At 46.4% G+C, this 72,089-nt stretch overlaps 1 protein-coding gene across 3 annotated transcripts; it reads right to left on the reverse strand.

Annotated features, from left to right (window-relative positions):
* Positions 1 to 10,608: 10,608 nt before the first annotated feature.
* On the reverse strand, positions 10,609 to 46,578 carry LOC144145470 (uncharacterized). Of its 3 annotated transcripts, none has more exons than XM_077677098.1 (5): positions 46,269 to 46,578; positions 31,075 to 31,211; positions 30,155 to 30,243; positions 28,538 to 28,621; positions 10,609 to 11,409 (listed from the first exon to the last, which is right to left on the reverse strand). In XM_077677098.1, the coding sequence occupies exons 1-5, from the start codon at positions 46,371 to 46,373 to the stop codon at positions 11,270 to 11,272; spliced, it is 555 nt and encodes a 184-aa protein (XP_077533224.1). In that variant the 5' UTR covers positions 46,374 to 46,578; the 3' UTR covers positions 10,609 to 11,269. The 3 variants fall into 3 exon arrangements, with proteins under 3 accessions (XP_077533224.1, XP_077533225.1, XP_077533226.1); XM_077677099.1 differs by having other exon boundaries at positions 30,176 to 30,243; positions 46,269 to 46,571; XM_077677100.1 differs by lacking the exon at positions 28,538 to 28,621 and having other exon boundaries at positions 30,176 to 30,243.
* Between the last annotated feature and the right edge of the window lie 25,511 nt (positions 46,579 to 72,089).

The following is a 72,089-nucleotide window of genomic DNA, read 5'->3' on the forward strand; positions in this document are numbered from 1 at the left end:
ATCATCATTATCATCATCACCAGCCTATTTACGCCCCCTGCAGGGCAAAGGCTTCTACCATTAATCTCCATTTACCCCAGTCCTGTACTAACTGCAACCAATTTATCCCAGAAAATTCTTGATCTCATGTGCCCATCTAACGTTTGCCACCCAGTGCAGCTCTTGCCTTCTCTAGGGATCGGCTCTTTTACCCTTAATGACCAAGGGTTATCTTGCCTGCGCATTACATGCCCTGCCCACGTTCATTTCTTCTTCCTAATTTTTTCTAATATGTCCTTAACACGCGTTTGCTCCCCGACCCACTCTGCTCTCTTGTCCTTTAATGTTACACCTATCATCTTCCGCACCATTGTCCGCTGAGTCGCTCTCAATTTAGGTTGAACCCCCTTAGTGCGCCTCCAGGCTTCTGCCCCGTAGGTGAGTACCGGTAAGATTCGGCTGTTATACACTTTCTTCTTCAGCGACAATGGTAGGCTGCTATTCATTATCTGAGAATGTCTGCCGTATGCACTCCACCAAATTGTGATCTTTCTCATTATCTCTGCCTCATGGGTGGGATCCGGGGTCACAACTTGACCTCAGTAGATATAGTCGCTTACCGCTTCCACTGCCTCGCCACCTATCTCAACCCGCTGTGCTGTCCCGAGGTTATCGATCATTACTTTGGTTTTCTGCATATTACTTTTCACGCCGACGGTTCTACTCTGTTCGTCCGGTGCGAAAAGCATGGTTTCCAATTCGCGCCACGAGTTACTTAGCAAGGAAACGTCATCAGGAAATGTGAGGTTACTGAGATATTCTCCATTAACCCATAGTCCCACCTGTTCTCAATCTAACCTTCTGAATTTTTCTTGTAAACAGGCTGTGAATAACATTGCGGAGATTGTGTCTCCTTGTCTGACGCCCTTCCTTATATGTATTTTACTGCTCTCCTTATGGAGAATGATGGTAGCTGTGGACCTATTGGAAATATCCTCTAGTATTCTTACATATTACTAATCTACCGCCTGGTACCGTCATGCCTGAATGACTGCTGACGTTTCGACCGAGTCAAATGCTTTCTCAGAATATATGAAGGTTATATATAGGGGTTCAGAATACACAGTGCTCTTCTCTATCACCTGATTGATCGTGTTAATATGGTGCATTATTGCATAGCCTTTACGGAACCCTGCTTTACGGAACAACGCACATATATTTACACTATTTACAGAGAACCAGGTTCTCTTAGGCAACCTTGTCACCTTGCCCAGTCGTCATCGTTCTCCTGCGTGTGCATCTTCTGGGCTATGTGCCTGCCTCAACCTCGTCGTTCTTGGAGTTACAACATCCTACCGTCCGACAAGAGTTGATGGAAGCGATGATGGTGTCGGATCAGTTTGCCGCTCGTGTCCTGCCGATGGCTGAATTATTCTTTTTTTCTGATCTTCAGGATTCTCTTTTGTCTAGAGTTTGCTTTTCTTCTTACTTTTGACCTGTGATTCCGAATCACGACTACGTTAGGTGATGAGTGACAGGCACGTTTTCGGGCAAAGTTTCTTGTGCTCGCTGAATTGGGTGATAGTCGCTTCTTCGAGGTGTTGAGTTTGCTCTTCAGAACTCGGTGTGAATCTTTTTTTTCAGAATAAATCAAATCAAATCAGTTTATTCCAACACAAAGTGCTGAGGACCGTGAACAAAAAGCTTAGCAGTGTCCACGGCCCCTATAGAAAGCAGATGATACCAGAACAGAGATAAAATTCACAATCATGTCACACCTGGTTGATTAGCCGTCATGGTACATCATAAAAGTCACACATACAACACATCACAACATTCACACACATGGTCCATCATTAAATTCCCATACATAAAACGAATGATACATGACCAGTCTTATATACTCTCTACATTTTCCAAATGAAATGGCAACTGATAACGTAGCATTGGTTCACCGTAATTTGTTCGGTTCATTATTTGCAGCGGTCAACTCGGCGAATATTTCGCGGGTACATTTTAAGCTGAAACTTGGAAATACAGCATAGTACGTTATATTTTTTACATTCGTTTGGTAGCGTTTGAGCAGCAGGGATATAAAGAAATGGGTCACTGGTAATAACTTCCATATTGCGAGTTCTTTGAACTGTCTTGGCAACAGTTATTTCTTCCGGTTTCTCGCATTTCCGAACACGTTTAAAGGCATTGCTTATACTTGATCTTCTCATGCGGGCAGCGGTGTTACTTGAAGAAGTCTTTCCAGAAGACGATTTGTAGCGTTTCTGCTGGGCAACAGGTTGATGTGACGCTTCCGGGTCACCGTTCAGTGGTCAGTGCTTTCATGAGCAGTGGATTTTGGTGGTCTCTTTCTTGGGGCTCTTTCCTCGTGTTCGGGCTCTGACTCCACTTTCGTTGCCTCTGCCGTAACTAAAAGCACTCCTTTGGGTACAACAGCAGCTTCCTTTACTACCACTAACAATTTGTTGCTTGTATTAGTGAGTACCCTGCGCTGACTTATCTCGCGCACAGTATGTCATGGCGACGCATACCACAAACACTGGCAGCCTTGTCAAGGACGACGCTGTAATCTTCAATGTAGTATTTCTTCACTTTCCGCGGGGTTCTCCCTCATCAGTACTTACATTTCCTCTCTTGTGAAAACAGTCTTGCCTACAGTCATCGCGAGATGTGGCTGCACACGCCGAAGGGGATTCAAGCCCTTCAGTCGTATATACCTCGAAATTGACACCATCTGAAGTTACCCTCTCGTACAGGTTGGTTTCTTCTTTTGCTGATTATGCCGATGTAGATTGCGGGAACACGTTCGTCATGCGTACCGATCCCGATGTTGTGTTCCGGAATCAGTGCGTATTCAGGTCTGAGTGAGGAATACACAGTTGTCTGGTGTATTTTAAGCGCCTGAAGAGGACTCTCATTTGAGGGCTTTTATACCGATCCGGACGAATGAACGTCCGTTGGCTGGAGGTGTCAAGAAGCACTCGCAGTATGACGAGTTGCTGTGCACCCTCTGCCTACGCACGGGCCACCCGCAGTAACACTGACGTTTTCCCGGAGTGTCCGCTCGAAGCCGTCACAAGACTGCGTGCACCTTCTCCAGCTTGTACCTTCGGTGTGGATCTGGGCTTGATGTGGTCAGCCGGGCGGAGCACGTCACGCTACACGGTGATGTGACACCCCTTGGATGATGGTGCTCATTGCAACGTGGTAGTTCGCTTCCGCGAGCCCGATTCCTTCGATGATTTTATCAGGTACCTGAAAATGTCTTGGCGTTGTTTTACCAAAAAGTATTCATTGAATGCCATTGTTGATCAGGTCTTTTGTAAAGCCGCAAGGGCTTTTAATTTTATTCTGAGGAACCAAGGACGGGCAACCCAGAAAAATAAATAGAGCCTAGCTCACATGTAATAGACCTGGTTTCGAGTACGATTACCCTGTGCGGGAGGCGACGCAGGCCAGGTTAATAGATAAGCTGGAAGATTCACAGCAGATTTGCGCAGTTTGTTTTATGTCGAAACGAAGACAGGCATCAGTAAAGCTATGTAAGAAAATTAGGTTGGGAATCGCTTTTTTTTCTCAGGAAGAAAGCGCCTTTGAAGTTCTTCTTTCATGTATTTTAGGGTAGCACTGGAAGTGTTCGTAACAACTATTTCCACCAACCCAATTACACAACTAGTCGAAATGACCGCCGACACAAACGAAAAAAAGCCGTCTAAGTTTCACGATAGTGCTTTGATTTTCTTATGAGGGATTGGAACCGGCTACAAGAGGTGCAGTTATGGTACGTGAATGAAGAATTTTAAGTGCGAATGCACTTCTTAAGCGAGCCTGAATCGTCCGCAGCCGTCGTCCGCATAGCAACAGCTGCGGGTGCGCGCGCTCCTCGTCTTCCTCCTCGTCTTCCCTAGCAACGGGGGGAGATGGGCGCGCGCTACTCTCCTCCTCCTCTCTCCGCTCAGTGACTGCGGGTGTTGGGCGCCTCCTCTCCACTTCGGGCGGGAGAGCTCTCGCTCGCGTAGCGGGCGCTCCGCATTCCGACGCGTCAGGCCGCTCGTGTAGCCCTCGCCGTAACGGCGGGCGCTACTCTCCTCCTCCTCTCTCCGCTCAGTGACTGCGGGTGTGGGCGCCTCCTCTCCACTCCAAGATCACGATATCCACCGTAATCGCGCAATCAACAACCGTGCATTCGCACTTACACACTCTCCCCCTCGGGGAAGTGCGAGGGAATTTTTTTTTCTTGCATCCGTATACTCAGTACCCCAGTGCTCTAACGCATTTTTGACAAAGGGGTGCACTCACCAAATAAAAAAAGATATACTCAATCCTTGGATTAAAAATACTGACCGCTGAAGAACAATTATTACAAGTGATTATGAGGGAGTGAGCTTACATAAGCGCTTTAAACTGTACGATTTTAGATTGATATTTTGCCTACAAAGGGCCATCAACAACGCAGTTTTATGCTCATCCTTTTAGCTGCCAAATCTGGCGCCATATGTGTATGGCATTATGACCATGCCAGACGTTGTTCATAAGTAGTTGGCCTGCCCTTTACTTCTGGCAGATCGCGATTGGCACGCACCATTCTTCCTGTTGATGTTCATCCTGTGGTCAATGACCGGGAGTAGTAAATAAATTTATAAATGATGAATATGTGCTGTACGGTGCTGTTTCTGTGCTGCTTTTCAAACATGTAAGACGGATAGTAGTCGTTTTAGAGGTAGTTGCACTTGATTTAACGTTACGTTGAGAGTAGAAGGGTAGCCGGGGCCCAAAGTGCCATCGCGACGTCCAGACCTCTGGCCGTGACGGTTTCTTGACTTGCCAAGTCAGAGTTCCTCAGAGCATGGTCCTTGCGAGGGGGTAGAGAAAGGGTAAAGGGGTCTTCCACTCACATAAAGAGCGGAAGAGTGTCCAGCACATTGCCATGAGGGGCAGTGACGGAGACGAATAAGTGGGGGTCGGCGTGCAAAACGAGAGTGCTGTGCGGGTAAGTGTATGTTTGTAACAACCGCCACATGTCAGCTGCTGGCGGAATAAGTGAGCGTTAGGGGGGAGATAGGTTCCTGCCGAGGTGGCGGTAATCTTGAGTTATGTCCGTGTATGTGACACGGATTGAATAGGACATTTCGGGGATGTTGTATTTACGCGTAAAAGAAACCGGAGCCCGAGATATCAAAGCTCGGGAGTGTTGGTGTGCTGTATTGCAAAAACCTACTCTAGTGTTGTCCGGAGTACCCAGAAGCATCACGTGGTGTACGGGAGGATTCGAAAGAAGTTTGAGGGCAGCAATGGAAATGATGCCTTTTATGGGACTTCACAATAGAGGCTGAATACCCCACGACTCGGACATCATGCACGGTAGGGGGATACCGTCGGGGATTTAACTTGGGCATACCCGGACATGGCGTGTGAATGGCGCTGTGGTGTAGACACTGTGAGTTCTGACCACTACCCTACATGGGTTCAAGTAAACACACGAAGCTTCGGAAAGCGCAAACACCCCGAACAGGCGGTATACTTGGATGCTTTTCAAACTGCGATCGCAGCCTAAGTAGAGTGTCTTCCCACCACTGATAGTTTAAACGAGCAGTTCGATAACCCCCCCCCCCCTTCCGTGAAATGGCTTTGAGTGGAGACCTTCCCGCCCGTGACAAGGACCTCTTAAGCTCTCGAAGATGAGACAGGAGCTGTGTGTCCGCTATAAAAATGACGGGAGACTTTTCAAAGACCTCCTTAGGGCGCGACAGAAGGCGGCTAAGGCTTGGAGCTACGCTAAACTACTCTCAAGATAACGGTGGCTGGATCACTTCCCCTCTTACAGCGAAAAGACGGGATCTCGCAATTTATGTTACACATTCCGTGCCCTGACGGGGAAGGGGACAGCCCCAGTACATCACGCTCCGTGTTTTTGGCGACCGGCTTTTCTGTGGCGAAGTTGAAAGACGCAGCTCGCAGCTGCTTTCCGCAAGAAAGTACGGCCCCACCATGGGCCACGTACCATTAAATGGCTCCAGAGAATGATGTCACACAGAACAGAATGATGTCACACACAACACAGAAAATTGGCGATACTGCTAGAGGCGATTAACATAACAAGCGTTTCTCGCACAGAAGGTGTCACACTCTGCTTGCTCCGGAGCCTCGATGAAAACGCCTGGATGCAGCTGTTGTTTGAACTGAATGCTGCGGGAATGTCTAGTCAATTACCGGTAGAGGGGAAGCACTCCTTGCTTCACCCTATTTCGTATGCCGGAAAGAATATCAACAACATGAATAACACGCACCCATCTGGCTAACGTTCATACTTTTCAAGCTTCTTAAGCGCGTGGTTCTGACAAGGGTCGCGTACCTTGTGGAACACACAAGGTCCCAGCCGCACTATGACGCTGCGGAAGCTGGATTTTGGTGGATTTCGGCCAGGCTTTGTACCCATGACAGTTTCATGCTCATCCGTAGATTTACCGGCAGCAGGAGATGGCGCAGAACAAAGATCCCCACCGTGCTTGTGGCAGTGGACATTGAAAAGGCTTTCCATGCCGCTCCACATGGCGCCCTTATAGCGGGTTTGGAAGGCTACGGTGCTGGTACTCGCATGATTACCCATCCTCGAACGACAGCGTAAAAATACAGGCACCAAAAAGGAAGAAAATGACAGGACGAAAATGTATTAAAAACTAATTTTATTGAAACAGCATCACCACATAAGTGCCACAACACTAACTCACGTGCCTACACATCACGACGCAGAGCAGACTATAGATATCTCAAACTGACCGATCCAAAAACAAAAATTATTTCTCACACAGTGCTAACGGCGGTTCACTAATGAACAAATCACTTTTTTTTTTCGAATGTCGCCGCCTCCAAGGACAGAGTGCGTTGGACTTCTTTCTGAAAGGCCGAGTGCTTATGGTCCGTTAAAAGATGGGAGTGAATAGTGACACAACGAAGGCGGCATTCAATGCGGTCACTTAAAGCTTCCTCAAGAAAGTTTCAAGTCTGCATGCTTGGGGCAGTCGTATCTTCACCACGTAAGCTAATATTGCCTTTTACTCTTCCTGCGTTCTGCGGCGAAATTTCGCACGTTCAGAAAGTACAGCCGGCTTGGGAGAAAGTTGAATCCGAAGTAGTTCAAAAAGGGCCTGGAAAGCTTTTTTTTTGGTGGCTTATCATGAGAAAACAAAGATTTCAGAAGTGCATGTTTCGTAGCGATTAAGGTTACCCAAGAGTAAACTCGAAAATATGCGGCCACCTTGTGAACACTACAGTACGCTACCAAACGCTTTTAAAATTAAAGTCAGTCGTTTGTGGACCCAGCAGAATGCTATAATTGCCCGAGATTTCTGGCAGCTGTTAGAGGCGTCGTCATTGTTGTAGCGGCCGTGGCAATGTCCCTTTCCCTATTCGCGTTATTTCCCCGCAGGCTAGTTGTTCCCGTCCCCATTATGTTGTGTTGGGGCGTGAAGAATCAGATGGCAGCCACACATTTTGTTCAAAAATGGAAGGACACTCTACCAATATTGATAAGGGTAAAGAAACAAGGAGCTGGTTGGCCGGCCGAGCTTTATTTACAGACACTGAGAGAGATGTTTGCGAGGACGGCGGGAACGAGTGTCCAGATGTCACGTGGACCAAGGTGCGACAAATATAGTTGTACTTTTAATTTCAGAGAAATATTACAAGTGCGCGTTGTTGCAATAGCACACAAGTTTCTTCTTTAAAAGGTAGGAAAGTTGCTCTCTCCCTACATAACTTTGGTGCACGTACCCGCCGCAGAGGCTCAGTGGCTAAGGCGTTGTGCTGCTGAGCACAACGTTGCGGGTTCGATTTCCGCCCGGGGCGGCCGCTTTTCTGATGGAGGCGAATAGCAAAAACGCGCGGGTACACGAGATTTTGGCGCACGATAAATATCCCCAGGTGGTCAAAATTAATCCGGAGCCTTCAAGTACGGCGCGCCTCATCGCCTGGGTTTCGTCAGCGCGTTATACCCTACAATCAATCAATCAATCAATCAATCAATCAATCAATCAATCAATCAATCAATCAATCAATTTTTGGTGCACATACGATACGATGGCTAATCAGCCTAATGAAAATTATAGTTCCGTAATTTACTGACGCCTTTAAATGTTTTAATATTATCAGCATTCGGGAAAACATGAATAATTCTGAATGGGACAGGCTAAACCACGTTCAAAACAAAACAAAAAACCAAGTGGCGCCTAAACAGAACCTTGGGTGACATCTATAGTGACTTTGTATTCAAGCTGTCATGCTTTTACCGCTTACATAGCAATATGTGGAGATAGCAACGTATACGCGCCACAACAAAAGCGCGGACATCTTACAGGACGAGCTTGGAAAGCAACGAGTGCTTGACTACGTACAAAGCATTGCTCATTCCACAACATTATGCTGGATTCTACCAACGAATGCAGGGACAGCGAGCTCCAGGCTACGTGAGGGATTCGTCTAGCAGAACGACCGCAAATACGAACAATATGTCATAAAAACATAGTAATGTTTTTACATCCTCGTGAGACCCAGTGTACAATGTATTGCACACTCGTTCTCAGCGCCGTAGCGGTTTTCCAACAGCCGTAGAAGCTAAGACCGCCTGTATAAAGAATTGCACAGACATGTGCTGCCATCTAGCGCAGAGTGGGAGAAGTCGACTGCGCGGTTCTTTTTGCGCGCCATTTTGACGATGGCCTCCGTCCCCGTGGAGAGAGAGAGAGAGATAATACTTTATTTCCTTTCAAAAGGGAAGGGGAAACGGGGGTGGCGGGGAGGCTAAGAGCCGCCTCGTTCCAGGCAGCTTCTGGTGGCCTTCAAGATGAAGTCCGCCAGGCTCCTCTGCTCCTCCAACCGTGGAGTCGCTGTACTCTGCCCGGCCAAGTAAGATGCTCTGATTTTCTTACCGCTTTACGAAATGGTTTGGAATTTGTGTTGAATGGATTCTTGAATGGGTAGGGATCATCTAGAATTCAATTGTATTTCTCGCAAACGTGTATTTTGTTCTTTGTCGAGCTGAATTCGTCTGTGTACAATTTATTGCACACTGGGATCGAGGTACATTGTATTAGGTATTTTCGAGTGCGTGCGCTCTATGTACTGTTGCAATGACCGGCAGTAAATTTATATTTATCTCTACCAATTAACCTTTTTTTGGTTTATAATACCACGTTATCAATTGCGGATTTTCTGGACTGTGTTATGTGCGGCTTAAGGGCACAGGGTAAGCCCTATACTTCCCATGCATTTTTGGCCATTTTGAGGTACATTTTTCTCGGAATTTAATAAAGGTATCTACATAACGTATATATCATTTTCTTTCAAATTTTGTGCTCTTTTAACTGTTCTAGAAATATGAACATCCTTAAAAATTTCAGCTTTTTATAATTTTTTGTCTGTTAGTACCTAAAATTTGGCAATATTTTAGCATTAAAAATTGTGCAACAAAAAAACTGTTGCGTGCATACTTTCAATTCTAGTACAGCAGGTGTGAAACATTATGTGAATGCACAGGGGAAAAAATCAGCTCGTTATCGTGAACGATATAGGAAATAATGGTACCTATGTAAGAAAAAACAATGTTTCGAGATAATAAAGTTTAAAGTAAAAAAAGAGGTTAAAAACAATACTTTTGTGCCACAAATACCACTGGAGCCATTTATTTAAAAAGCACCAGCTTCATAATCACTGCCAAAGTAATTTTTTTGCTTTTCACCCCGTGGTCTGTCCTTCCTTGACTATTTTGTGCACCATCGTACAGATCTGCTCACAAAGTATTTTGCTTGTGGTCAACCTCTTTAAGCCACTTAATGGTGGTGTTGCTTCCAGGTTTTGGTCTGAATTATTTCAAAATGCTGGCTCATGCGTTGCTTCATCATTTAATAAAAGAACAGCATCCAATGTTACAATCATTAGAGTGTGAAGCCCAAAAAAGATGTTTTTTTGTTCGCAGCTTCGAAGGGCCAATGTGGAAAAAAACGTGCAACAGGGTCTTGGGATTGCCCTCACTGAAAAATCAGCTCTGCAATGGTTGCTATGCAATTTCTTAATACAGCTGGTTCCAGAAAAGCATTTTGATCTGAAACTGGAAGTTTTTTGATGAAAAAGAAGACAATAAACCCTGAGAACATTCTCAAGAGGATATGGGGACTTACTACTTGCTTACGGGAAAACTGCGTTTTAGCGAGAAATAAGACTTTTTAAGGCAAGTGTGAATATGGAAAATGTCCACAAGGAATTGAACTTCCCTAATTGCGAAGAAAAACAAAAAGTCGTTGTTTCAAAATTTTGCCTTACCCTGTGCCTTTAAAACTGCCGTGGCGATTTTGGAGGCCAGTGCTTCTCATGACACATCGGATCTCGACTTGTCAGAAGACGAAGAGGAGAGGACTGTTCTACTGAATATTTATTATTCTCCTCCCTCCTCCTGCTCCTGCTCGTCATCGTCCTCCACCGCCTCCTTATTCTTCTTTCTTTCTTTCTTTCTTTCTTTTTTTATATCATTCTTGTTTTGTTCTTTCTTTTAATATTGACTAATTTCCAAAGTCGCTTCCTCAAACACAAGAAAAAGCTTCCAAATTATTGTAATCTTCCTCGAATCATCCACCTAGGCAGTTATCTCTTTCGGCTTCGCGACTGTTGTTTGGCCGATCCCCTGATTGGGTATGCGCCAATAATGTTAAGGAACAACAACAACAAACACCCCTCCCAGATGCTTCCTCATCGACCACGATAGCACCATTGCCTCCTGTCTCTTTCAGGACAGCGGGCGCCATACACATGCCTGAGCTTTCTGAACCAAAGTCACCATCAAGGTGCCATACCCCGGATGCTCCCAATGGTCCAAGTTTCGGTGCACTCGCTGCGACGCATTTTTTGTTTAACTTACCCAAGAAACTGTTTCAAGCAGTTTCATAGCTAGAATTTCCAGCTGGAGAACTGTCTTTTCTTTTATTACGCGGAATATGTGATTTTTTTTCGTACACGGATTCCCGGTAGTCAATATATTGCACATGCCATGGTAGGCCAACGCCACAATTTACACCAATAAAACTTCTTTTATTGTAATTTCTTCGGTCCAATGGGCTTAAGTACACGTTTTCTTCTGCTACAGGCGGCAGGTTGTTAGTCGGTCTCACGAGGTAAATACAAATTATGCCGGTATTATCAGTAAGCGGTAGATCGGCCTTGTGCTGTATATCCTTAAGCCGAAATGCCCTTTATGATGAAGGAAAAAAAAGCAAAATTTTTGAAAGCATTAGGAACGCTCCAGAAATCTATCGCACGCGTCTTCGTCCCAGGTATCATGGATGGTTCCTGAGCAGGCCTTGGCGTGGGCCTTAGTGCATGCGGTGATCTGTTCCCTGGTTGCGTTATCGAATATCCAGAGACGGCATCCTGCGTTGCAAAAGAATGCATTGTAACACGCTTTTTCACCACGTTTATGTGCGCGTGGAACGCAATACAAAAAGGGTTATGGAAGGGAGATACAAGCTGTGGCGAATATTTTGCATAGACCGATGCGCATACCTATTTCTAAGCATATATGTGTGTGTGTGTGTGTGCGTGTGTCAATGTGGGTGCGTGTATGGGTTCTAGCGTGCTTGTGAGTATGTGTTTGTGAGTGATATACACACATATATAGTCCTATAAAACGGAAGACCACCACCTCCGTTTATTCATGAGTCTTCCCACCTCGAGTGCGAAGGCGGACGATCTCATCTTCAGCTGCGTGGCTGACCGGCGGTCCAAGCACTCGGCCGGATAAAAAACTCTTTCGCTTTATGGTTGTTTGTGTGATCTGCCGACCGGTGCAGCGGCGGCTGCTGCCGAGCTTCTTTTAATGCTATAACCTGATTACCACGGCATTTCGGGGGGCTAGCAGTCACGTCATGTAAAATGTGGGGGTACGTAGTGCGCATTTCAGCTAATCTGGGCTATCTTTAAAATAAATACGTTCAATTGGTCTACGAGGCTTTCATCTTAGATACGCCAGAAGCGGTTAAGCCTAGTATGACGGGTAAGGTGGATACACGTAGAAACAACAACTAAGCTTAGTTACAATTACTTTAACACAGTGATACAGAAGGCTTGCTACGTCTATAGGCAGAACACACCCGCAAGAATTCGGACGGTCAACAGATTGTTTGGTGAAGCAAGTGTTCCCAATATATAACTGAGCTTGTATAGAAGCACATATAAAAACGGCTAGAATGGAGGAAGGTTCTTGCAAGAGATCAGTCGCCAGAGAACACTCATCAACGCACAATAATGGCACAACTTAGTGTAACAATCCGCTACTCGGAGAATGTATTTGTATCTGTGTTTCACTCGCACCTTTGTTTCCTCCACCAAAAAAAAGATGTCCCAGTTTACTGTATAGTTATCATGGAAAAAAAGCCGGGTGAATGTATAGGCATGCTAGGCCCCGTATTCCCATCTAGTGTTAGCCGTGGCAATGTCTTGGCATGTCTCGTGTCAATATGAAGCTGACAGGTTCACCATGACTGTGAGAATACGCCCTCTCGTCTTATTCTTTCTTCTTCAGGCGCGGGAACCCTTCGAGACGGGCACGTTTAGGTCTCCAACCAGTGTAACTGGCTCGACATCGGGGAGGGAATGAAGGTTCGCTGCGCATGCCCGCCACCTGTCTCCACACTCTAGCCATGCACATACAAACCTGCAATCAGTGATCTGGGCTTGCTTAGATGTGAAAGACGCCGAAGAAAGTATCGTTCCGAATGTCAGGATATATTAGCGTCAGGTCAGTGTTTGCAACGAAGAAGTTGCTCTTCTTCGGGGTTTCGACGAGGTGAAACGAGTGGAGGAAACGGCGGCGCCATTGCAGTTTCCGTGCACTTAACGCTCCAACAATTGCCGCTCTTCCACGGAGCGAACGACGCGCGTCCGCCCCATAGAGAATGAAAAGTTCCACTTCTAATAACGGCGCTAGCGCCGCAATCAGCCTGTGGTGCAGCTTGTGCAGTTGGCATGGGTAGTGGCGAGTCGTTCAAAAAAACATGTGAAATAGGTGGCCCTGAACAGAAGTGCATAGGGGATGTCGAGAGAACCGCCTTCACCAGAATAAGAATTGGAATGATCAGACATACGCGAATTTGCTGTAATTCTGTGTCGAAGAGAGGCGAAATAAAGTAACATTATGAATTACAAGATCTCCTGAGGACGTTTAGAGAAAGTGAAGGTTGTGCACATCGGCCGTAGTGCGCATCGAGTATTCTCTAACCGTGCTTTCTGCGCAGATTCTGTCACGGGCCAAGCTACTGCGGCGGAACGGATTGCCTCTCCACCGGCAGCCGGCACGAGTAGCGGACTCGTTCTGCTTCATCATCGCCCTCTATCAAGCAGCCGAAAGCACCGGCACGAGACACACAGGACGAGTAGGGAGCCTCTCTTATGGCCTCGGCGGTTTAAGAAGAGACAGCGCTCACGGAATCTGACTTCAGTTCAGCAGCAGTGTGCGTGGAACATTCTCTAAGCTGCGCTGTTCACGTCTGCGAATCAATACGCACGGTATTTGCCATAAAGTGTTGTGTGCACTGCTGCAACGCATAGCACGATTTGATTTCTTATCTATTTTAGTGTCGTTCTTTTATGGGTCGGATTACTGGTGTTCTACTCATCTTGGCGTTATCAGCGGCTGCATGAGGAGGAGATGAAATACAATAACGAGGATATTGCTGATATAAAAGAGGAATTGAGGTCTATCTTTTGCCTACTGAAAGAGATGGAAAAATTCTGCAATGACATCTGCATTGTTGTCAGTGAGACTAAAAACGAATTCAAAAAACTTCAATAGGAATTCCAGCTCGTGTACAAAAAGAGCGATAAAGTTACGGAAGAAAAGCAAAAGCTCCCTTAAATAAGCAACGGACTTCGACTGTACCAGACGTCTAACGTAGAAAAAAATGCTGTGCCAGCAGATGGTGAGGAATACGATTTCGTCAGACGGAATGGCTGCTATGTGGGCGAGCTCATTGTGGATACCGACGTCGACTTCTGCCACCGTGTCCACACGTTCAAGCCTGTGCAAAAAATACTTCATCCTTTATTTTGTGAAGCGTTCGAATAAAGATAACCAGCTCAAAAGTGCGTAAAGCCAAACATGAGCACATGAAATCTCGACTACGCTGGCGACAGCAAAATGGTCTATGTAAACTAGCGTCTGACCAGCGTATACAAGATGCTGATGGGTGCAGCATGGGCGAAAAAAACCAGAATGAAAGTTTGTATAATCATCGGGAAGGAAAACTCGAGCGCAGAGGGCTGGAAATAGTGATCCCATGTGAATGGCACGCATATGTGATGTCCACCTAATAACTGTGCAAAGGAGTTGAGGGGATGAACCAGAAGCTATCAGCCAATTTTGAACTTGCAGAATGCGAATTTCGCTCTTACAACTGCGTAAATTTAAACAATAGCAAGGTGACGAGTTGGGCGAGTGGGGGAGCGATTGCATTAGTGAATCATCTGCTGTCTTACACAAGAAAGAATGCATGTTTTTGCCACGATCGTGGCGATAAGTTGTTCCACTGGCAAGACGTGTGTGATCTCAACTGTGGAGTGTTTTGGTATTGTGGCGTCTTTGGCTGATGTTGGCGCGTGGTGTGTTGGAGAGAGATTATGTGTATGTATATGTAGTTAAACGTCCCTCTGTTCTAATGAGTTGATAGTCAGCGCTTGCCCTGTTCACTTCATTGTTTGTGTCCCCGTCGTTTCGCGCTGTTTTCCAAAACGTAAATTTAAACGAGCCCTTTGCAACAAGGAAAGGGCTACCTGCTATGCCCCATGTCAATGCAGGAGCATTAAAAATAAAACAGACAAGCTAAGGCGTCCTTAAACCAGCGAACTGCGATATATGATGCAGTCGTAATTACCTAATCTTAGCAAATAAAAATGGACACGCCAACAAACTTTGAGTGTTATAAAAGCACAACGTATGCAGGGAAAACTAAAGAGGGCGGGCATATCTATCTTACTTAAAACTGACTTGCAGGTAAAAAATAGACGAAATAACAAGCATAAATGAATACGTCTGAAGCGTGCTTGTAGGGTTGTCGAATGTCGTAATTAGTGCTATATATATCCCGAAAGCTGGTATCGTTTCCGAGGTGATACGTTTTGTAGAAAACCCTCAATTTCTCGGAACCGTCTCGCTCATATTCACAATGTTAAGCGACATAAATAAAGCCGCGCTCTACGATACCCTGCCCGTGAAGAAATATTTGAACACTGTTTATGCGCATGCTTGTAGCAACGTCATGACACTATCGACCAGGATCACTAGCACTACGGGAATTGATCTGCATGTTTGTGTCGGAGACAAAAAAAACGCTAACCTTGGTGCTGGTGTAATAGCCCCAGACCTCAGCAATTAGTTGCTAATCTCTTGCATGTGGTTTTCGGCATTAAAATAGATAGAGAAACAGCCATCTGCCTATTCCATCGACGCATAACAGATGAATCTTTACATCTTTTTTCCTTTGCTCTCGGAACACCACATCTTAGATTACATCTTGAAAGATGACATACTTCACCATGCGCACAAAATCCTCTCAAAGAGAACAAAAATGCTATAACATAGCTTTTCCACTCCAGCAATATAAACTTTAGCGCAGAGGGATTAGACTACATCGCTAACATCAAGCCTCTGTAAAAAACTAATAAAGCCCGCCGCGTTGGCTCAATGGCTGAGCGGTTGTGCTGCTCAGCCCGAGGTCGCGGGTTCGATTCCCGGCCGCGGCGGCCGCTTTTCTGATGGAGGCGAAAAGCAAAAACGCCCGTGTGTACGAGATGTCGGCGCACGATAAAGATCCCCAGGTGGTCAAAATTAATCCGGAGCCCTACACTACGGCGCGCCTCATCGCCTGCGTTGCGTCGGCGCGTTAAACCCCACAATCAATCAATCAAAGATCCCCACGTGGTCAAAATTAATCCAGAGCCCTCCACTACGGCGCGCCTCATCGCCTGCGCTGCGTCGCCGCGTTAAACCCAACGATCAATGAATAAAAAAAGAAGAGAACCGCAAATACCAAAGATTTAAGCACAAACGCGAGATTTTTTTTACTGGTGGAGTATAGACAGCTTACAGCGTGGCGCCGTCGTGGCGACCATGTTGGCCGCCGTGACGCCATCGGCAAGGCTGGCCTTTTAGGACACGTTTCTTTCCGTGGCCTTTGCTAGTACCCGTGCGCAACCGCAAGCGCCAGCGCGGCAAGACGGGCGCACTGTAAATTGTTTTAGAGGGTAGCTACCAGTGGGGGCTGGTTGCCCAACTAGGTTGGGTGTGCTATCGTGCATAGGTTACTTCGTCACAAACAATCACTCGTAGAGGTTGTTTGGACGCTGTTTTGATTGGTGTTTGTCCTCGTGTATTCTGTTGACGCGTTTCGTCCAAATAAAGCTGTCCGAGAACTTTGGTTTTTTATTTTACGTAATTTTTTCAAGTAACAAAATGAAAGCCTAAGGGCTTTGGCATGGTGTAAAAAACACAAGTTCGGATGAATTATAACGCTCTAAAGCTTGTTTGGAAAGCTTTTCTTACCTGCCTACTGTAAAATGGTTGGCCGGACGTAGTCCCACAGTTTTATGCCTATGAAAGGCTGCGAAAACCTAGTCTTCCATGTGTGTCAAAGTTGCATATTGCTCATTTGATTCACTTATTATGAGGCTACACGCGCCAACACTACACCGATTAGGTGCCCGTAATGGAGAGCTCCGGAATAATTTACACCACCTGGAGATCTTTAAACTGCACAGAAGTGTTGAACACACGGGCATTTTATCTTTTCGCCTTCATCAGAAAAGCAGCCACAGTGTTCGAGAATTGAACCCGCGTCCTTAAACTTAGTAGCACAACGCGTTAGCTATGTATTACACCTTTACCGATTCTTCACGTTTCGACGTCCGATGAAAAGGCCGCGGCTCTCAACATTTTTTCATATGACGCGGTCTGTTTTCCTGTTCCGCATTATCAGCTCTTGGCTGTTTGTCATGCGCTAAGTTGCGTCTACGGAAGCGCACATGTTTAAACAGCCGTATGGCGCATGAAGTGAACAGAAAAACCGTATATGCGTGGATGTTACGTAAGGCGCTATCGCGTGCAAGTCGCAAAGTAATGCTTTCCGCGTACAGTGAAGTTTTCATACACTGAAATTGCGTGATCAAGCTTTGTTAACACATCAAAATTTCCGGAGATGGGATATAAGGTTCCAGGACGGAAAGGTTTTGTATTTGTATTGTTATTCATAACATAACTTGTTTGGGAGTATAAAGGACATGTCAACTTTCGATCTATCCGATTTTTTAAAAAATTTTCTTGTGCATGCTTGTAATAATATTCGGCAGATTTGGTGCTGCAAGTTTTATTTATTCGTGACGTACTGCTTTAACTGCGATTGCTCTGGATGCCGCAGATTGGAACCTTAGACATAATTTAATTATAGAACGTTGAGGTGGCGAACTTTCATTTTGTGCAGCCTACGTTGTTGCTCTGCATCGGACTATGCTGAAAATGTACCGTTAGAATAGTCTACTTCAACGACTTGCGCAGCGAAATGTATAGCCCAAGATTTCAGGTACTGGTGTCCTCAAAAGGGCTCTTCGAAATGTACTTGATGCTCGCTGAGGGCGCGCACTGAGCATACGTTCCGGGCCAGAGCAGTAATCGGTAACGTTTATTCCTCTGCTTTTTGAAACTTCGTCTGAACAACCTGTCGCGATGCAATAAGCGCGACACATGGCGCCTATAGATGAAACCTAAACTGTTGGGAGCGAATTACTGAATCACGCTTGGAGGCACCGCACCGCCGACTTCACATGCTTGCGTACATTGGAGAACTTCCTCGAGCATTCTGCTTTACATCGCGACGGCCAACATGAGCTCCGATTGTGTCCACAACATTTATTTATGACTTTTATTCGTGCATAACCCGTTTTGCTAATCGAAATTGTATATGGCCAGCATTGGCTGCTGCGGCGCTGGCGCCATCTGACTAAGGTGATCCGAACTGCTGGCTGTATAGATCCATAACAAGTACCGGAACGAAGCAAATTCAGACATGAGGAAAGTGAACTCCGACTTTTGTCAATATAAATTTGTGAGGATTCATGGACAACAGGAAAACGTCGCCTGCTGTCATCAGCTCTGGTATAGAACAGGACATCAACTGAACTTTGGGTTACAGAAATTGTCATAAACAACCCATGCAGTGCCGGACAGAAACATGCAGACAATAAACCTCCAGGTTTTCAACATAGCGGAATATGCAGGAAATTCTGTAAGCTTTCAATGAGACCAAAATCCGCGTGTACACAAGTCGAAAATGCCTTCTCGAATTCCTAAAAAAATCGCTAATTTCGGCAATCATTGAGCCGCTGGTAGTGACGGCATTAAAGCCTTGCCTCTCATATTCTGCCCACTATATGAGCCCAATATTCCCGCAGCTTATGAACAGTATTCCCAAAGAGAAACATTTTCCTTAGAGATCACAGTAGGTAGTGTGCCCCACGTGTATTAGGAAGAAGAAGTGAAAATAAAAAAGGCCGGCGAATTTTGGTACAACATATAGTTTTTCAAAATACGTGAATGTATGATTAATAACATATTCAAGTTTTTTTTCTGAAAAATCTTAACAATCCTAAATCCACGCAAATGGCGCTGGTCGACATCAAAGAAAAAACTTTAGGGAACGTTTAACACAAACTACTCCCACTATTGTGAGACCTAAGAAAACCATTGAAGACAGTGCAGCCTCACAAACTTCAAATCTAAGCCATACAGGTGTAGCGCTAAACTGAATAAAATATGAGTTCACAAATCGACATCGGTACTTATCTATCAACAATCGATAATCCATTAAAATGAGCGTTCGTTTTGACGTCTCCATTGGCTCTGTTTAAAACAACTGTTATTTATTAAACATAAAAATATTTTAATGATTTTCTTAATTCTTCTGGCATGATAATGTACGCAGAGGGTACAAACATATTCTTCAGGAAAAACAGCAAAATGCATACACAAGTCAGCTAATGCGTACCTTACGAAGCTCTCGTAGTGGTTAGAATCGAGTAAAGTATCCCTTTGTGTTAAGAAAACAAAGTTAATCATATCTATGCCAGCAAGTTAACGAGATACACATCTTATTACACTAAGGTATTAAGATAACTTAGTGAAACGGATGGCTCAACAAAAGTTTCTTGGTGTTTTCTTTTCTGTCAACCTTTCCGGGTCGTTTCACGTCAATACGCGGAAAGCTGAGTTGTCGCGAGTAACGGGAAGCCTATACCGAATTCACGCTTTTGTAACCACATAGTTGAAACAAACACTCTACTATTCTCTTCCACATTCTAAATTAAGCGCTGGATTAATAATATGGAGGACCACTACGGGCCACAACTACAGTAGCCTAATCATTTTGCCGTAAAAATGCTTGGCATATGCCAGAACTGCCAGTAAAAGTGACGGTATTTACCAACAAACGGAGTTTTTGGAAATGTAACATGCTCAAAGCTGACATAATATATTCAGGCTCGGACAACAATTCATAAAAACCACCTAAATAACGTACGGACAGCGAAATGTAACTACCCAATACGCAAGCCCATACTACAACCACACGGAAAGAAAACTAATTATGGTAAACAAACCATCCTTTATGCTTCTACAAAAATGCGCGATAGGGGTGACATAAAGATTTATTTTCACAAACCGTTTCGCGCCTTCGACGGTGAATGCAGAAAATGTATTGTTAGTAGGAGAATAATCTTATGTACACTGTGAAGTAGTGTTTATTATTTTACTTCAACCACAAAAACATTGCAGTACATTTACTTGAAACCACATCTTACAGTGTCCTTGTTATCCGAGTCCAAATTCACTGAGAAAGTTTTGCTGATTAGAACGGCGTGTCGGTACCCTTTTTAAAGAGCACAGCCGATATGTTTATTTTGTGTATTTTTATCTTACTATGTTTGACTTTATATTACATTACGCGGCCAGACACGTGTCCTAAAAGCTTCACCTACATACATACATAGTTTGTTGTAGAAGTATCATATTTCATTTCCTTAAAGGCACAAGCCACTGCTTTGTGTTTTTCTCCTATAATATAATGAAGTTCCTTTGCCATGTTGAACTTATCTCGTTCTGTACCACGCCACGTTATTGAGTCTAAGTATTTTATATCAGACGCTGAAACTTTAAGGGGGCTGGGAACCCGTCGTCTTTAGCCTCGGCTTCCTCTTAGAAGACTTCTGATAAAAACATAAAGGAAAAAGAAGCCGATCTGAACTGACACCATTTTACAAGCCCCCAGTGAAGCTGGCTCCACTCGCGCGCCATCATCAGTACATTACTCGTGCTCGGCTGTTGAACTTTCAGGTGGAATTTTGCTGCTGCCGGCCCCGTTACAATTGTACCGCCCCTTGGAGAGTACCTTTCGGTAAAGTTACGTTGGACAGCCTTCACCAGAAGCAAGTTGCTCAGACCCGTCTGTACCTTAACTCAAAAAAGCAGTTGGTAGTACGCTCTGCGTCGCCCTTTCCTAAAGCCTCCTGCCGCACTGCGATTTCTCTTTCCTGGATCATGACCACGGGTTGACGCTCTCGTGCTCGTTCTCTTTCCTATCTTACTATCCCAGCCTCACGCTTCACGGTTCCACCAACTTTGTTGCCCCAACTATTGTCATTGGTGCGCCATCGGTACTAACTTAGCGAAAACTGAAACAAATTGACAAAACAACTGTTTGCTTTATCCCCAGAAGAAGGAAACAGGCCCGATGATAGGAAGGTAGGTGAGGGTGTCACGTGGGAAACGAGAGTGAACGCTATTGTCTTGCAATGGTATTTTCAGCAAAGGAAGCAGATATAGAGGACGTTTTGCGCCTTGGGTTAAATATGCAAAACTGAAGCCCCTTTAGGTAGCTTCGTAAATGATCCCCTCGTCTCGCTTTGGACCACAGCCGTCTGCACAGTGTTACGGTTGTGATCATTGATCACTTTATTATGAAGTTCTCCAAAACCAATTCTGAGCGGACGAACTTTTTTCGTGATCTCTAGAAGTTAGGAGTTCCCCATGCTACATCGGAGGACATTATTTTTCCTAGGGACCACTGGATTGTGCGAATAGAGGTGTCTCATCTCCTACTCGGATTCTTGCAGTCCACTGGACTAAGTGAGGTGTGTCTGTTATTTTAGGACTAAGTGAGGTGTGATGACTTCGAGAGTTTTGGTATGGTATTCGGGACGATTAGGCGGAGCAATTGCCGGAAGCTATGCAAGGCTAAGTCCGCCTTATTCAACAATACTTACTTACTTACTACTGAAGTTCCCCGAACCATTCGCCATTCTCATTGCTAGCTATCAGAAAAGATATTGTGTCATGAACTATGCAGTGTGCGAACATGGCACGTAGTGTGTTTGTTTGCGCCCTGGGCCTCAATGTTCCAGCACCGTCATCGCACGCCGTAAGCACATGGTACCGCAGCAACGCGAGTTGCTGCGGAGGAGGGCTCCAACGCCGAACACACGCCCTTTTACAATTTTTTTTTTCACCCTTACTCTGGTACTTCGCCTTGGTGGAGGGCCTGGGCTGCGGGGCGCCCATTTACAGGTGGTATATTCACCTGCCCGAACACACGGGCGCAAAGGGTCCGAAGCTCTGTCTCAATCCCGAAAAGGTGCGAACCCCGAACCCGCCATCACATCATCACCCTGGAGGCCATCCTCCTTTACAATGGGAGATTAAATAACTATGAAAATTCTCTAAACTTATCTGATGCCAAATTTCCGCATTACCGCGAAAACACCAGCGGTCATCGGTGTCTCCAAGCTGCATTTAAGGCGTGTTAGTGAACGACGTTCTTCGCGCTTACATGGCTTCCTTCTAATCCCCCCCCCCCCTTTCTTTCTTAAAACTCCACCGTCAAGCTATGATTAAAACGTACGCACAAAAATACCAGGCTGCTGAATTCATGTGTATTTATACATTCTTTCAAACACACTTTTCTTATCTTAGTGATAGCATGTCCGGTTGTTTGCCTGTGTGTTCGGCCTCTGGTATTGATGCGAAAATGCCATTATGGGTAATACAGTTTCACACCTTACTGTCAATAAATCACAAGCCACTGCAATATGACCTCATAATCATCTCATCAAGAGCAGCACGAGCCTTCTCAGGCACATTGGAGGAAGAAGGAGTCTTCAATTGACTTCCAATCGCTATGGTCCGGCGCTAGTTGAGTGTGCACTGCCCCCCCCCCTCGAAATTTCGTATTTCAGCCCTCCATCGTGTGTTTAGCCTCCCCCTCATCTATACCCATCTCATGGTATTAATTCTGTTAACATAATTGTCCACCGGTTGTCGGTTCGGCTCACTAAATGGCCAGCCCAAGTCCCGTTTCTTCTTTGTTTGAACTATTATATCGTCATTTCATTTTTGTTCTCGAATCTAGGTATTTATTTATTTACTTGGTCAATACTGCCAGCAGCCTTTCAGCCGCCAAGGCAGGAGTGTACAAAACAGTGAAATGGATTTTGCAAACTGCGAGCACAGAAGACGAACAAGAGATAACTTAGACATATAGTACAAATATCCTGAATATTCCAAGAACGATAAAAACAAAGAAACAAAAACCAATATTACTGAATTCTGTAATGTGTGAGGATCAAGTTCGTAACAGTACGATTTGGCATGTAATTGACGAAGTACACACTCGAAAAAAGTGTACGACAAGCGTTGCACTAGTTGTAGCTTATGCACAACAGAAAAAGGTAATAAAGTCATATACAGTAATACCTCGTTAACTCGAAGTAGTAAAAACCGGGAAATATTTCGAGATAAGCGGATTTTCGAGATAAGCAAAGTTGCGTGAATTGCCATGAAATATCGAGTTCTTCGCACAAAAGGCGCCACTACTTAGCAGCTCTGAAACACCAGCTTTCAATCTTGCTTTTCATAAAGGTTTTAAAGAGAAAAACAACATACAGGAGTCGTTCACGGGCTGGGTTTGTAGCAGTGCAATTTTACTTAGCAGAAAAGAACTGCGTAACGCTGGTCTGCTTTGCGGCCGCACTCGGGCCTTTAGTAAGAAATCCTCTAGTTGCTTGACGAAGTTGACGCATGGCATTAGCCGATCTTCCCCTCGCTGCACTCAACCTTATTTCGCAGCAAGCGCAGCAAAGTCCCCGTTTCGGCATATGTCGGCACCTCTCAAGGAGGTTCGTCGTCATCGCCCCGTCTTCGCCGTCCTTTTGTGGCTATTTCAACAATTTCGGCATTCGTAAGTTCTCCTGTCACGCACACATCCTGCTGTACCTCTGCGCATGTCTCTACCGCCACATGACGCGCCACGAAGTCGATATACCTCTAGGCTCAGACTTCACGTTTAAGGTAAACATCGGCTTTATGATAGTTGCGGCTAAACGAGAAAGAAATCGAGGGGCGAGGTTTGGGCCTGTTGGTGACACATAATGAGATAAAACGCGCTAACAAGACGAGGACGAAGAGAGAATGTGTATTGTATTGAGAGAATGTGCTTGTGTATTCTCTCTTCGTCCTCGTCTTGTTAGCGCGTTTTATCTCATTAAATCGAGGGGCTTATGCGCGGCAGCATCGTGCGAATCTTGTGGAACGGTACGCGGCGGCGAAATTTTCGTTCCCCTCTGTCAGGATTTCGAGATATCCGCAGTTTGACCCAAAAATACTTCGAAATAAAGGGCACCAAATACATAGGACGTATAGAAAATGGTTCGGTGCCACGGAAAATTTCGACTTAGCCGATTGTTCGAGATATCCGAGTTCGACTTAACGATGTATTACTGTATAGGCCATAACTGCTTTCACTGGCGTCAACACAAAAAATACATGAGGAGGGGAAATACAGGCTTAGAAAAAAAACAGCAACAGTCAACACGTCGGAATAGATAATATTGAATGGTTCAGCGACCATTTACCATGGTAAGTCGATTCATGTAGGTCGTTTAGGTAGGTAAAACGACCATGGTAGGTCGTTTCATGTGCGTGAGTGGTATAATTAACATTATTCGTTTCGCGGGCGTTGAGCTGTACAAAGTTTGCCTTCTCGTTGTTCAGTAACGCGCCACGTTTCAGCTCCGTATATATTCAACGGCCAGATGCACTGGTTGTAGATTATTGTTTTGAGTGACAGAGGTAGCCAAGTTTTCATTATTTGGGAGTGGTGTTCGAGGGCTCCACAGCTTACACCTATTCTGTGCCGGATTTCTTTCTTGTAGTCGGCGTCAGCACTAACCATCTGTCTGAGGTAGTAATTACTTCTTCCAGAGTTTCCTTTCCTAAGCTGAAGAAGACGCTCTTGGAAGGCGGATCATTCGTCGTCACTTAAAATTTATTCATGTTTACTTAAGCCCCACAGCCGTGCTTTGTGATTATAGTTCGTCACGCATTGTCTGCATGTGTTCTACAGTCTCACTCAGCGAGACTATGTCGTCCGCAAACCTCAAATGGCTCAAGTAATCCCCGTTTGTCATTATTCCTTTGTTTTCCCAGTCAAGATTTATACATAACCCTTACACACGTGCTGTGAATAGTTTCGAAGACGTGGTATCTCGCTGTCGTACTCCTTTTGGAATCAAAAATTTATCGCCTTGCTATTGGAGGGCTATCCTTCTCGTGCATACAGTATATATCTCTTCAAGAAGTCTTATGTAGCTTTCCTTTATTCTCTAGTATTTCATTGTTTTCAAAATGGCTGCGTTGAGTACGCAATGAAAAGCTTTTTCGTAATCCACAAACACCATGTAAGGGGGTTTAGTATACTCTGCGAAATTCTTTACCAATTGGTTGACAACATGGATGTGGCGTATGGTTTAGTTTCCTTTCCTAAACCCAGCCTGCTTTCTGGGTTGATTAAAATTCAGACTGTCACCAATGCGGCTCACTTTAACTTTGGTAAACAGCTTTTAAACAGCTGAGAGTAGGATCATGAGTTTCGAATTCTTCATGTCCTTGGGGTGTCATTTCTAACGAATCAGAATAATGTTGGCATTTTTTCAGGCTATGGGCAATTTTTGAGCCCTCAAGCATTCCGAAAATAATACAGGAAGCTTTCCTAGTAAACGGGGGTGCAGGTTTGATCCGGTTGGTATAACATGACAAAGAACTGGAGCTCTAAGACAACGGGACCAGCAAGTCTGAACACACAAGGCGCTATTACAACAGTTTGGGGTACCCGGCCTAAGACAGCCGGGCATCTTGATTGCCAAAGAACTAGTTCATCGAATGGGGACAATATTTATTTAAGGCATTCCTGAAGCATAATTTTGCGATCCCCCTTTTCACAAGCACTGAATTCGCAGAGTTGTAGCGAAGCAGAGGCTTATTTGCTCATTGTTCGGAGCGCCGGCAAAGCTTAGTTCTTAGTCGTTGGCAATAACAACTTGTGTGTGTAGACTCGCTTGTCCCGCTGTCCTAGCGTTTTAATTCTCTTTCCAGTACAATATCTCATCCATCCTTCAACATGTGATCGCGTCACCTGCAACATTTCCTCGTTTCACTCCTTTGAGAGCCTTTCCAACATCCACTTCACTTACAAGAGGCATGTCGAAAGTTCAGCTTGTATTTTAAAGTAGTTTCCCGTGGTCTAACGCCACTGGACTGCCGCCTGGTGTAGAACCCTTCTACTCCAGTATTACCTCATCCAGATTGTGTGTAATGTTTCCCTGCTCATGTCTGAGTGCCTATATCCTGCCTTTGCCATTGGCTAGCTTTCTCTTAGTTTGTTTAAACCTTCCCTCTATACACAGCGCTTCCTCCATCACTTTCATGTTATATGCACGAAAGTCTTGTTTTACCATTTCTGTTAACCAACTTTGGCAGCTTGGGCAGTCCAGTCAGAGTGGCGCCACTTGACACTTTCATGTTCGTACTTTTGGAAATTACTTAGTTCGTTATTTTAGTTGTCTAGTTTGTTCTCTACATTTTGTTTCGTCCACAGCTGCTACTGATTCACCGAGTGCCGATGTTAGGTTGTTATTGAGGCTGTCTAAACTGACCTCGTTCTGCTCGTTCAAAAGCGATAATTTGTTTTGACGAGTTGTTTTAACCTCCTGCGACCTCGCTCTGAATAATTCCGTCCGGGGATTCTTAGTTTTCATGAGTTCAGCTCTTTGTCATCTGAGACTCAGCCTTAGCTTGGAACTGACCATCCTGTGATCGCTGTTCCGAATATTACTTAGCACCTTTACGTCTTGCATGATAACCGGGTTGTCACTTAAAAGGAAGTCAATTTTGATTTGGTTATACCATCGGTACTTTTCCAAGTCCATTTCTTGTTCTTTTATTTGTAATGAATGCGTTCATTAGGAATACTTGTCAACGCGTAAATGTGGGCTAGTTGGGTCGAACTCTGCAACATGGACAAGTGGCGCGTTAAAGACGGGACAAAACTAAAGACCACACAAAACTAGGGCTAGGACTAGCGCTAGCGCTAGTCCTGTGTGGTCTCTACTTTTGTCCCGTCTTTACCGCGCTAATTGACCACGTTTCGCGGCCATTAAGCTCAGATTATTTCTCTCTAAAAATTCTACCAGTGCATTTTTTCCACTGTTACGACTGTGTATTCCGAAGTTTTTCACTAACCTTTCTCCCATTTGCTTCTTACTGACTTTTGCTTTAAAGTCTTGCACCACTCTCACGAAACGGTTTTGCCTATATTGCTCATTGATTGTAGGGTTCAACGCGCCGACGCAACGCAGGCGATGAGGCACGCCGTAGTGGAGGGCTCCGGATTAATTTTGACAACCTGGGGATATTTAACCTGTGCCGAAATCTCGTGCCCATATTGCTGATTCAACGTCCTCATAGAAACTGTCTACGGATTCATCATCATGGCTGGTCGGCGCATAGTCGTGTTATCTTCAACCTGTAAACCTTGTTTAGCTTGATCACAACGGCAGTGGCTCTAGATAATGCTGAAAAACTGCTAAACGTTTTCTGCTGTTTATCTGTTGATTATAACTCCCACTACAAGCAGTTTATTTGTCCTGAAGGCAATGTAGCATTCGATATGACCATATGCCCGCTAGTGAGCTTTATGAGCCTTCTCCCGGCTTTCCGGCTTCGCTTAGCACTCTAATATCCCGCTTAGTGTCAGAGAGCTCCTCTAGTAGTACAGCTGAGCTTCCCTGGCTGGAGAGAGTGCGTGCTTTGAACGTTGTCAGAATCAAATTCTAATGGCGGCCTGTCCAGACTCAAAGATGCTTATCCCCCTTTGCTGTATCGCTGGTCTCACCGCCTCCGTGCGCAGGTGATCTACAGCTTTTGGGGACTAAGGGCCGAAAGTGGAGTTGGTTAGCTATAGGAAGTGGCGGCTAACCACTACACCCGGGTGGCCGCGACCTTGCTCTGCTAAGGGAGCGCTGTTTGTGTCCCTACTGCCTAAAAGCCTACTTTGCATGGTGGGTGTTTTGCAGTGCAGCCTCTTCTTTATTCGCGGTGATGGTTTCTTCCGGAGCAGGCAGCACTCCATGCCTGCGTGTGTTGGGCACAGACAGCCTGACGAAAAAGAGCAAGAGAGAGAGAGAAACTTCCCGCTGACGACGTTGTCACGCACTCCTGTAGTGATACTGAGTTAGCGATTGTCGGATTTACTTTTATAGGCGCCGTTCTGAAGTAGTATGCTGACAAGCTGGCATATGGATGAGATTTATCGACGTCCCTCCATTGGAAACGTCCCCCACGGCCATGCCCAAGTGTATAGTAAAGAAAAAATCGCTAGTTTTAAACTCAGCGTGCGAAAGACAGGCTAGTCAAGAGAAGTTGAGCTTGTCAAACGACTTTCGGCTGGTCCCTTTGAAGCTCAGCTCACGCAGCTCCGCCTGAGCGTGTCCGCCATGAATGAAAGCTTCTCTTACGTTTGGCGACAGTTTGTTTCCATTTCGGGTTTTGGCTGTAACTTTTCCGCACCTGCCCCAGGCGCGCTGATGTAATTTGTAAATCTATCGGAAACGCAGCGCGATAACGCGGATATGGCTTTCAGAGGGTCACCTCGTCGAGGAAGTTAGGCAGGTTTGTTTTGCAAGCGTGTGACTCAATGCGCGGGGCAACTCCTGCGCTGAAAAAAAGAAAAGGTTTGTAAGTGTAAAACTCTTAGTGCTACGATGTCCAAATTTGGTTCAGAGAGGCTGTAGAACTGTACGAAAAAGGAGTGCCAAAGGTCTATAATTTGCATGTCATATTTCCCGAAAAATATGAGCTATACGCTCTGCTCCGTCCAAAGGCGTCGTTGGTGAAAGAAAGCTTCTCTAACGTACCTCGACATGACTTGCAGGAGTTTAAACGTCATACTACTCATAACGTCATAAACGTCATGAGTAGTATAACGTCATAAACGTCATACTACTCATAACGTCATAACGTCATTTCTACTGTAAATAGCTATAGCGCACAGGTTAGCTACCAAGACGCCATCATTATCACCAGCAGCGAAGCTAGAACCACATTTGTGTTCGACCTATAAACGTTTCTTACCAATGAATTCAGGGTTGAAGTTCACTATAAAACAAGCTTGGAAGTCCGCATACAGCATTTGGAATTGGTAGAGTTCGCCGGGAACTGCGAACAGAATTGCAACAAGAAAATAAGTGCGGGAGCAGTTGCATTAATTGCCATCATCAGTAACGCGGAGAACAAATGAATTGTTGAATAATGGGACCGCTGATTACACATTACCTCTGTTCATCTTTTGCACTGCGTTCCGTGGTGCGGCCAAATCTGGTTTTTGGGCACCCCACTTGGTCTTCAACGCAACTGGTAGTGGCGCTCAATAATACGTGTACTACCACAAAAGAGGAACAGAAAATCCCTCTACATTATCCGGCTGGCTACGTCGTCAGAAATATGAATGCCTCTCCTTCTAGCATTAAACCTCTTTTATCCTCGGCCGGCTGCATTTTTAGCCCAGATTTTGTTTTCTCATCCAACAATTGAGACACCTGCCTTTCTTTATTTCGAGTGACGTCTCTCAGTGTCCATTTTCAAACAGTGGTGGTACGAAAGCTGTGCTTAGGTGCAGTAGCTACCTAACTTAGCGTCACTTCTTCCTGTTAAATGGAGGTAATTTCCTCAAGTATTGCTTTAAAGTAGCAAGCGTTTAGTTTTCATCTGCACGTGTTCTTCCGCATTTGTATTCCACGCTTCGTTAAAGTGACAAACTTTTATTTGTATGTGGTGGCTAGGTTCCTTATATTCTTCCTCATAAATAATCCCGAGTTTCACGAATTGGTGCGTACGTTCCTTGTTATCGACACAGGTACCGTGCGTTTAGACACACATGAGTGCTTCTGCATTTTTACGGTGCTGGCCATTACTGATATGATCGTTCTTCGGTTCCTATAAATATTTCTTTACCCACAGTGCGGAAGATGTCTTCTGGGAGTATGCTTAACTTATGCTGAGCCATTCATGCTTTTTGTCGCTTCAGCTTTCTGTGTGCATCATTTGATACATTTGTTGCTGTTCACCCCGCCCCCCCCCCCCCCCCTGCATTCAATAGGAACAAAAATGCGGTCTGCAAATCTCAACTATTCTCCACACCCTTCTATCGCAAAAAAAAAGCACAGGGGAGAGAGTAAGGGCCAGCTCACTATAGGAGAAACCAAAGTCTCATGCACTTCCGCATTAAAAGCGTCTCGTCACTAGATCGTTTCATTTTGTGTAGTGCGTGTAGGGGGCCTAGGACAGATGGTTAGGGCACGTGGAATCACAATGAAATATGCTCCTACCTTTTACCTATATTCTCGGCCAGCTCAATGTCCGGCACTAAAATTGTTCGGTGTTCATTTACTTCCATCTAAAGGAATGCCTCCCACTTTTGCCAAACGCGCTTAGCCAGAATTAGTACTTTACTTTGTTTACGCTTGTCAGTTAATTACTCCCGCAGTGAGGGTATTTTTTATAGTCCACGGAGTACATGAATGGTGCTTTGTCCCTAAAATATTGCGTTAATATCACAAAACTTTTTGAGGTGCCGTCGCGTGTGTCGCGCGAGACATTATATAGACATTGCATTATACGCGTCACTGTGGGCATGGCACAGAAAGAACTTATAAGGAATGGTTTTGCTTCCTGGCCGTTTTGGTAGCTCACCAAAAAAGCAGCCCTCCTTACCAAAGTCGAAGGAAACATTGACCACATCGGGCGCATCTGTGAACGTATAGGTCTCAATGTCTCGGGATCTGAAACAGCAACAGATGTTTTGTTGTCAGTAGCCCGCCGGCGCAACTACAGGGTGTTGATCGAAGGTGTCACGGCGGAAGACAAATATTTGCTTACACTGTCGCATTTTCAGTTATTTTCTGGGGGAAGTTTGCTTTAACCAAGCAGGCTATCTGAATAAAAAAGCCACTCAGATATTGAATGAACCGCCTTTTATTAGCGACATGTGATGAGGCAACCACTGGTAAAAGTAACGAACGGGTGCTTATTACGCCTGACCGTGTTCGGCTGGAGCCCTCAAGTTCCGCCATTTCATTCCTAAGAATTTAAGAAAGTTGGCTTGAAAATTTCCCTCTACAACAAGTTCCGCCATATCTTTCACTGAGACGTGAAGGCCGAACAAACAGCGGAGTTCGGGATCTCACCAAATTCATCTTCACTTTCGCGGTGTGTGGTGCAACGCGTACTCCCCAGACCGCCTTGTCCGCTCCCTTCCTCCTCGCCCCTTTCCTTTACACTTCTTTACATAATATTTTACTCCTGCAAACTTTGCTGGCCCGAGATTTGGGCGGCGGCAGGCACGAATGGAACTCAATCCTAAACTGCTGCGCTGTTAGAAACACACTCTCGTAAGAGAAGCGGCTGGAAAAGTATAATGTTCGCTCCTGGTGGGCAGCTAACTTTTGGACGACTGATTTGAGAAAATTGGGATTGAAGAAAATTCTACTGAAAGCAGCTTATGAAGGAACCGGTAGTTTGCGTTATCAGTGCCTGACAGGTGTCCGGAGTGTCTAAAATTAAGTACAAGGCACTCCAGAGCATCAAAACAACATATTGGTCTAAAAACTCACCCAAACGTTCCGTTTTTATAGTAGGCATCGATGGTAGTACCCGTGTTATTTTCATGCGGAACCAGGAAAATGCAAACATCGTATTCCCAATTTGGCGTTATGGCTACAAGGTGGGCACTTTTGAATGCCGTGTACACCTGAACGCAAGCAGAACATGAAAATATTTGGTCTTGATTGTCATAACGGCACGATGAATAACGGCTGAGGTGACCTCAATAGACCGCACTTTAAGTGATAGATTGAAAGACCCCCGCGATCAATTGGCCAGAAATTGTAACGTGCACTTTGGTTTCCCGAACAAAAAATAATACGAATGTTTGTGTATTCTCTATCCACCATTTCAAAGCCCTGGTGGATCTCTAGGAAGGTATTGTGCGGAGGGTCCAATCGCGATACATATATAGTAGGTTCGATTGCTGTTGCGAGAAATGGCTGTTGCCTTTTCTTTTAATCAGCCCCCGTGTATGGCTGTATTCGATTAAAAATGTCGGACAGAAATAGGGCGGCAGAACCGTTTCACCTAATATATCAAGCTGATGAGATTCTGCTATATGTGACAACCACCAACAAACAAAAGGGAGGCCAAAGTACAGGCAACTGGCCTGGTAGAGAGCGCATATGTTATTAACGACACTAGCAGAGTGTTCTTCAATATGCGCACATGATAATCCAATGATTTTTCATCTGATAGTGGACAGCTAAAGCTTGCTTTGGTGTACTTTTTAGTAATAAAGTCACGAGACAAGGGGGGACTATGCCTAATGGTGCCGTGTAAGAGCACGGATGACAAGTGAGTGACGGGTGTCCCACCAACGCGCTCCCGGCCATGACCGCCACATGCAGACTCTGATTACATTGCCTGTATCTCTTTGTATATAGATACCTTCGCCATCAACCATGCATCGTCTTATATGTTCTGTCACCACGTAACTATAAGGTGGTTCTAAATTGCAGAAGTATTTTATATACTGCTGATTAACAGGCCAAGGCTGACACCCTCCTTCTTGACCAAAGGGGTAAAAATGGGATCAATCTACACTAAACGATCTACGCTCTACCATCTGCGATTGCACAATAAAGATTTGTGGTTGGTCACCTCCCTACACCATTCTTTCTCGGAGCCAATATTTGGCGGACGTTTTTTTTCTCCTTTTTACAGCAATTTGATAATCGCCGCGTTGGTGAAAACCGCACGTTGCGAAAAAAATTGCACAGATAAAATGATATACGGACCACAGGGAAATATTTCCAGGTGATAGAAAAAGATGTGTTGTTCTTTGCTACCATAAACTGGCAGCTGCTAGAGTTTTTGAAAGTGGGCTTTGCGGTGCAGGAAAGCGACGTTTCTGAGAGATTTTTACTCAATGTGACCCTATTGAAGCTTTTTTAGAGTCAATGGAGCTAATAATTTGCTTATGTTGTTGCTCGTAATTGCGGGAAAAATTAATGGGAGTAGGAAATTGGGTAGCTTTCGGGCGGAAAGACAAGAACTCTAGAAAATTGACAAAATTGCCCATCTTCGGATGCATATCGCGCTGTGCGGCGGTAGATGAAAAATACAGGCTTAGCGTCTTTTTAAAGGGGGTACACGGGGCATATATGTCGGAACGTTTTACCGGGGTTCTTTTTGTTTTCGGCAAGGGAATAATTTTTATATTGGACGCCCACCACGTCCTTTGAAGGCGGGCTGTAATTCCGCTACACTATAACGATGGTTCCCGCGCGACAGTGGAGAAGTGTGGTGGCAGCGCAGGGCGCACGCGCTTCGCGTTTTAACACAGCTAGCTGCTTTATACGTGTGCGAATGGAATCTGGCACAGAGTGATCGGAAGATGATCGTTTTGTGTTCTAAGTGAATTCCGCAACGCCGCGTTGAAGCCGGTGATACAAATGTAGTAGGAAATTGGCTGCAGGAACGGCCTTGGTGCATTCCAGAGGTTGAAGTTTTCATCGTAGTCGCCGCCGTAGGTTTTACTCCACTGAAAAGGCTGGGTGACGGAGTAAGTCATGAGTTCATCATTGACAGATGTTAGAGATGATAGTAAAAAGTGGTGAAAGGTGCACGTACGTTCGGAGGAACTGTCGACTTTAACCTTCTTGAGAGTTGCTCTTTTGCCCTCAATTATTTATTCTTTCATCCAGAGGAGGGAGATAACTTTAATGTCTTTTCCGCCAATTGCGAAAATCTCTAGGGGTGTAAGTATTCGCCCCTGATAAAGTCTCTGAAGATTGGTCCTGGCTTCCAACAGCTTAACCGTGCCGCCAAACGTGTCGCAAGCACTCTTTCCACGTGATGTCGCAAAAAAGTTCCACGCGGCCGATAAACGGAAGTCATTTTTATGGTAGCACAACTTTAGAGTTTATTCTCTTCTTGGATTGTCATGGTGCGCGCATAGAAAAATTGTAAATATTTCGGACAGCAGTGAATTAGTCTGCAAGATTTGAATGCCTCAGCTTGAAATGAAGCAATGGCCATGGTCGTGTGGTCAAGATAGCCCAAAACGACGGCAAGAAATTTTACTCAGGGAAGCCGAGCCTCTTTTGTACAATGATATGCCACGAAGGGGTGTATCGTGGCTTGCGTATTTACCCAACGGTACAAATCTGAAGCATCTTGCACGAGGAAGTTGTAATTCTCCGCGGAGTCTAAAAGAAGAATATTCTCCTCATCTTTGGATTGCTTTTTAGCTCGTCCAGGCACTCTATTTCTGCTTGCTTATAAAGTGGTGCATCTTAAGATCTATGGCGTCTAAACGCAGTTTCAGAATTCGGCAGCACTTCAAATTATTTGTTGACACTGCGGGGAACACATGTGATCTAGTGTTCACCATAGAAGACGGCCTCAACTTCGTGCATGTCTAGTGCGCTCTCGAAAATGCTCAGAAGGGCATCTTTGCCGGGAGACGCCGATCAGTGGCTGTACATGACGTCTTGATCGTCGATGCTGCAAACAATGGTTGGAATCAGTTTTTCAGTGGTTTCACTAAAGCTTGCCGCATGGAGCATGCGTTTGAAGATTTTTAGTGCCATGCACTGGCCAACTGTCTAGGTGCCACTTCCGCCGGCCAAAACGCCAGGTGGTGGGCTCAGAGCTGCGTACGTCACACTATCTCAGATTAAGCAAGAGCAACCACTTTTCGATAAGCGCACTTTAAGTCTTTTCTTTCGGGCAGGCAGTCCGAAGCAGAATCGTCCTCATAGAATAGCCTTATTGCAGATTTTCTTCTTTGCTGATGGGGCGTGCTCCTTGTTTTGGAGGTGCGCCAAGAGCCCCGCTTTTGCTTGTAATCCGCATAGCTTCGCGCCTGTCATTCCGAAGCGCCCAGCGAAGACGTGCTTCCAAAAAGAGTATGAAACGAACACGTTAGCCATGAGCTCGTAGCTTAAACAACTAAGTGAAAGAACTACAATTGATTACCAACGCACTAAACTTTTTACTGCGAAGCAGTCAAGTTCCCGACCCCCCCTCCCAGTTTTCTTTCCGGTGAAGACGATTTACTCGGCGCCACTGCGGCGATTCTCCTCCCCACCGCCGGCAGCGCTTCTACAACTCTTTTAGATGCAGAGCATCTTATGGTCTGGGCATGTCCCGCGTCGGCGTGCGCACTCACACTGCGCATGCGCAACTCTCCTCCTTCCCTCTATCCTACAGCTGCGCGATAGCCCCGCCACTTCTTCGGTCGTACCAGCTGCCTGCACTTCGCTTTCGCTTCTCCCGCGGCCTCGCTTCTGCTTTCGCGGCGCATGCTCGGCGCTTGCGCATCTCTCCTCCTCTCGTCTCCTCTCCTTCAACCTTGAATGTAAATCTGGTAGCGCGCTGCGCCCGTTCAGTTCAGCGCTTGCTGCGGTTGACTCCACTTCACTCCGTTCTTCCTATGAAGTGTGACGGAAGCAAGAGTCCCTTCAGTTGGTGGGTTGGCGCAAGCAAGCGTCAGCACCACCCCACAAAATAACAGCAATGCTACGTCCACTTAAGACAAAGCTGCGCAGCGAAGGGCACGCGACGCTGAGCGGAAACGCTTGAAGCGAGCGGCAGACCCTGAGCTTCGTCGGCGCGAATGCTCGGCGCTTGCGCATCTCTCCTCCTCTCGTCTCCTCTCCTTCAAACTTGAATGTATATCGGGTAGCACGCTGCGCGTGTTCAGTTCAGCGCTTGCTGCGGTTGACTCCTCTTCACTCCGTTCTTCCGATGAATTTTGATGGAAGCAACAGTCCCGTCAGTTAGTGGGTTGGCGCAAGCAAGCGTCAGCCCCACCCCACAAACTAAGAGCAACGCTATGTCCACTGAAAAGAAAGGTTTGCAGTGAAGGGCACGCGACGCTGAGCGGATCACAACGGAAACACAACGGAGACCCCGAGATGCTCCGCATCTACTCAGCGTTTCCTTCGGGAATATTGGGCTAATTTTGTTCTCCTCGCCACCACCGATGCCTCTTTCACAAGCTGCCCAATCGGCTGATAACGGCGGTATAGCGCCCTTACACGGGTTACCAGAGCCACTTTACCGCTTTGAACGCGGACGTCAGCCGATAATTCGTTTGGAGCATGAAAGGCTTTCCGTGCGACATTTCCGCCCGTGTATCTCACGCCTGAGCACGCGCTGATCACCGGTTGCCGATTTCTGCATGTGCTAGTAGGGGGTAGAAGCGGGGGGGGGGGGGGGGGGGCATGCATGCACATCTTGTTTTCACGCCTCCCGTTCAGCCGGTAGAAGATTTAAATGTGGAAGTCTCGCGGGTTAATGCGACCTGTCAGCCGTTCTCAATGGTCGACCGGTTTGTGTTTGGGTTGATATGTTACACATACACGGGATGGAAACGGGCAGCCTTATGTTTGTCCACTGCAATAAAACCCGAGTCCTTCCAGGTTTAAACTCCCTATATACAGATGGGTGTCGTTAGCTCGCAGAAGCAACAGCAGGAATCGAAGGAGCGTCTGCCGGAACAGAATGCGAATGGGTGCGAGAACAACAGAAAGCCGCTGCCCCCACCGTTGCCACCGCACGTTCAAGCTCGCCGAGTAGCTGAGGATCTGTAGCGGATGAAGAGCAACCTCGACGTGAGCCAATATTTTTTGTTCAGCTTGAAAGGCTTTCACAGCGGCAATTTTTGCCGTGCCTTTCACTTTTAAGCACGCGCACACAACTAGCGTCCGCTAAGCCTACTACAGCTCGCCTCCAGCGGCGCGCCGTTCGACCGGCTACTGGCCAGCCCCTCGCTTCCTCCGACATGGCTCCCAAATACGTTCAAGACAAAGACGGCTGGAACCACCTTGTCCGACACTCTGCGAGCCCCGCTCCTCAGTTGCAAGCCACTCTTGTCTTACGCCCGGGTGACTATCTCAACCTCTCCAAGTACGACCCATGCACCCTCCATGCAGTGCTCCGCAACAAGGCGTCCCTTACTCCCGCCGAAGCTGCCAAGTTCATGGTTCGTGTCGACAATGTCAAAAACCTTGCATTTCTGCTGTGCTTGGACTCTGACATCAGCAAACAACTTCAGCTAATATCCAGCATTGACCTCGAAGACCGTTCTTGTCACGTCACCATTTACCCCACCACTCCATCGAACACCTGTAAAGGCGTTGTGCACAACATTCCAGCGGGCACAAGCCCCGACCATCTTATGCGCCACATGTCGACGCTTCTACAAGGCACCAAGACCTTAGCTGCACGAATGATGGGCCGCACGGCCACGGCCATAATCACCTTCGAAGGTACACACATCCCCGTGAGATCTGCTATGCTGGTGGCATCTTTCGCTGCCGCCCTCATCGTCCCAAAGCCCAATACTGCCACCGCTGCCAGCAAATAGGCCATCGTGCTGACGTCTGCACTTACAAACCCCGCTGTCCGACCTGCGGCCAAGTACTGCCCGAAGACGCTAGCCACACCTGCTCAGCAGATCCGGTCTGCCTCCGCTGCGGGGGTCCCCATCGCGCTGACGACGCCACATGTTCTGACAGGCAAGCCGCGGATGCAGCCGTTCGCCAGACAGCGTACAACAAACGTGTCGCTCAGCGCGCAGCTGCAGTGGCAGCTGAAGCAGCAGCCACTACCTCTACGGTACCGCGCAAGTCACGCAGCCGCAGTCGCACCCGGTTCACCATGCCCTCTCGCCGCTCCGCTAGCTCGTCGGCACGTCTTCCTGCAAACCCTTCGAACGACGGCCCTGCGGTCCACCACAGCCGTAATCAAGCTGCCCAGGTAAGCCAGCCACTCTCCCACACAACTGAACACGCTCGAAAATCTCCTGCACTGACCTACCGAGATATCCTCCACAAACAACCTCCTGCCCCACAAGCCACTGAGCCTCGTCCCCCTCCCCCACCCAACGTAGACATGACCAATGCTCCTCTCTCCCCACAGTCTTCTCCTCCCCCTCCGCCTAACGCTACCCTTCCCCCGGCTTCGACTCCGGCATCCAAACGCAGCCGCTCTTCGGAGGGCTCACCGTCCGCCCCAGTGACCCTTCCACCAGACGACCTCTACGCCTCTCTCTCCCATCGTATTGAAGAATACGCCCAGAAGTTTGATGCGGCAATATCCCATCTCCAGCAGCAGTTGACTCACCAACTTTCTCTCATACGCGAGCAGCAAGCCTTTTCCAGCAGAAACATCAAGAATACACTGACCACGTTGCCCACTTTTCTAGTGAGCTCAATATGCGCTTTGAAGAGCAGAGTAAACACTTTCAATCTCTCTTCTCCAGCTTTATCACTCAACTGCAGTCCACTGATCCCCTCCCTCCAGCACCGGCACCTCTCGCGGAATAAGCATGGCAGATCACGTACTCATAATTCAATGGAACTGTCATGGTTTCAAGAACAAGCGTAATGCCTTCCTCATTTGGCTTCAGTCACAACCTCAGCTGCCAGACATCCTCCTCCTCCAAGAGACAGGACTAAATCCTACGCTACCTGGATATGTCACGTTTCAGCAAAGTCCCTGCCTTGCCACGCTGGTCCACTCCACCCTCACAGCTACTCTTGAACATGACACCGCCAATAGCCTCCCTGTTTCAATTCCTCTTAAGCGCGGCCCTCTGCTCATTACCAACGTTTACAGTCCCCCGCGCAATACTCTACCGGAGCTTGAAAAACTGTTCTATCCTTGTCGAACCAAAACCCGTCTTCAGCATATCCTGGCCGGCGACTTCAACGCCCCACATTCTGCCTGGGGCTATACCAGGGAATGCAGGAAAGGCCGTCGGGTGCAATGTGCTGCGGAAGAAGCTGGGTACACACTACATAACGACGTACAAGAATACACACGTATGGGCAACTCCGTGGAACGCAATACCAACCCCGACCTCACTTTCGCTACTCGAGCTCTCCTTCTACGATGGGAACACACTCAAGAATATATGAGCAGTGACCATGCCATCTTACGCCTCACGGTCTCCGCATCTCCAAAACGAATCAAGTGGAAATCTGTTCGCATCACCGATTGGCACAAATATCGACAACAGCGCTGCGACCCCCCTTTCAAAGACGTACCTACCTGGACCCAGCAACTTATGCATGCTCTTGATAAGCATACCAAGGTTCTTGCCACGAACGAGGTCACTCCTCACATAGATGCACACCTGTCACACTGTTGGGAAGCCCGCGCTTCTCTCGTGAAGCGGTGGACTCGCTGCAAAACAAACCGTAGACTCCGCGCCCGAATCAATCGACTCAACGAGCACATTCACGAATACTCCAACGACCTCCGCAGGGAACACTGGAATACCATGTGTGATGAACTTCAGAACACCCTGAGCACTAGCAAGACGTGGCGTATACTCAAAGCTTTATTAAATCCCGACTCCACAAAGATTATGACCACCCAGAAGATCAATCGCCTCACCGCTCAACACAAAGACCCAGCCACTCTACTGGACACCATGAAGAAACTTTATATCCCTTCTTTGTGTCAACCTCGGTATTCTGAGTATAATGGCTCTCCGAACCCCGAACTTGATGAGGAATTCACCTTGGCTGAGCTTCGCATCGCCCTCCGTATGTGTAGAGGCAGCAAATCTCCTGGTCCCGACTCTGTAACTACCGCCCTACTTCGGAATATGTCAGATGCTGACCAACACCATCTCTTACATGCCATCAACCTCGTTTGGACAGGACAAATACCACTCTGCAACTCATGGAAGAAGGGCCACATGATCTTCATCCCGAAGCCCGGTAAACCTCTAGATCTCCCTAATCTCCGTCCAATAACACTGACCTCTCACGTTGGCAAAGTTATGGAGCGTATGGCCCTAAATCGCCTTCAGCAACATCTAGAGGATACCCAAGCACTCCCTCACTCTATGATTGGATATCGCTCACAGCTATCTACTCAAGACACACTGATTCGCATATACGAGGACGTCCTTCAGTCTCCCAGCTCAGCCCAGCTGAAAGCCATCCTCGCTATAGACCTAATGAAGGCATTTGACTACGTGGATCACGACGCTATGCTGTCAGAACTAGCAGAGACAAATTGCGGCTCGAACATGTACAGTTACGTCCGGGACTTTCTTCAATCTCGCACCCTTACCATACAAATTGGCGACCACGAGCTTGACGCGGTACCTCACCCTCAGAGAGGCATTTCTCAGGGTGCGGTCCTCTCTCCTACATTATTTAACCTCGCCATGCGCCGTATCCACCGTGCTCTACAATCTTTCCCCGAAATTCAGTACTCTCTGTATGCCGACGACATTACTATCTGTATCAAACGCGGCAGTCGGGGATTCATTCAAGACACCCTTCAAGACGCACTCAGAGCCGTTGATCAAGCAGCTCACAGTATCGGTCTAGCTTGCTCGGCTGAGAAAACTTCATTGCTGCTTGTGCACTCCCGTAATTGGAAACCACCTCAAGTTGTCCTTCATCACCATGACAACACAATCTACCCACAAAAAACTTTGAAAGTTCTTGGCCTTCACATGCAATCTGATGGAGGAGGAGGTTTGGCTGTGCAGCACATTCTCCGTCAGGCCGAACCCATTCTTAACATGATGCGCCGTGTCACTACACGCTCCAGGGGACTCAAAGAACAGGACCTTCTTCAACTCCGTGATGCTCTTATCCTCTCCCGAATTCGCTATCAAGCTCCGTACGTCGTCCTAACGCGCACCTTGGAAGGGAAACTTGACGCCCTAATCCGCAAAGCGACAAAAATTTCTCTGGGTCTTCCTATTACCACTAGCACCACCCGACTTGCGCAACTTGGTGTTCTCCCGACGGTTACTGACATAATTGACATCCACCGCAGCCACCAACGTCAACGCCTCTCCGAAACTGCAACAGGCCTTCATATCTTACGCACATTAGGATACCCTTCCCGTCATCCTCGACCTCAAACAACTTCTCTAGACAGCAAAATACTCCAACATATTACCGTAGCACCTATTCCCCGCCACATGGACAAGGAACGCAATCCCAAACGCCGTCTTATTCGTGCCGCATACTACGCCAAGAAAGTAAACCGTGATACCGACAGCCGCCACGTATTCACAGATGCGGCATTTGAAGATAACCTCGGTGCGGTCGCCTTCATCACTTCAGAGGGTACTCACTACTCCATCACTCGACGCTGCACCTCCCCAGAAGAAGCCGAACTTCTCGCTATCGCTTTTGCCGCTGCTGACAACACATCCCCCGTCCACACGACCAACATCTACACGGATTCGAAGTCAGCATGCTACCACCTGGCTCAAGGTCTTGCGTTCCCCTCCTCACTGTCCCTCTTCAACAACGTTAAAGGGTCTTTTCACGTGCACTGGATCCCTGGTCATGCAGGCGTTGCCGGGAATGAACGCGCTCATCAGCTTGCCCGCGAAGCTCTCCTCCGGGCCCCTGTCGACACTCGCGACACAAATCCTTGTCCGCTCCCCACCTTAGCAGACATTCTAAGCATACGCCGCACGTTCCCTCTTCTCCATTCCGGGCTTACCCGTCGCGAGCAAGTAGTCATTCGGCAGGCGCAAACATATACACTGCACACACCCACTCGTCTCCATCTGTTCCAACGCACGCCAGACACCCCTGTCCCACTCTGTCCCCACTGCCTTATTCCCCCTACCCAGGACCACATTCTGTGGGAGTGCCCCTACAACCCTACCCAACCACACAATTACACTGGAGAGTGGCTGGCTGTTGCGGGGAGTCTCCAACAGCAACGGGAACTGGTGGCCCACATCATCAGGGCCCTCAGCGGCTGCCTGGACCGAGGCGGCTGATTCGCCCCACCATCCCATGAACAATAAAGTTTCTATCTATCTATCTATCTAGTTGCTGGTCTATCAGGCACGAGTTGGGAAAGGAGGGATGGGGGGGGGTGAGGGGCGTGCACGCGCAGATATTGGATACATGTCCTCACTTATGACATGTCCGTTGTGCTGGCGGGAGGATTAAACGTGTACGTCCACCGCCCAAGTGCGAACTTTCCGATGTCCTCAGTCGTCGAGTGGGTTGGGTTGGTATGTTACACAGACAATAAGATGCCTACAACGCATGAGGGAAAGAGACAGATACATTTTGGTTCCCCAGAATAAATCTCGAGCTCTTAAAAGTTTCATTGGGGTAAGTTCTAAACTCGTTCGCAAAATACAAAGTTGCTGTGTTTTGGGTGTTTTGTTCATTACGCCCAGCTTCGCAAGTAATCCTTCTTCTCAGAGTGGAAGGGCGGACATCTTTTACACCCTTTTTGACCGGAAAGGGTACAAAAGTTCTCTCCCATCGAAGACACATTTGAAAGGTGTTTCGACTAAAAAAGGGTGTCAGAATGAAAAAAGGGTGTGCGTGTGAGTATTTTAAAATAAAGGAGTACGTATTCAACACCCAGAAATACGGGTGTGAGCGGTGCAGCTGCGCATTACAATGGGGACCGGCTGAGCGCGCAGCAAGGCACACAGACGCAATCAATACGCACAAGTCACATTCGGATCACAACTAAATTAAACTAAATTTATTTAGGGCGCATGAACAAGGTGACTACACACTTAATAGAGCCACTATATCAGGGGCAGTATTCTCGTAACTGTCCCTTTTGAAGACACCCCTTTTGCGTCCCTTTTATATTGACGTACTTCCGGTTAAGCAGTGGGCCTTTGATTCAAAGACCGAGCTGTTCTTCCAAACGCAGTTTAAAGAACTAAACCATATCAGGGTATCTTTCATATGTATATTTTTGAATAACTACACGTGATGAAAATTTTTGTAACGGCGTTAAAGTTTTCGCCGCAATTGGAGAAACGTACAAAGATGGCAGCTGCAGTCAGCTGTTTTCTTTTGAAAGTGAAGTGTAAACAACGCTGCGGCTAGTCAGTTTTTCGGGGTTAGACTCCGTTTTGAGGTCGACGGGTATCCTGTGCATCAGGATACCCGTCCACTTACGTATCTTGGTATCGACGCAATTGTGGCATGCCAACGCGGGCTCTTCCAAAGACCTGGAATAGTGCTTTACGTCGTTGACATTTTTGTGGTACTCTACGAGTGAAAAAGTCTGTAAAAAGTGGATGATTTTCTTTTTTTAACGACGTACCTGCGGAGCGAGAAGTCTACGAATGCTAATCTGGTATTGTTATACGTAAAGTACCAATAAAAGGTCAGAAATGTCATGCGGAGTGCTTGTGTAATTTTGAGTGTTTCCTCGGCAACTTTCAAGCTCGTAGACGATCGTTTATTTTATTGCACCTGCTGACCGCCAGCTGGGTCGCAGGCGATCCTTTATTTCACTGTGTGGTGGCGGCGTATGATGCACAGGCTCACGGAGGGCTGAAACAGCGCTATCGTTTCTTCTTTACCTGCCGCTGACTGAAAGCCACCGGTAGCGAAGAAACGAAGGGCGCATAACACTTGGTCCTCGACGCTGAGCCCGCCCGTCCGCCGACCAAGTTCGTCCTGTAGCTCGTCACACAGCCACCGCACGGTCCTCTTTGAGAGGCGGAAATGCTGGCGGATCCTTCTCGGCGCATATCGAACGTGTCTACATTGCTTCTCGACCGCTTGTTCCGGCGGCGAGCGAACAACGAGGCTATTATTGGCTCATTTATGACTGCTTCCAAAAACCGTCTTTTTGAAATTCAAATCGGCTGCTCGAAGAAGTCGCGGTCAAATGCAGTAGGTCTGAAACCCTTGCGTTACGTCACATCCAGTTGTTTGCTTTTAGCCAATCAGGGCTCGCTCAAAAGGAACACTTTTGAAATGAAGAAAACACGAGAATACCGCCCCAGGTTTCAGATAATCTGCACTCTTTTCTGCAGTTGTTTTATGCCGCCGACAGCGGCCATTGCTCGAACCGCGTCACGTGACGTTTGTTTTCTTCGGAAGGCACAGGGGCGCTGGCATTTAGGTGCCTCTGTGTGGCCGCGCGCGCGCTCATCGACACGTGATTTTTGGGGAGCAGTGCGGCTGTATGGCACGTTGAGAGTGCTTTGTTAAGCACCGAGAGAGAGTAGCGATGCCGTGCTGCTCTGTACAGGGCTATTTCAACCTGCGGGAAGATGTAAAACGCCTGCATCGCGTCGCGCTGGGAAAGAACAACAGTGGCCTAGCGTAACCTATAGCGTCTTAAAAATGTAGCTTAATTAGTGGCTCTAGCGTAACCTAGAGCCACGAAATAAGCTACGCTAGCGTAACCTAGCCTGACCCCATGGCAAACGCGCTGTCTGTAAATCTTATAAATGTAAACACAGCTGTCATGGTTGCCACGCGACACCCCGAAGAATTCCGCCCGACAATATCAGCCGCAAGAGAGCGCGTAAAGCTGGCCACCCTGGCGTAAGCAACTATAATGGGAGCCGCCCTGCGTCAGTGTCGTTATTCTACAGCGTAGCCTATTCAGTGGCTCTTCCACTTACCTTCGAAAAACACGTGGTGTTCGTGCATTTGATCGCCGTGGCGAAACATGATTGCAGTATCATGGAAGGCCGCAGCGCATAGAGTTTTCACAGTGCATCGATAGATGATTTCAATGCACACGTTTCAACGAACTGCAATGCCTTCTTAAGCGTACATTCGCACAACCACTGGTTTAGCTGATACAACTACGACCGGACGTGAAGATAATGTGTAATCAAACTTCATGATCTTCACGTCACATCAAAGGACCGTTGCCGGACGTCCTTGGATTGCCCTTGGTTCTAGTCTACTCTGTCTATGGGACAGTTTGATATTTCTTGGCGTAGAACTTGAAAAGAAATTCAATACCCATATAGCATCAATTGCAAGAAAAACAGGTTACGGTATTAGAGTGCTCTAGAAAGTTTGATCCTTTTATAGTGAACGCACCCTTACCTCACTTTTCTACGCACTCTTACACAGTCACATAGCATTCAGCATATCATCTTGGGGAAATACATACAAAACTCATTTATCTCCGCTACAACATATTCAAAATCAAGCTATCCGAACTATAATATTTAGCCACTTCCAATCGAATGCCGTTTCTTTGCTTCGTCCTCATAATATCTTGTCGGTGTCAGAACATGTTAGGTATTCCAAAGGCCTATTAGTTTATAACTTTATTAATGCGAATCTCCTCCTTCAGTTAATGATTACTGACCAACTTCCTCGTGTTAACTCCACTCGATTTTCTTTAAACAAGAACTATTTATTGCCAAAACTAACAACGAATTACGGAACGTTTTGAAATAACTTTTCGGTTATACACTTTTGGAACATGCTGCCGTTTTCTATTAAAACATGTCGTACTGTGCATACATTTAGAAATAATTTGCGGACATTTTTATCCCAACCTAAATAATGTGACTTCGTTGTACCATGTTTAGTTTTCTCACTTTATTTTGTGCATTTCTAATATGATTCGTGCTTATGATGCTCTTGCCCATACACCGTTTTCTATCTTGCTGATATTATTTTTTCCCTTGCATTGCTACTATGTTTTTGCTTATGTACTTTCATATCTACCGTTCCTTATCTTGGTGATATGTTTTTTTCTTTTTTTCATGGACTGCTAAAACGTTTCTTGCTGATCGTGTTCTTGAATATTACCGTAATTTATCTTGCTGATATTATTTTGCGTTTCCTTGACTGATATATTTGGGCTTATAATGTGCGTTTCCGTCTGTTTAATGAATAACTGGAGGTCGCCCCTGCAGTCCCTGACTCTGGCACCTCCTTCTGAAATGTTGTATTGTTCACATTCGTATTGTAACACAAAATGAAAATACATTCAAATTCCGGTTTGCTCCCATTACATGGTGTCGGTTCGCCACCTCGGTGCCGCGCCTATGTACCCCTGATTTCCATATTTGCACTATAATAACACGTCATATTCTGCGCCTACCCATCCTGCGTGTACTTTTTCAGGGACGTGAAGACGCCTCGACCGCCAACGCGAGAAACAGCGTGTAGTCAAGTGGACGCTTAGATCAAATGGCACCGAGGATTATTGAAAAAGAGAAGCCAATCGCTAGCATGACCGATATCACGTCACCGCCAAACGATAGGAAATCTTCCTCGGTGCTACGTCGAAGTCCGGATAGAGCACATCGACAAACCCTTCACAGCGATGCGAGTTGTCTCTGGTCTCTGGTTCGGCTGTCTCTGGTTCGGCTGCGAATCTGTCTGTGAACGATCGGTTGCATGCGTGCTGTGCAACAGCGTGAAGTGGCCGCAGGTGCGTTGCTACGGTGTGCGTCTGACTTGGATGACGACCAACGGCCCGTGTGCAGACTGGACCATGTAGCGAATCCCTCCTTACAGGCACGGTTGCCTGGTTTGCCGGTTATGTATACCTAACCATGCCGAAGGGTACCTTTCACAAAACCTAACATCACGCAGCAACGAGTGTTGGCGCCTCGGCTTGCATTTCTGTCCATTCGGTGATTGACCTTCTTCAAAAGAATACCTGGGTACCGCATGTCGTCAAGGGAAAAGTGATAAACATTGCAATCGATGTCAAGAAACGTTACAGTCAAACGCGCAACGTCAGTGAAAATATAGCCAGGAAATTCAGCTTAAGCATACACTCCTCTCAAACATACATACTCAGGTAGCAAAACATAGCCAATGCACACTATAGCTAATCCTCAACATAGCAATATCGACCTTAAGGCACAGGGTGAAAGGGGTGTGATTTTAAGTGAACTCTTCTCCGTTTCTATGGGTTTTTTTACAATACCTGTATATAAACGCCCAGCATTTCCAACTACTTTCTCTCAGCAGGAACCGATGAAGTTTCTTACCAAGGAAATGTTGCATGGTGGACCAGAACTGCCGCCGCATGTTTCCGCCTTCACAGGTATTGGCGTAAAGATGCAAACAATCAAAAGGCAAAAACGTGGAATCATTTCTGTCTTGATGCCGGGGTCCCTATAACTCAGAATTCCGTGCGAGGCTCCGCAGTGACCTGCTGGCTTAAGCAGTAGCTTATATTACCGGCGCTGCATCAGTCGTTTCGAAAGTGTGCCCAATCAGAACAGTTATTCTGTGCAGGAAAAGTACGGTTTTGATGAAAACGAAAACATTAGCTGCCCTTCAAACATCCAAGTACCGTTCGTTGTGTTGTTTTCTTATTGAATCCCGCACAGTTCAGTTTTCACACAGGTGTTTCCAGCGTTGTGAGTATGCACCTCATGTGGCTTGTTCTTTTTGCATGAATCCGTGGCTGCACATGCTTGCTTTTGAGCCACATGGATACATGCACAAGGGCACATGGATCTAAACAGGTTCGCGGTTTTTTGAAAGTTCGTGTTGCATTGATATAGCTTTATTTAAAAAATTCCCCGCATTTCCCCGAGGGGAAGAATGTGAAAGTGCGAATGCAGGAGTTGAATTTGCGCTGTTCGGTAATGTTCGCGAAAGAGAGATCACACACACACACACACAACTACAAAGAAAGAAAGATGCATTTATTCACAGACACCTATTTGTGCTCTCGTTGTACTTGATTGCTAGAGCGGATCTCGGCTTTGAAATTTCGTGTCAGTACTCCTTTAAGCGGGTGCATTAGCCCTTCTCACGCCCGATTCCTGGCCAATCCCCCACGTGGGTATGTGCCATGCACAGACACCTATTTGTGTTGTCGTTGTACTTGATTGCTAGAGCGGATCTCAGCTTTGAAATTTCGTGTCAGTACTCCTTTAAGCGGGTGCATTAGCCCTTCTCACGCCCGATTCCTGGCCAATCCCCCACGTGGGTATGTGCCATGTCAGCGGCCAGGCAGCGCGCGCCCATCTCCCCCCGTTGCCAAGGAAGACGAGGAGATTCCTGGCCAATCCCCCACGTGGGTATGTGCCAAGTCAGCGGCCAGGCAGCGCGCGCCCATTTCCCCCCGTTGCCAAGGAAGACGAGGAACGCGCGCACCCGCAGCTGTTGCTATGTGGACGGACGGCGGTCACCGTAATTCAGGGTCGCTTATAAAGTGCATTCGCACTTAAAAGCAGGTATGTTTTTCTGTCAGTACTGTTACAAAACTTCATTGTTTTCCACCTGTTGACCTTCAGAACAAAGACTAGAGACATTCGTGCTCCTGGATTGGCTGTACAAAATTCAGTGTAGCAGTACTACAAGAATGCGTTGTTTGATGAGGTGATTTAGCTTTCTACAAAATTTACCGCATGATCTCCACCGAATCTTCCTCATGATAGTATCAACGACACATATAGTCACCACTCACCATTTGGTCCGGTATAATGAAAGAATCCCACCTCTCTCCATGGAATCCCGTGGCACCTAGGAAAAATCATCTCCTGTGAAGCAACATGAGGAACTCCGAGCTTCCGAAAACCTCAAAAATAATTCGTCCACTAACGGTTCATTTTGAGAAATTTATTGTTGATTTCTTTTGGTGTTTAACGCGCCGACGCAATGCAGGCGATGAGGCGCGCTGTAGTGGAGGGCTCCGGATTAATTTTGACTACCTTGGGATATTTAACGTGCGCCGAAATCTTGAACACATGGGCGTTTTTGCTTTTCGCCTCCATCAGAAAAGCGGCCGCCGCGGCCGGGAATCAAACCCGCGACCTTGTGCTCAGCAGCGCAATTTTGAGCAATTTATAATATAGCTATTATTATCAGAAAGTACTCTGCTCGATTGATACAACCCAGCAAACCACTGATATTTCGGCGACGTATCCAAAAACACTGAGTGTAAATGTTCGGGTATTATATCTACTGGACGTTTCCAGTATATGCAGTTTATAAAAACAATTGCGATGCTCACAACACGATGCAGGTACCTTATGTTCGGACATTATTTGAGTGTGGATTACACGTGCATTTTATATGTCGGGGGTAGTTTATTTGTGGACGCCATGTATGGCTATGCTACGGACGTAGTTTAGAAGTCTTCGGTATTTTAGAATTTAGGTCTGTAGAAACATACCCCAGTACCTCAGTTATTTCTGCCATGGGTCTGCTATACCAATCAGAAGGACTGGTGAGCTTGGTACTATGGATGCTTACCCGAAGGGTTGTGTCTTTCAAGCGCTTGTGAGAGAAAAGGTGCCAGTAAAGGTTTCCTGGAGTATTTGACATGGCAGCTCTCGTGCCCAGTTCCCTCCGCGACGGAGCACCTTGAACATTTAGTATTACCATAAACGCGTGGCCAGTGCAGAAACTGGGACATCGTTCATGAGAGGCTGATTGTCGGCTTTTGAAGCCGTAACCTAGCAGCATTTGTTATCTTATCCAACCATTACCTTGCAGACTCGTTGAATGTGCCTCCCTATGTTGGCTCTGACTTGCGGGAATGACAGCGCTCGATGTTTCCGTCACCCAGACCGATATCAATTTGCGGTTGTTGGCTACACTTTTTAATGCGAGCTTTTACCTTGTGCATTTCCGGTTCCTACACAGACTGTGCGTGCAATCTCGTTCCATTCTTCAATACCGCCTGCAATGACAAATTGCGTTCGAAGGCTTTCGGGAGGGAAAAATGTTTATCTTTCGTAAAAAGGTGTTTGTGAATGTCGACGCGCAGCAGGCAGCATAAAAAGTAGTCACGCCAATTTCCGCAGAAAAATCCCGCAATTCACAACTTTGGACTAATCGTTGTATCTCTGACACACAGGCTGATTCCGCTTCACCTTATTTCTGCATTCCGAGGTGAAACTTCGCGTGTTCGCCAATTACATACGGCCAAAGAGGAAGTTCATTCCGAAGTATTTCAAGAAGGGGCCTGCTTTTGCTTGTGCGTTTGCTTGCTTGTGCTCTCGATGTTTCCTCCACAAAGCTCACTTCAGTTCAGCATAAAATCAAGGCGGCAAATTGCTTACTTTTCCGTTTTACGGTGTCTATGACAATAACACTTTCAATATAAAAATATTATTAATAATATTAATCAATCAATCAATCAATCAATCAATCAATCAATCAATCAATCAATCAACGTTTATTTTCGGTGCCCAGGAACAACCCTAGGGTCTTGGTGCTGGTACACCATACAAAACGAAAAAAAAACACTAAAATTAAGACGAGACAAGGCACTAAAACAACATGTATGACAGAAACACAATACAGTAAAAATAGTTACAGAAATCTCAGAAAGCAAAAAAGGAAAAAAAGAGAAAAAAGAACAGCAAGTCAAAAAACAAAAACAGGCCTGGCGTTGCAAGCTATGGCACTCGGCCACCGAAACCTTCAATAGACTTGAAAAATAGGAACTATACATGCAAATATTGAATGAACATGACATAGAGTAAAAGTATAAAACCAAGGTTTTCTAACAACATGCTAGGAAGTTCCAAAAAAAAGAGAAAAAGCTTCAGCGTTACCAACACTGACACTAAAACGTACAGATATTCAACCAACACAAAACAAGGAAAAGTGAAAAACAAGCATGAATGCAGTTTGCATATAAAAAATACGGTACATAAATTTGGAATGACATAAAGGGCTTAAGCTAAAACAGTTTTTAACTCATTAGAGAACAAAGTAAAAGAGCTCTGGAATATTAAGACAAATAGAATATTCATAATATGAACATTGTATTCGGCAGATGGACGAGCGTCGGCTATTTAATGCAACTGGTCTGAAAGCTGGAAATATCCTGAAAAGTTGATTTGATAAATTGACATTGATAAGTGTAACCAAATCGTCACACAAAATATTACCATGAAGAAGTTTATCGAGAAAGATAATATCAGCTCGCATTCGTCGACACCAAAGGGAAGGAATGCTTTTCAGAAAAGACATGATGCCGTTTGCGTCTTCTTGAACATGACGGAAGCGGTGCTTAAAGATAGAAAGGAACTTATTTTGAACCCTTTCTATACGGTCACTATTGGACTTGCAAGTTCCATTCCAAACAACAGACCCGTATTCGAGAAGAGGTAAGCAGAGAGCCGAATACAATTTTAAGAAAGGAAGCGGACCTTGAAACTCTCTAGAATACCTGCAAACACCACCCAGACATCGAAGAGAGCGTCGGATAATTTGTGTAATGTGTGAAGAGAAAGTCAGAGAAGAATCAAACACTATTCCCAAGTCCCGAATTTTGGTCACCCTCGGCAGTGCAGTGCCTGCAATTCTATAAGAGTATTGCAGCTGTTGAGTTTTTCTACTATAGGAAACCACTTTAGTTTATGAAGGGTTCAAAATAAGGTCGTTGTTGGTTCACAAACGATGGAATGACACAATATCAGCCTGAATAGAATTACAGTTCTTAACACTACGCACCTCTTTAAAGATATTTATATCATCAGCATAGTACAAAAAGAAGAATTTTGAATGGCAGAAGCAACATCGTTAACGAAAATGGGAAAAAGAAGGGGACCCAGAACGGAGCCTTCTGGTACACCACTGTTTGCTTTGTACCTAAATCATGTTTGACCGTTAACACTTACATAGCAATATCGCTCCTTGAGATAGCAACGTATAAGACCCACCAAAGAAGCGTGTACATCTAACAGAGTGAGCTTGGCAAGCAATAAGGAGTGGTTGACAACATCAAAGGCTTTGCTCATGTCACAGTAGACCACATCTAGCTGGCTTCTACCAACGATTGCTGGGACAGCCGGCTCCATGAAGCATACAAGGTTTGTGGAAGTTGAACGACCACGCATAAATCCGTGTTGATTAGGATTGAGGACGTGTTTAAATGAGAAAGAGAAGACCGTATGAAGAGACAGCTCGAAAATTTTAGAGGCAGAACAAAGCAACGAAACAGGCCAATAGTTATGAGAATCAGTTTTTAGGCCTGACTTGAAAACTGGGAATACGCGAGAGATTTTCCATGAGGCAGGGAACGTGCCAGACCGGAGACAGTTATTAAATATTGAAGTGAACACAGGAAAAATTATATTTGCATACGTTTTTAGAATTGCAGCAGGAATACCATCAGTATATATAATAATAATCAATCAATCAATCAATCAATCAATCATGTTTATTTACGTGCCCAGGAACAGCCAGAGGACTGAGTGCTGGCGCACGGGTAGTTACCTGAAAACAAAATACAAGAAACATATTGGAAGAAACAAACAAGCGACATGACACACACAAATTGAAGTAGCGAAAATTACAGAAATAAAGCACAGGCGGAGCCTGGGTACAGGTAAAAAAGAAAAAGAAGATGCCTTTGTGGCTCAGCTTATTGTAATGAATACACAACAAGCAGAGAACAAAGTTTAACAGTAAGACGACAAAAACAATGACAAGAGTATAGAGACAAATGATAAGACAAGCATGATAAGTAAACAGTTTCATAAACAGGCAACTATATTGGTTAAACAGAACCACAGAGAAACCAAATTTCAGCAATAAAAAAAGAAAAACGAACGACAGAGATATCATAGATGTTCAACATACTGTGTTCAACAGCGCAGTACGGTAAATTGTAACGGAGCTTTGAAAGATGTCAAGGCGTTCAGAGAAGCGGTTGTAGCAATTCTGTATTCTGCGCACAGGAGAATGATTGGAGTTGCGCGCAGCGGTCAAGAAAGGGCGATGTGACCTGGTGGGCCTCTGTGGAACACTAAACTATTAATAATCAATCAATCAATCAATCAATCAATCAATCAATCAATCAATCAATCAATCAATCAATCAATCAATCAATCAATCAATCAATCAATCAATCAATGTTTATTATAGTGCCCAGGAACAGTGGAGGCCTTCGTGCTGGAGCACTCAGAGGGGAAAATGCAGCGCTGTAGTACATCAACAATTTGCTAATAAACACTCAGTGAGAAAAAAAGACAGAAAGACTTACAAAAAAACGGCAAAGAAGATTAGTAATAAAATAGTGCAATCCAACCGACTTTACACAATCAAACCATGCTGGCGCACAGAAAAGGTATAAGACAGCAATGAAATGCATCAACAGCTGGCAAAAGAACAGTGAGCGAGCAAACAATGTGAAGAAACTACAACTTCAAAGAAGAATAAAAATTCCATAGTGTAATTTTAGGCAACATTACACAATCAATAGAAACTGTAATGTCTGGTCAATTGCAAGAACACATCTTACAATAAGCGTACTATACGGAACGGTGAGTGAAAAGAAGAAAGTTTTTACAAGATTCGGGAAGCGTACATTTTCAGTTTCAAATGGACGCATGAAGTGAATATGGCAACTTTTAGTGATAAAAGCGGCAGAAAAAGAAAAATTCTACGATAATTACAGTCGCAGTATCAGCACAATACACGAATAACAGGAACAAGAACAAGCTCGGTGAAGTCAATGCACAGGTCAGGACGATAAGTGAAGAAAAAGAGCACTGCCAAGATGAACCTAGTGTGTCAGAGCTGACAACCCGGCCAAAAACTCCCGAAGAGGACGCTGAAAGATATCGAGCTTCTCAGAGTGAACATTATGCAGATGCTGCATCCTTTGAAGAGGAGAACGTGTGCTGAGAGCTCCAGATGCTTTAAAAGGGTGGGCGAGCCTTGTAGCTTTTTGTGGAACGCGAAAACTGATTGATTGAAGTAGTTCCGGGCATAAAATAATACCATGAAGCAATTTGTACATGAAAACAAGGTCTGAGTGGGTCCGCCGGGAATAATAATAATAATCAATCAATCAATCAATCAATCAATCAATCAATCAATCAATCATTTATTTGTGTGCCCAGGAACAGCCGGGGTCGGCCTTTGTGCTGGCGCACGGAAACAGAAACACACGAAACATAATGTACACATCTTTCAAAAACAAAATAAAATACAAAAAAAAATAATAATAATCAATCAATCAATCAATCAACCTTTATTTTTGGTGCCCAGGAACAACCCTAGGGTCTTGGTACTGGTACACCATATACAAGCATTCATAAAAACAAACTAAAATCAAGACAACACAACACAGAAAACCGTATATATGAAAGAAACAATAAGATAAAAATAGTTACAGAGATTCCAGAAAGCAAAACAGCAAAACAGCAAAAAAAAAGGAAGCCTAGTGTTAGAAGCCATGACACCCGGCCAGCAAAACGTTGAAGGCACGTGAAAAATTGAAAATACACAAGCAAATACTCAACGCACATGACGGAGATAGATTATACACATAAAACAAAGGTTTTGTAACAAAATGTCAGGAAGTTTCAAAATGGAAAAACGAAGTTCAGCGTTACAAGCACTGACACTTAAACCGACAGGAAATCAATAATAATAATAATAATAATAATAATAATAATAATAATCAATCAATCAATCAATCATGTTTATTTACGTGCCCAGGAACAGCCAGAGGCCTGAGTGCTGGCGCACGGGTAGTTACATGAAAACAAATTACAAGAAACATATAGCAAGAAACAAACAAGTGACAAGACACACAAATTGAAGTAGTCCAAATGACAGAAATAAAGCACAGGCGGAACCTGGGTACAGGTAAGAAATAAAAAAAGAAGGTGCCTATGTTGCTCTGCCTCTCGTAAAGGCCACACGACAGGCAGAGCAACAAAGTTTGACAGTAATACAACAAAAACAACGGCAAGAGTGTAGAGACAAATGATAACACGAACAAATCACAGTAAACAGTTTCAAAAATAGTCAACTATCAGTTGGATAGACACAACTGCAGAGAAACCAAATTCCAGAAAAAGAAAGAACGACAGACATATCATAGGTGTTTACCATACTGTATTCAACAGCGCTGTACGGTAAATTGTAAAGCATTTCTGAAATATGTCAAGGCGTTCAAAGAAGCGGTTGTAACAAGTCTGTATTCTGCGCACAGAAGAATGATTGCAGTTGAGCAGCGGTCAAGAACGGGCGATGCGAACTGGTGTGCCTTTGTGGTACACTAAACTCTAAACAGTTAAGCAGGCCTGCGCAAGAAAGGTCACCATGAACAATTTTGTGAAGAAATGTAAGGTCTGCACGCATACGTGTGCAGTTCAAGGAAGGTATGCAAGGGACTATGGGTAAGTCAGAATCAGGATGAAAACTGTGATTGTGGTGACGGTTCTTCAATATGAATGAAAACTTCTTCTGCACACGTTCTATTATTCGCTACTAGATGCCGTTCCAGGCAACAGAAGCATATTGTAACTGTGGTATACATATTGCATTGTATAGCATTAGAAAGGGATCTAGAGAAGAGAATTCCTTTGTAATCCGACACACATTTCCAAGACTTCTCAGCGCTCCCTGGGTGACGAGCCTAATACACGGAGAAAAAGAGAGGGTACTGTCGAAAAGCACCCCTAGGTCCCTAATCTCCTCAACCCTTTGCAGAAGAGCTCCCTCAATACTGTAGGAAAACAGCAGACGGTGGGTTTTCCGGCTGCAGGTGACAACCTTCGTTTTAACGGGGTTTAAAATTAGGCAGTTGTCCTGCACCAGACCGATAATTCCGACACAACCCTCTGCAAGGCACAGCAGTCCTGAACACCGCTAATGTGCCCAAATTGTTTGACATCATCAGCATAGAGAAGAAAAGAAGAGTTTGTTAACACTGTTGACACATCATTGAAAAGGACAGAAAACAATAATGGACCCAGCACGAAACCCTGGGGTACACCACTTGTTGCAGGGTAAACACTAGATTTTTGTAGTTAACATCTACATAAAAGGACCGCTCAAGGAGATAGTTGGACAACAAGGAAACAAGGCTTGCGTCTACACCGGACTTAGCAAGCTTGTTAATTATTAAGTGATGGTTCACCACATCAAACGCCTTACTGAGGTCAAAATAAATAACGTCTGACTGGCCGTTATCACAAACTGCAGCCGAAGCCTGTGTCATAAAGCTTGCAAGATTTGTGACCGTCGATCGACCCGAGAAAAAGCCGTACTGATTTGGTATCACAACGTTCTTGACACAGGCAACAAGAACTTTGTGCAGAGCTGACTCAAAGAGTTTTGAGGCGACACAAAGGAGTGAGGTCTGGCGATAGTCAGAAACGGCTGACTTATCACCAGACTTAAATATTGGAAAAATTCGAGCGATCTGCCATGCACGACGAAATTAACCTAAAAGTAAGCAGTTATTATAAACGGAAGTTAAGACAGGCACAAAAATGTTGCCGTAAGCCTTCATGAGGGCTGCTAGAATTCCATCCACAGGAAAATGATGGTTTCACCCGCTGAAGGCTATCATTGACAATTTTTTCATCGAACATAAGTGTGTTAAAATTAGCGTTATTAAACGATAGGCGTTCGTGGTTGCCATCTGGCAGTTGAAAGACAGAATGAAAGTACTGAGCAAAACTGGTGGCAACATCCTCAACCTCTTCACCATCGGAATGAAGCAGGCTAACGTGTTCTTTAGACGCCTTAGAACGGCCGCGTACATACCTCCAGAATTCAGCCGGTTTCTGAGACGCAGCAGCATCTAACGATTCTATATACAGCTGGTGATCACGCCGGTAGAGCATTTTACAAAGTGAGCGATACCGACTAAACTCCACTTTCCACTTGTCAAGCCCAGAACGCTTGGCCTTTTTGTGGGCGCTGTCCTTAAGTTTAGGCGAACCTCGAAGTTCTTTAGAAATCCAGTGGGAAAATATGGAATGAACAGGCTTATAACAAGGGATGTACTTTTCCATGCCACTTCTGACGATTTTGGTAAAACGTCAAACCTTTTCGTCAACATCATTAACATCAAAAACACTAGACCATTCAGCAGATAAATAAAAGTGATACAGCCCAGCATAATCTCCACGCTTGAAAGCATATCGCGGGGATGCACAATTGTCAACACCGCCAGAGCGATGCTGGGTCGCGACCGAGACAGAGACAATAAGACGGGGGTGAAACTTTTCGGGGTGCACAAGGAATATTTCGGAGGCACACACTTGTACGTTTTTTAAGTTTGAGAAGCACACATCTAGAACATTACCACAAGAGTTTTCAATGCGGCAAAACTAATGCATGGAGGTGAGCGATTGAAAATCTAATAGCATGCTGCATTTCTGCGGTGGATGATGGTTTTTGTGCTCAAAGGAAAGACTGTTCCAGTGAATACCTGGGGTGTTGAAGTCCCCAAGTATAATGAGCTTATGGTTGGAGTGTGCATGTGAGACATTTGCTATAGATATGAGTGTTCGATTAAAGTCAGAAGGTAATACATCCGGGGATATAAAGAATGCAGCGATGAGTAATCTCTCGCCCCTCGGGAGGCCTACCTCAAGCCAGACTGATTCGTCTAGGGTCTCGAGGTCAGCACGCCACATGCACTGCACTGAATGATCAACGGCAATGAGAACCCCGCCAGCTTTTTGTTTAGGTCCAGTTAATTTTCTGTCCCTTCTAAAGATTTGATAGTTAGAAGGGAAATAGTCGGAAGAGGAGATATCATCGGAAAGCCAGGTTTCAATAATGACAATAGCAGAAAATTTAGAGCATACAATATTTCTAATAAATTCAGAGGACTTAGTTCGTAGACCTGGAGTGTTTTGATAGTATATGTCGATACTGTCGTACTTACTGATCATTTTTAGTTATTTCACAGCTGTGCAGCATACCAGTGTGGACCTTGCCTTGGAACGGCTTGAAAAGGCAGGCTTTTGGTCACATAGACGGGTCGCTCAGGCGCCTAAAACACTCCTCGTTAACAGCTACGCAAAAAGAAAAATAGGAGTCGTACTTGGTCCTAAGGCGTTTGCACGACAATGGCGTAACTTGCACCGTAGACAAGTGGGCCAACAGTTGAGCAGATGTGGTGTTAGCCGACAGTTTTGAAACAAAGATGGCACTGGAGCTCGGTGGTCGGTGTACCACAACCAACTGAGAAGCTTTTGACGCACCCACGCGGGGATGGTAATATTAGTAATAATAATAGTAATAATAATATAATATTACAATATAATAATCATATAATACAATAATAAACCATGTTTATTGACGTGCCCTGGAACACCGAAAGGCCTGAGTGCTGGCGCACCGATAGTTACATAAAAACAAAATACAAGAAACATATTGCAAGAAACAAACAAGCGACGAGACAAACGCAACATTGAAGGGTTGAAAATGGCATAAATAAAACACAGGTGGAACGAAAGTTGGGCTCTGGTAAAAAATGACACAAAAGAGACGCCTTTGTGGCTCTCCTTGTTGTAAAGACCACAGAAGAAGCAGAGTAACGATATTTGACAGAACACCGACACAAACAATGGCAAGATTGTAGGGACAAAAGATAAGACGCAAGAAAACAGTTTTGAAAAATAGGCAACTACCACTTGGTTAAACGCAACCGCGGAGAAACTAAATTGCAGAAATCCAGAAAACTGAACCACCGAGACGTCATAAATGTTTAACACACCATATTTAACAGTTGATTACTGTAAATTTTAAAGGAACTTTGAAGTTGCCAAGGCGTTCAAATAAGAGGTTGTAAGAATTCTGCGTTCTAAGCAGAGAAGACTGCCTCGAGTCACGCGCAGCAGTGAAGAACCGGTGTTGCCTTTGTAGAACACAAAACTCTGAACAGGTAAGCAAGTCTGCGTGAGAACCATCACTATGAACAATTTTGAAGGACAGTAAGATCTGCACTTTAAGGAAGTTCACTGAAGTTTGATTCAATTCTGCAGTTCAAGGAAAAGAGGGAAGAAACTACGGATCAGCCGGAGTGAGGACCCGTATTGTGACTACGCTGATGGTGCTTAAATGTAGATCAAAATGCCTTCTGCCCATGTTCTATAAATTCGCTACTAGATTTTGAGATACCGTTCCAAGCAACAGAAGCATATTCTAACTGAAGGAGGCATATTGTACCAGATAGCTTAAGAAATTTATCGGAGGAACAAAATGCCTTTGTAATCCGACACACCCTTCCATGATTGCGGAGCGCCCGTCGAGTGGTGAGCCTATGTAAGGAGAAAAAGAGAAGGTACTGTTGAAGAGCACACCAATGTCCTCAACTTTTGCAGGGTTGAGGAGATTAGAGACCTTGGTGTGCACTTTAGCAGTACCTTCTCTGTTTCTCCTCAAATTAGGCTCACCACCAGCCTCATCTCGCGGTACGTCCAGGATAGCAATGTCGGTAGCCGCATGGCCCATCACTACGCCGATCGCATGCGCTTCGGAAAATATAGCCGCACCCTTCAAACTCCGAGCTGGCACAGTATCTAATACTTACGTTTCCCAGCAGGACCTTTACCGTAGACTTGGAAAGCAAACTAGGGCATTGATTTGCCTTGTTGGAAAGCACGATCGATAACCTAGCAGATACACTAACCAAGCAACATTCCGCCCTAAATACAATGATTCTGAATATGAAGGCCTCACACACGCTTTCAAGACAGGTCCCCGGAGGGGGCCCTCATAAAATGAAATGTTACTCCAGGCCCTCTCCTGGTGAAGGAAATGAGCATAGTGAATCTCCTAGCGGCCAACGAGCCGGACCAAAACCATAAGCAGTGCTGCATATGGCATTGAAACTGCCGTAGGGTTTGCCGCAAATGGGGCAACCTTCGACAGTACATCAACACTCTAGAATCTGATGAACCAGACATCATTGCTCTTGAAGAATCCGGAGGCATCGCTCAGATCTGGCTAACGACCCCATAGTGCATCACTTCCAAGAGCAAATCAAATACTTGGTACCATACTCATCAAATGTAACATTCCGGCCATTCAGCCCTTTACTGGCATCGCTGTGGTCGAGCATGTTTTCCTCGAAATTATCTCGTATCGCAAACGCGGGTTCATACAAAATATTTACACGAGCCCCAGCAAATATCACGGCTTTTCTACTCTGCTTCAGAAAACGATGAAAACCGCCCCAAAACACCCCGTTATAATAATCGAGGAGTTTAATTCGCCGCATCAAGCATGGGGTTACCGCAAGGACACCAGAAAAGGCAGGATTCTATGGGAAGATGCGCAGCAACTCGATCTAACGCTCTTCACTGATTACACTCGAATGGGAAATAGTGTTACTCATGATACTACTCCACACTTCCAATTTGACAATAATACCAGGGAGGGTACATGGAGGAACAGATATGAAAAGTTAGACAGTGATGCTTATATTCTATCTACCACGGTTCGTTCCGGTCCCAAACAAGCGCAAGGCCGGCTACTGAAGGTTGTTAACTCGAACACCTTTCCATGGCTTCGAATGGCTGAACCCGACGCAGATGTCACCCGCATACAACAGATAGAAGACTTGATAGCCGAACTTAAGGAACATGTTCGCCTTGCCTCTGGCAGCATTCCAGAGGAAGCGGAATTACAGCCGGCAGAAGCTAGGCTATTGCACCTGTGGGAAACAAAAAATTGTATACAGGCCCGCCTCCAGAAAAATAACCTGAATCGCTCCTTACGTCCCCGCTTGGCCAGATTCATCGGTATATTGATGACCACGCCACCCGCTTCACTCGGCAGAAAGGGCAAACCACCTGCGACCGCATGGACACACAGATGGGCATCGCTCGGACTTGGCAAACCTATGCAATGAATGTTGGGCCGGACCGCGTAGAAAGTCACGAGCCTGGACTGCGTTCTCCAAACGCACACACACAAATATGTTAACCTAAGATATGTACACAGTGGAATGGACACAAGCGCACGCACGGAGTAGACGCGGAAACACACTCAGGGGCCAACGAAAGTGGACACAGTTAAAAAGCACTATACACTTGCGACATTCGTAGAGGCGAGACTGTCGTGCAGTGATAAATGGGAGAGCTACTCCTCGGTAGTGGACAATGAGTACGGTCGTACGACGCAGCAGGTTGCTGCCGGCATCGAACCGGTGCCTCGCTGGCAAAAAACGGTGGCCGATGGCTAGCGGCGGGCGTGAGGAGCGGTGGCCTGGTCCGCAGCGAGGCGTCGCTGCCCGCGCTCCACGCCACCAAAACCACGATCACTCCAACGGGCGCTACAGCTTCTGTTCTGGTCGTCTCGTCGGCAGCCCAGGCAGTGGCTCAGACGGGAGACCCGACGATGGTCCTCGGGCCTACACCGCGAGGGTGGCCGTCTTCCTGCCGCCGAGAACGAACCGCTTCCCCTTCTTCTTCTTCCTCGTACCTTGCATCTTTTCTGTCGGCTACATCCGTGGAGTTACCTGGATTGGTCTCTCGATTTGTTGCAGCGTCACCTCATCACACTAGCACCACCTTAAGAAAGTTCTTTGGAGAACTATTCTAAATATCGTAGTCGGCAAGCCAGTCTGTGTCCATCAGAAGGCATGAGAGGTTATGAGTGTAGCATTCAAACATAAGTCAAAATGAGAAAAGTCCACGACGTGCAGAGCACAGTCACTGAGCTGAATTCAGAAAGGTTCACGAAAACAGTTTCTTAAATGCAAGTCCTTTTTGTACTGTTGGCTGTGCTATACAATGTCCCCATACAGAGTGAACATCTACGGCGTTTTCTACGCTGCCTATTTACACCAGTAGAATAAAACAAACCTAGACGACGTAGCACCACTACAAGTCACAGTGCAGAAAGTGGCTACGAGAATATTTCCAGTGTACGCGAGTAAATTCCGGGAGGGCCAATGGTTGTTCTCCATATCATACGGTGCTACTTTCGCGTTGGGCGGCATGCTCCCTTGCTGTGGAAAACACAGTGCAATTGGTTCATGCGCCTTCTAGAAGAGCGTTTTGATGCAAGTCTCGAGCATTTCAAAGTACTCTTCTTGTCCTTAAAGTTAAAAAACACTTTTCTTTTGCGGTCTCGATGGTTGCCCCGCCGGTCTTGTCTGTATTTCTTTCGTTTACGCCAATTCTTCATTGGGGCATTTTCAATTACAGCCGCATGTCACGTGCTGCCGCGGAAACATCAGTTAGCCCCCTGTATTGGTTGCGAAGGCATACACTGCAAGGGAGCCATAAGGCCCGCCTAGTTTGTGGGGTTCTTTTCACAGCTTTGTGTATAGTTTTCTGCCCAGACTTTTTAAAGCACCCTGCGTTGCAATGGCTCCGAAGCCTATTACGCGCACTCGGCTGGAGCAAGCGTTATTTCATCCATGGACTGACATCTGTCTCTCTGCTCTTCTATACCTTCTCCTTTTTCGAGGAAATTTTTTCCGCTCAGGACCATTACCCCTAAAGGTAGGAGAGAGCCCTGTACGTATGGATGTGGCTTCTTTTCTGTTATAATTAACAGCTGCAGGGTAATGCCACCGCTTTCAAGACCGAGTGCCTCGCCTGCTTTCATCACCAGTCTCGCATTGCGTGGAATGCCTCCTTTGAAGAGAACACTGGTGTGCTTTGGCGTCACACTCTTTTACACTGCCAGTCTTAGACTCGCAAAGGGTGTCAGCTGAACAGATGTTTCCAGCACTTCGAGCGCTGGTAAGAGGGAGCCGACTCGCCTCTTAAGGCAATAGCCTGTATTCATCTCCTACTGAGTATTTCGGTCGCTGCTGGCTTTCCGCTTCGTGGCATACAACTTCTACATGGAACACCGACCTGTTCTCCCGAGGTACCCTGTCGCCGAAATCTGTTGCCTCAGCCACGTCCCACGCTTTAGAGGATTTCCCTTTCTGGTGGTCTTCCAATACGCCATTGGGTATCACACGGCGTCTACCCTTCTCTAATTCAGCAAGTCGTTTTTTGAGTGCAGCTATTTGTTTTTTCTGCTCGCGCTTTTGCAGCTCATATTCCTTGAGGGCCTTTTCCTCTTCATCTTTTTCATGCTGAGTTGGTCCAGGATCACTTCGGCGTCCGCACCACCATGTTTTAGCATTGCTACATCAACACCAATTGGCCTGACATCTCTTTTCAGAGCTAACTCTGCCTTAAGCTATTCGCGCTCGGTGTGCAAATATTTCCGGAGCTTGTCACCAGTCAGTCCTAGCTGTAGTACATGTTTCATCATCTTTCCAGTCCGGCTATGTACGTCTTGGTGTATGGCGAAATGCGAACAGAAACAATAGCAAGGCTCCTCTCTACAGATGTAAAATGCGGATCCTGGCAGGCTCGCCACTTTTGTAATGAATGTTGGGCCGGACCGCGTAGAAAGTCACGAGCCTGGACTACGTTCTCCAAACGCGCACACACGAACATATTAGCCTTAGATATGTACATAGCGGAATGGACACAAGCGCACACACGGAGTAGATGCGGAAACACACTCAGGGGCGAACCAAAGTGGACACAGCTAAAATGCATTATACACTTGCGACATACATAGAGGCGAGACCGTCGTGCAGTGATAAATCGGAGAGCTACTCCTCGGTAGTGGACGATGAGTACGGTAGTACGACGGAGCAGGTTGCTGCCGTTATCAAACCGGTGCCTCGCTGGCAAGGAACGGTGGCCGATGGCTAGCGGAGGGCGTGAGGAGCGGAGGCCTGGTCTGCAGCGAGGCCTAGCTGCCCGCGCTCCACGCCACCGGAACCACGATCACTCATACGGGCGTAGCAGCTTCTGGTCGTCTCGTCGGCAGCCCAGGCAGTGGCTCAGACGGGAGACCCGGCAACGGTCCTCGGGCCTACACCGCGAGGGTGGCCGTCTTGGTGGTGGTGGTGGTGCCAAAAGAGATGGCTCATACCCACTCAGGGGGATTGGCCAGGAAAGGGGCGCTCACAGAGAGAAATTACAAGGTAATTAAAGAAAGACATTTAAGGAGGTAAATCCTGCCGCCGAGAACGAACCGCTTCCCCTTCTTCTTCCTCGTACCTTGCATATTTTCTGTCGGCTACACCCGTGGAGTTAGGTGATTGGCCTCTCGATTTGTTGCAGCGACACCTCATCTCAACATAACATTATCTGCTGCACCCCGAGAAGAGCAAGATTACTCAGCGTATCAACCTTCGAGCTCGGCTTCATTCATGTGATGGCAGTGCCAATGAGCTACGGCAGGACCTACAGAATAGGTATATTACGTCTGCCACATCCGAACCTCTGCCCCCATATTCCTGCGTTATGAATCCGGACATCGTCCGCCCCATCACAACAGCGGAGGTGCGCACGGTTATACGTGAACTGCGTGTCAAGTCATCCCCGGGCCCCGGCGGGGTTACCAATACGACGCTCAGGAGCATGGATGATAGCTTCATTTAAGCCCTCACATGCTACTTGATTCATTGCTGAGAAACGCGAACTATCTCCGCTGGCAGGAAGACTGAAATATAACGCTTATCCCGAAACCAGGGAAGCCGATACAGCTTGGAAACCCCACGTCTTATCTTCCTCCCATCGTATGTGGGCAGATTGTTCGAACATGTACTTCGCGGCTGAACAATTACATTGAGTCCTGCCAACTCTTCCTAAATAAAATGATCGGCTTCCGCTCGAGGTTATCCACGCAAGACGTCGTGATTTGCCTTAAGCACCCTATCATTGATGGCCACAGATAATCATACCTCGACACCTGGGTGATTGCAGGTTTGGACCTTACAAAAGCTTTAGACAACGTTCGTCCTTAGTCTATTATTCCCAACCTAGCCGCTCTTAGGGTAGGAGAGCGGGCATACAATTACGTTCAAGACTTCCTGTCCAACCGCACCGCTAAGTTAACTGTAGGTAGTATTGAATCTCCGGTCATTAGCTTGGGTAGGAAAGACACCCCTCGAGGATCGGTTTTGTCACCTTTTCTTTGTAGCATGGCTGTGATAAACCTCCCCTCACAGCTTGCCTCTATTACCTCGCCCGCACCACAGCATTTACGCAGATGATTTCACTCTCTGGATGGCTGGGGGCAGCGAAATCGAGAAAGAGCGCATTCTCTAAGAAGGCATCAACATCGTTACTGCCTGCGTTACCCCAAAGGGCGTAACTTGTTCGCCGCCAAAATCTCAGTTACTTGTAGAGCAACCTCATCTGCAAGGTTACAGCCGTGTCAGAACACCACCCGATGCTCACCTACATGTCGGGGCTCGTCCTATCCCAAGGGTGGCATGCCTTCGAATGCTTGGCCTACGCATAGGGGAAAATGGCTCCAGCACAGAAACTATTCGGGCACTTCCATCATGTAGGTAGCACATATACCGGCTTATATCCCGGATAGCCAACCACCACCACGGTCTATGCGAAGGAACATACTGTGCCTGATGCAAGCCTCCATCATTAGCCGCACCACCTACTCGGCTCCATTTCTGGATCTCAAGCAAACTGAGATAGACAAGCTGAATTGCAATATCCGCAGAGCCTATAGACAGGCCTTGGGAATTGAATTCCTACCGCAGCTTCCACAAAACGCTTTCTACCTATCATCATTATCATTATCACCACCACCAGCCACTGCAGGGAAAAAGCCCCTCCCATTATTCTCCAATTACCTCGGTCCTGTGCTAAGTGCGACCAATTTACCCACGCAAACGTCTTGATCTCATTTGCTCATTTAGGTTTCTGTCGCCCTCTGCCACGTTCGCCTTCTCTAGGGATTCACTCTGTTACCCTTAATGACCAATTATATTGGCTTCGCATTACATGTCCTGCCCTCGTTCATTTCTTCTTCTTCTTAATTTTTACAAATGTGTCGTTAACACGCGTTTGTTCCCTAATCCACTCCACTTTCTTGTCCCTTAATGTAACACCTATCATCATCCGTTCCGTTGCTCGCTGAGTCATCCTCAATTTAAGTTCAACCCTCTTCGTGACAATCCTAACTAGGGGTGTACACAATTCTCTGGAACTTGTGGAAGCGCATCGTATTGCGCAACTTCAACGCCGCGCCGGGAGCGCGACCGGCCGCTTCATTCTGCAACAGCCAAACATCAAGTACCTCACACAGCACGGACGCAAGGTGGCGCTAACAAACGATGAGAGGGCGCATATACACATACCCCCGTTCCCTCGAAATATGCAACCCGAGCACAACAACAAACGCCGCCTTGCACGAGTGCGAGCCTTATAACGCCGCCGGCTCAATGTGTAACGCGTGGTCTACTTCGATTCTTCTGACTACTCAGGCCGGGAAGCTATGAACATCGCATTCGTAGACCAAAATGGCACTTCTGCTGTCTCTAGATCAATCGGGACAACTCACCCAGCAACTGGGAGAAGAAATGGCCATTTTACTAGCGCTTTCTTCCACATCTGCCAAGATAATAGTGAGTGACGCGAAAACAGCCCTCTAAACTTTGTAATGGGTAGAAGCTCCTCAGAAGCCCAGCGCGCACTCGACGATACGAGGGTGCCTAGTTACATCATGTCCAACCTATAGGTAAGCCAGCCCATTCGTCTCTGCCGGGAAAAAAGCACGCTCTTGTAGTTGATCAAATGTAGTTGGTCATTCGCTTGAGGAGAAGTGCAGCAACTTACAAGTGGTGTTTTATAAATAAAAACGCTCACGAGCTTAAACTTGTACGTTTTTGAATACGTTTCTGGTGGGCATCGATTCTGTCTATCGAACTATAAAAACTGTCGCGGATTCTAGCTGTTTTAATTTTTTTCTTGCAGGCTTGAAGGGGAACGATGGTGGTCAACCATGCACTGCTGCGAAAGTTGGCACAGCAGTTAAAATTCTTTCCACCACTTAAAGCGCCTATTCTTTTTCAGAGATTGGGACCATATTGAAGCTACCCCTGGGCTGTAAGGCATGTCGGTAACAGGGCAGCCAATTACACTACAACGTGTTCCCCCTTAACGTGAGCCGGAAACCTCTAACCCAGAGCTTAGTCCCGAAAAAAAAAACAAGGCACGCGGCTCTTCCTTTTTGTGTGACCGCCATACTGTCGCTTCGCTGGATGTCGCAGGCTGTAATGACAACAATAGTTCTCTTAATTAAGGACATACAGGAAAGTTACGCGGGCATAGACAAATTTGACCACGCGTCAATGGCCACTATGAAAGGTTTGTGTTGACGCTCTTTTTGGGCACCTCTGTAGGACAGACCTTATAGTTGGATGTTAGTGGAAGGAACAGAACACCATAAAACCCAAACCTACGCAAATAATAATACGGTTTTGTGGCGCCCTTGCCGATATGCGCTCCACATGCAGAAATAGCGCCTAACAAGATACGAAATACACCACTGAGCAGTGCCAAGAAAGCATAATTGGCCAAAACAGCCATACTGATGGTCAGTACTGTTTATGTTTAATTTGTGTTTAATCCGTTTCTATGGCCTTTCCTACTATCCTTCTCAGTACCACCCAGCTTTTTTCTGTCTTTTTTCTGAACAAGCAGTCATAGGTTTTCGTACCAACGAGGCGTTGCATGGTGGCCCAGCACTAACGCCACATGTTTCCGCCTTCATTGGAAAGAAGATGCAAAGAAGCAAGAGACAACCATGCGATCATGTCGCTGGTGCTTCAGGAGTACCAAACTCAGAATTCAGTGGAAAACTCCGTGTGGGTCTGCGAGCTGAAGCAGTTACGTTTATTGCCATAGCTGCATCAGCCATTCTGAAATGCTTCTCAATTAGAATAGTTATTCAGTGTAATGTGGACGCTGTTTTTGACAAACATGGAAGCATTAGCGTCCATGAATTCGCCAGTCACAGAGATTTCTATTGCTTTCCCACTGCAACCCACCAAGTTTGGTTTTCACACAGATGTTTTCAGCTTTGGAAATATGCGCCCCATCCAGCGTGTCCTTGTTTTTTTCATGTTCCCCTTGCTATTTCTTCTTGGTTTAGAGCCACGTGGATACACCGCATACGCACTAGCGCGCTGTTTTAAAAAGGTTCGCGGTGCTTGTGGAGTTTATATTCAGTTTATGAAGTTTTATTTAGTACGTTGCTATGGTTTCACGCCGGCATTCCGAGAAAACTTTGTTGTTTTAGCCCTGTTTACCTTCACAATAAACATTAATGACAGGCGGTTATTAAGTTGGCTAAACAGAATTCAGTTTAGTGGTAGTAGTGGTATGAGTTTGAGTTTGAGTTTGAGTTTATTTTGTTGAAATGGTACATAAACAGGCAAAAAACCGTTGGGCCAATAGCCGAAGCTAGTGGAGGCCCATATACAAGTGCGTTTGCAGCAAAAAACATCAACCCAAGGTTTACGCTAGTAAATTTGAAGAGTAAATACACATCAGCATATATGTACCTAAATTCATTCTGCAGATTATGCATACATATATTGTTACGTCCGGGAGGGATTTATTAAGGCAAGAGCGCAGGCTCCGAAGGCAGGGGACAGTCGAGCACCGTTGAGCACGACGCGAGCAGCGGTCCGGCTTCTTCTTCCTCTAGTCAAGAGAGCCCAGCTCCCGCATCCTCTTTCTCCTCTTCAGCTAATCCAATCCACTTGGCCAAGCTAATGTTGTAGAATTGGTTGACCGTTACATTTCCCCCGTCGCAGACGAAGCCCTCCGGGCGAGTCACAGTGTGGAACGGGAGTTGTAGCGTTTAAGACGCGCCACATGTACAACTTGGGTCGTCTTCGACGGTCGACCAGTGGTGGTTAGGCGTGACAGCACGTAATTAACTTCGCCAATACGTTTCACAACAAGAAAGGGACCAGTGTAATGGGCGAGAAGTTTTTCGCAGAGGCCGCGTCGGCGCTGTGGGGTCCAGAGCCAGACTAGATCACCTGGGGCGTAAGAGAGGTCCCTGTGACGACGGTCATATCGCTGTTTATAGCGGTCTTGGGAGGCTAACGTGCGTAGGCGCGCAAGCCTACGGGCCTCTTCGGCAAGGGAAAGCGTCTTAGCCACTGAAGGCTCGTCGTGTTCAGCAAAAGGGAAGATGGTGTCCAGGCAGCAGCGAGGCTGGCGTGCATAGAGAAGAAAGAAAGGGCTGTATCCGGTGGTTTCATGCTTGGCGGTGTTGTAGGCATACGTAAGAAAAGGCAAGATGTCGTCCCAGTTTTTGTGGTCGGAGGCTACGTACATTGCTAGCATATTGGACAGTGTTCGATTCGTTCGCTCGGTGAGACCATTCGTTTGAGGATGGTATGGGGTAGAGTGCCGGAACTCAACTTGAGAGACGCGAAGGAGCTCTTCAACGACGTCCGCTGTAAACTGACGGCCACGGTCACTTATGATGACGCGGGGAGGTCCATGACGAAGAAGTATATTGCGGAGCAGGAACAGAGACACTTCCGCAGCAGTAGCAGATGGTAGCGCGGCGGTCTCAGAGTAACGTGAAAGGTAGTCCACACACACGATAATCCAACGATTACCCTTCGATGATCGCGGAAATGGGCCCAGTAAATCGATGCCGACCTTTTCGAAAGGGGCAGTGGGTGGATTCAGAGGGTGAAGCCTTCCTGCCGGAGCGGCAGTAGGTAGCTTGTGCCGCTGGCATTGTATACAAGTGGCAACATACTTTTCTGTGGTTTTGCGCATATTTGGCCAGTAAAAACGTTGTTTGGCGCGGTGAAGTGTACGGGCGAATCCCATATGTCCAGACGTAAGATTGTCGTGCATGAAATTTAGAATGCTGTTGCGCAGGCTTTGCGGTACCACAAGCAAAAGGCTGGAACCAATTGCAGAGTAGTTCTTTTTGTATAGTAGGCCGTCGCGAACGCAGAAGCGGGTATCACGCTTGTCGGCACGGGCGCAATTGAAGAAGGGCTGCAGACTCTTGTCCCGGCGCTGTTCTATCTTGAAAGTGGAGATATCGGGGAATGGTGTTGACAAAGAAGCAAGACAGTCGTCGAAACCGTCGTCATCACAGCTCGTGGTTTCCAGTGGCAGGCGAGAAAGGCAGTCCGCGTCCGCATGCTTGCGGCCGCTCTTGTACGACACCGTGAAGGTATACTCTTGCAGACGCAGGGCCCAGCGTGCAAGGCGGCCGCAAGGATCCCTAAGGTTGACGAGCCAGCATAGCGAATGGTGATCAGTTACGACGGTAAACGGGTGTCCATAGAGGTAGGAGCGGAATCTCTGTGTGGCGAAGACGACAGCGAGACACTCCTGTTCTGTAACCGTGTAGTTCCTTTCTGACTTACTCAGTGCCCGACTGGCGTAGGCAATAACATGTTCATTAGGACCATGGCGTTGAATTAGCACGGCCCCTATTCCTATACCGCTGGCGTCGGTATGAACCTCTGTAGGAGCCGAGGGGTCAAAGTGTTGAAGTATAGGCCCCGACGTCAAAAGGAGCTTGAGCTGGCGAAACGCGGCGTCACATTCAGAAGTCCACGTGAATGGAACATTTTTCTGCAGGAGTGATGTCAAGGGATAGGCTGTGTCTGCAAATCGAGGTATGAACCGGCGAAAATAGGAGCACAGGCCAAGAAAACTTCGTAGCTCCTTGACAGAATGCGGCTCTTTGAAATCACTGACTGCTTGGATTTTGCGTGGGTCTGGTCTGACACCGTCCTTATCGACCAAGAGGCCCAGCACAAGCGTTTGGCGATCTCCAAATCGGCACTTCTTCGAATTTAGGACTAAAACAGCCTTTTTCAAGCAGTCCAAGACAGTAACCAAGCGACTGTTGTGCTCACTGAACGTTCGACCAAAAATTACAACATCGTCGAGGTAGCACATGCAGATTTCCCACTTGAGGCCGCGCAAAACGCTGTCCATAAAACGCTCGAAGGTGGCCGGAGCATTGCAAAGTCCAAAGGGCATTACATTGAATTCAAACAATCCGTCAGGCGTTACGAAAGCAGTTTTTTCCTTATCACTGGGGTCCATGGGAATTTGCCAATATCCTGATCTCAAGTCAACGGAGGAAAAATAGGAAGCTGAATGAAGGCAATCAATGGCGTCGTCGATTCGGGGTAACGGGTAGACATCTTTCTTAGTTACAGCATTGAGGCGTCGATAGTCGACGCAAAATCTCCATGAGCCGTCCTTCTTCTTGACGAGTATGACAGGTGCTGCCCAAGGACTGCATGATTCTCGAATTACGCCATTCCTTAGCATTTCCTGGACTTGGTCGTTGATTAGGCGTCGCTCTGGCGCGGAAACACGGTAAGGCTTCTGACGAATCGGTCTTGCTCCCCCAGTATGGATTGAATGCTGAGTGCGATTTGGCGGAATTGGAAAATGCCGTTGGTTGTGACAGAAGTCGAAAACACTTGCATGCTTGGACAAAAGATCGGCTAGAGAACGGCGTTCATCTGGTTGAAGTGACTCGCTAATCATGTGTAGGAACTTGGAGGGGTCCACTGGGCAAGTATTAACGGATGCGTTCAACTCGTCGTTCAGAACTGCTATTAAAGGGGGCGCATACGGAATCTCGTGGGCAAGTTTGAGACCTCTTGGCAACACGACGGACTCACTGGAGTAGTTGACAGTCCACAACGTAGAGTGACCATGGACAACGGTAACAACCGCGCGAGGAACGACGATGTTTTTCTTGGCACAATTCTCGGAAATGGGCTCCACTAAAGCGTCAATTTCACGATTTGGGGCTCCGGAGGACCATACTGGGACAAATAGGGCACATCGTGCTGGCATGATGGTGTCCTCCAACACGCAAAATGTGTCCAACGCAGCGGTCTTGTGGCCAGCAGGGTTTTCAACAAGCGCAGATAAGGCAGTGCCGTCTATAAAAATTTCTCCACTTCTACAGTCAACCGTAGCACCACACTGCTTCAAAAAGTCGATCCCCAAGATGACATCATGTGTAGTCCGCGGGAGCACAGTAAACTCTGCTCTGAATAAGTGGCCGCCGAAGGAGATATTCACTGAACATACTCCAAGAGGGTGCAGCCACTCACCACCCACACCACGAAATGTAACCACCTTGTCCCACGTAAACATCACCTTACGTCCAAGCCTGTTTTTGAAATCAACGCTCATCACAGACACTGTTGCTCCCGTATCTACTAAGGCCATTGTTCGAACATTATCAACCACAATTTCAACTTTGTTTTTTAGCATGAGGACAGGCGAAGGTAAATCCGTTGAAGGCAGTCCGGCGAGAGGAATGTTAGACGCAGTTTCCTTAGCCACCTCACCTCCATTGGTCGCGCCATCTAGTTTTCCGGCGGCGGTGACCTGCGCCGAGGCGAAGGCGAACGTCGCTGGCGGAATGTGGGAGGTGTAACACTCCGGTCCGAAGCGGGCGAATGACGACGTGCGGGCGGCTGTCCTCTAGGAATAGAACCTCTCGGCCAGTGACCATTGTAATGTGAATCGTCAGCCTCCGAGCGGTAGAACGTGCGTGGTGGTTCGTACCCTGTCGCCTGGCGTCGGCGGCGGCAGTAGCGGGAGATGTGGCCGGTAATGCCACAGAAGTAGCAAACGGGACCCTCGCGGATGCGGTCAGTGAGGTATTCATCATTTGTGCCGCAGAAACGTGGGTCATAATGGTGGCGTTGGGAACGGCGAAGGAAGTTCTCCGGAGGACTACATCCCGCGGACTCGCGGCTACCACCCCGCCTAGGACTATCAATCCGGGAGGCAAAGTTTTGGTCGTTGAGAACAGCGCTGTAGGGCTGAAGAGCGTTCGTTTGCACCTGTTCTGTCAACGAGTCTTCGCGCTTACGGCCGCGGTCGGAACTTTCCCGATATTCTTGATGTCGCAACAGTTCTTCGCGCACGATGTGGCGAATGGTGTCGGCCAAGTCAGACGGTGGGCAGTCGTCAACACTGGCGACGGTAGTCACGTTAGTTAAGCGACCAAATTTTGGCGTAATGCGACGCAGCTTCAATGCCTCGAATGTGCGGCATTGCTGAATGACGTCCGCTGCTGACTCCAGTTTCTCTCTTCCGATCAGAAAATGATAGACGTCTTCTGCGATTCCTTTCAAGAGGTGGCCTACCTTGTCTTCCTCCGACATTTGCGGGTTGACAACTCGGCAGAGCTTCAATATTTCCTCGATGTAGGTGGTACAAGTCTCTCCAGGAATTTGTGCCCGCTGAAGCAGCGTCTGTTCGGCC

This window comes from Haemaphysalis longicornis, unplaced genomic scaffold, assembly GCF_048455015.1.
Source record: "Haemaphysalis longicornis isolate Haplotype H1 unplaced genomic scaffold, Haemaphysalis longicornis Haplotype H1 scaffold_7, whole genome shotgun sequence".
Classification (NCBI taxonomy): domain Eukaryota; kingdom Metazoa; phylum Arthropoda; class Arachnida; order Ixodida; family Ixodidae; genus Haemaphysalis; species Haemaphysalis longicornis.

Excerpts from the sequence above, each read along its gene's own strand:
- LOC144145470 (XM_077677098.1), bottom strand. The coding sequence starts at position 46,373 with ATGATTCCACGTTTTTGCCTTTTGATTGTTTGCATCTTTACGCCAATA. Across the intron at positions 30,244-31,074 it reads TATAAAAACGGAACGTTTGG|ATCCCGAGACATTGAGACCT; the intron begins GTGAGTTTTTAG and ends TTGCTGTTTCAG. Across the intron at positions 28,622-30,154 it reads TAAGGAGGGCTGCTTTTTTG|TTCCCGGCGAACTCTACCAA; the intron begins GTGAGCTACCAA and ends TTCTGTTCGCAG.